A 60,948-nucleotide genomic window follows, 5' to 3' on the forward strand; every position below is an offset into this window, starting at 1 on the left:
CATGTATTATCTAAAGGAATCTTGACGAACCATCTAATTATGGTTGTTGTTCAAATACATTTTAAATCTGAGATACTGTAGTGCCAATGCAAATGAAGCACTCAGTTGAGAGACTTCACCATTTCATTGAATAGATTCACTCTTGTCTTGTGGGTATTCTTATGAGTTTGCGAAACAGTGTTGATTGTGCAGCACATCAGTGACCGTGATCTTCCTTTTAGTGTGATGCAATATTTTGAGGAACTATTTAAAACTAATTAAATAAATAAATGTGTGGCCTGTTTAGTGCCATGGAGAAAAAGTACAGTAACACATCATTGGTATGGGCTTTGTTGTGTGTGTGTTTTTATTAAAGTATGTATTAGTTTCATTTTTCATATGTAGCCTACATCATTGTGTTTATTTTCTGTTTTATATAACCTTTATTTAAGATGGCAGAGTGTTTCCCCCTGCGACCCTGTAGAACAGGATAAAGCGGCTAGAGATAATGAGATGAGATGAGAGTGTTTCCCATTGCATGCATATAGATAGAAGGCAGGCATGGGCCTATTAACATGTAATTTGCAAATCATGTTTTCAAATATATCATTGACAATTATGAATGACTCAACTTTTTTTTTTAGAGTTAATTGGGAAACTGTGACAGCGCTTTCTATTTTTTTGACAACTAGCCTATATTATATTTATGTTACTATAAATAATAAACTGTAAAAGGACTGGTGTCCCATTCATGGTGTATTCACACCTCACACCCAGTGCTCCTGGATTTGACTCCAGATCCACCGGGATCTTGAGCAGGACAAAGCTTACTGAAAGAGTGAGAGTGAGCAAACAGTAAAAAAGGAACTCAAATAAATACTGAAATAATATGAGGGTAAGTCAAAAAGTTCTAAGACAAATTGAAAAAAAAATCTTTATTTATGAAAATAACAAAGCTATTTCTCTACATATCCTCCATTTAAGTCTAAACACTTCTGCGAGCGATGTTTCCATTGGAGAATTCCTTCTTTGTAGAATTCTGGGGGATGTCTTTCACAACCTTTTGAAATTATAACATCTGTCTTAGAACTTTTTGACTTGTCCTCATATATAAAACGTAACCACCTTTTCTCACTCACTCACTCACTCACTCACTCACTCACTCACTCACTCACTCACTCACTCACTCACTCACTCACTCACTCACTCACTCACTCACTATCCATTAATGTCAGTTTCCACCAGCTGGCGGGTATGACGTTGCATGATAGGCTTTCACCCTCATTTTCCATGCTGTTCGGTCCCTTATGTCATTTGCAGTGAGATTGGTCACCTTTAGGTCGTTTGTGACCACTTTGTACCATGCTTTGTGTGGCCTACCCCTTCTTTTCCGCCCATCAACCTGGATGTTTCTTATGGTGTTAATACAGCTCTCAGCCCTTTCTACATGTCCAAACCATCGCAGCCACTTACATCTGATAGCAGTCACGAGGTCAACCATCTCGAGCCTTGCGCGTAGGTCACTCACGCTGGTAACATCATCAGGTTTGACACCACACATCCACCTTAGCATCACCTGCTCGTTTCTCTCCAGCCTTGCCATGTCGATCTTCCTAGGGGGCCAGCACTCACTGGCATACAGCATGACACCCCTGACACAGCTACCATACACCCTACCCCGTGTTTGAAATGACAAACTCTTGCAAAACAGTATAGGCAGCAGCTCCCTGAATTTGCCCCAGGCGGCTCTCACCCTAGTGATTGTGGCAGCCTCACAGCCACCACCAGCACAGATGGTATCTCCTAGATAGCAAAAGGAATCCACCACATCCAGACGGTGTTCACCAACCATGACGTGGTCGCACAACCTGCCATCGATGGGGCAAGCTGTTCCTAGGCATCTGCTGCACCTGAGCAATGGGTCAGAGATCAGTCTGCCACATACATTACTACATTTCTTATGAACCCAGTCTGAACACCCACTGCAGTAGACGGAATTAATCATAGGCCTATAACTTAATAAGGAAATCAACTGGTAGGTTATTTCAAGCATCTTGGAGAATGTTTCATAGTTCTTATGCAGACTTTGGCTCTCACTTCATTCTGTCTCTGCAGGTAATCTCCAACCCCAAATCAGAAAAAGCTGAGATGGTATTTTTAAGTTGAGATTGAAATTAAAACTGAAAACAATGATTTGGAAATAATCTTTGGCTATCTGTATTGCACTCAAAACAGTACAACAGCACATTATTTGATGTTTTACCAAATTAGCTTATTCATCTCATCTCACCTCATTATCTCTAGCCGCTTTATCCTGTTCTACAGGGTCGCAGGCAAGCTGGAGCCTATCCCAGCTGACTACGGGCGAAAGGCGGGGTACACCCTGGACAAGTCACCAGGTCATCACAGGGCTGACACATAGACACAGACAACCATTCACACTCACACCTACGGTCAATTTAGAATCACCAGTTAACCTAACCTGCATGTCTTTGGACTGTGGGGGAAACCGGAGCACCTGGAGGAAACCCACGCAGACACGGGGAGAACATGCAAACTCCGCACAGAAAGGCCCTCGCCGGCCACGGGGCTCGAACCTGGACCTTCTTGCTGTGAGGTGACAGCGCTAACCACTACACCACTGTGCCGACCCAAATTAGCTTATTGTTTGCTTGTTTTTTTTTTAAACAAAACAATTTGATTCTCACAACACATTTCAAAAAAGTTGGGATGGTAAAACATTTGCCACTTTATAATGTTGCCATTCCTCCTCACACCACGTAAAAGATGTTTAGAGATTGAAGACACCAAGCAATTAAGTACTTCAGGTGCACGGGCGATTGCTCTAAGACAACGAGGGAGGCTCAGCCTCCTCTAAAAATGCCCTTATAACTTTAATGTGTGCGTGAGTTTTTCCCCCTCGTGACAGCGCGATGCAGCCCAGCCTCAGTGGGCTTCAATGGCATTTGGGAGCTCTGCGCTTTTCAATCTCAAATTGCAAGACGGTTATTGGACAAATACTGCGAAAACGCCCGCCCACGGACTCCCAGCCTCACATGGGAGGGACATGGCAGTTTCCGCGAGGAGACTGGTGATTGGTGAAAGCGGCCGGGTATTTTCTTTGATTGACAGCTCATTTCAAATATAGACAGGCAGCGGTGAATCTCAGTTCAGTCCCATGCGGATTCGCAAGTGGTGTGGTGTATTGTAAGAGATCAGCTTACATTTCGATTTCATTCATTACATACGGTTTCTACCAGCTTTTTTAGTTTGTATATATTTTCATTGTAAATAAAGTGTAGTGTTGTCAAGTTTGCTATCTTAGTTCCAGAAATTTCGTTTATTTGAGTGACTGAACTTGAACTTGAGGGGGCTAGTCAGCTAGCAAGAAAGCTGCGCACGGATGCCAAGCATTGCTGATTTAATTTTGGCGAAGCCATTTGCCAGTCTTCCTTTCGAGGAAAAAATTTAAATTAAAGAGCAGGGTAGACCAACGCCTCAAATTGACTTGGTGAAAAAGGTAGGGAATAATACTCGTTCCTTTCAGTTCTCCTGGTACGAGAAAGTGAATTGGCTAACAGCAAGTGACCCACATCAACAACAGTAAATAGGCTACTTTAGTAATATGTCATGGATGGACCAAAAATATAGAATCTATTTAAAATGTTTATGCTGAGTATATTATATTGGAATATATATTTTTCTGGATATGAATTAAACACAGCTACAATTTGGAAAACATTTTTAAACAAAAACACAGTCGAGAACATTTCACACTACAGACCTGGATTAAAAGTGAAGGGTTATCAAAATTGTCAATAAAACATTTCTCAGTCAAAATAAGTAAAATATAGGGAAAGTGTCATTGGATGAAATGTGTGGCACCCAGCTCTACTGCTGAGGTTCCTGACAAAGAGCTGCTTTCAATAATGATCAATTTTTAAACAACATGCCACAATTTTAAAATATAAAAGGTGTTATTCAGGTGTTATTTTGTGCCATTCTTCCTGCAAACAGGTTTTAAGGTGTGCAACAGTACAGGGTCGTTGTTGTCATGTTTTCTGCATCAAAATTCGCCACAGATTCTCTGTTGGGACAGACAGCACCCTCTTCTTCCACAGCCATGCCTTTGTAATGTGTGCAGAATGTGGTTTTGCACTGTCTTGTTGAAATATCCCTGGAAAAGATGTTGTCTTGAAGGCAGCATATGTTGCTCCAAAACCTCAATGTACTTTTCTGCATTAATGCTGCCATCACAGAAGTGTAAATTACCTTTGCTAAGGGCACTGACACAACCCCATACCATGACAGACCCTGGCTTTTGGACTGGTTGCTAGGAAGAGTCTGGATGGGCCTTTTTGTCTTTGGTCCGGAGCACACAGCATCCTTTTCTTCCAAAAAAGACCTGGAATACTGATTCATCTGAGCACAATACAGGTTTCCACTGTGTGATGGTCCATTCCAGATGCCTCCAAGCCCAGAGAAGTCAACAGTGCTTCTGGACAACGTTAATATAAGGCTTCCTTTTTGCATAGTAAAGTTTTAATTGGCATCTGTGGATGTAAATCCCTATTGTAGTGCTTGACAAAGGTTTGGCAAAGTAATCCTGAGCCCATGTGGTTATATCAGCTATAGATGAATGACGGTTCTTGATGCAGCGCCGTCTGAGGGATCGGAGATCATGAGCGTTCAGCTTAGGCTTGTGCCCTTGTCCTTTATACACCGAAATTCCTCCATATTCCTTGAAATGTTTCATGATATCATGCACAGTAGAGGGTGAAATATCCAAAGCCCTTCATATCTTTCTCCAAAGAACACTGTTTTTAAACATTTCAATAATTTTCTCATGCGTTTGTTGACAAACTGAAGATCCTCGGCCCATCTTTGCTCCTCAAAGACTTGGACTTTCCTGGATGCTGATTTTGCACCAGATTATGATTACAATCACCTGTTGACATCACCTGTTTCAAATCGCATAATTATTTAATTGTTTTACCTCATTACTAGGCCTAAATTTCCTCTGCCCCAACTTTTTTAGAATGTGTTGCAGGCCTGAAACACAGGAATGGATGTATATTAACAAATGAAATGAAGTTGACCAGACAAAACGTGAAATAGCTTGGGTTCATTTGGTCTGCCATGAAATACAAGTCAAAGTAAATTTAGAAAATCACTGTTTTCTTTTTTTATTTGGATTTTCCGAACTGTCTCTAATTTTTCTGATTTGTGGTTGTAGAATTTCTTGAAAAAAAGAAAACCTTTGGACATCTAAAATCTGGTCTTTTCTGTGGACTCACTCATGTAGAAGGCATAAAATAAACATTTAAGACAAAATGTAGGCCTCCTGTATATAAGGCTGTGTTAGACATTAGTACATTAGGCCTATATTATGTCAGGGGACTGCACTGAAGAAAAGGAAATTTTACAGTCAGGTTAAAAAAAGGTGGGGGGGGGGGGGGGACAGTAACAGCAACAGTAACCATACATTAACCCCCTATATTATACTGTTGCTAGTCAGTTATCCTCAAAATATGATTTTGCTTGACTTATAACAAATTTATCCATGGATCAAAAACAGTTGTTGATGTGCATAAGTTCACAGGACAGAAAAAAGTGTATAAGGATTTGCCACCATATGACCATGTAAGTTACTGCCTTTGCAGTGTTTTATCACCCCAGGGCCTGCCTGACTGTTACTTACTGTATGACATGCTTCGACAAGCCTGGCGTGCAAAGTGAAAAATACCGTTAGGATTTGCTTTGGGAGGGACAACTGTGAAAAGAGCGGTCTACTAAAACCTCGAAACCTAGAAGCAGCCTACTGTCTAATAGACTATTGTACTATTGTCTAATGCAATCACCTGCACTAATCAAACATGGCAGAACATTCCTAAGAGCAAAGAGAACTGAAAATAATTCTTTAAATGTGGTTTTGTGCTAGGCTTCTCTCTCTCTCTCTCTCTCTCTCTCTCTCTCTCTCTCTCTCTCTGCATCAGTCAGTAATTTGATTTCTATTAGCCTATCATATTTTAAAAGTTTTGGGTCGATCTGAGATCTGCAAAAACAAACAAACAAACAAACAAACAAAAACAAACAAACAAACAAACAAACAAACAAAGACCTCTACACAGGGTAAACTTCTTTTTTCTGTATCGTTCTGAGGTTTCCATTAGCATGTGTACTACTGTAACTAAATAATGCCAGGCCTACATCTAATAATCCTGCTAATCCTGCTCCAAAAACTAGCTTTTTTGTGCTGCAAAACAAATAAATAAATAAATAAAGAAAGAAAGAAAGAAAGAAAGAAAGAAAGAAAGAAAGAAAGAAAGAAAACTAACTAACTAACTAACTAACTAACTAACTAACTAACTAACTAACTAACTAACTAACTAACTAACTAACTAACTAACTAACTAACTAACTAACTAACCCCCCCAAACAAACAGACACAAAAAACCTACAAGCTATAAAACACAGGCCAAGCCAGTCAAACTGGTAGCCCATCCTTGTCAACTGGTAAGTGATTTTCCAGCTTCATTATGAATAAATTTCTCAATACATATTTGGGATCTTCTAACTCCTTTGCTGCTGTCTTTTTTTTTCCTATAAAACAGCTATTCTATAATCTAGCATTAGCAGTAGTAATTCATAGATGGTTTTCCTTCTACCATCACTTACCTGGCAAAAATGATCTACAGCTCAGCCTGTGTTTTGGCATCAGGTAGCTGGTCATGATATATATATATATATATATATATATATATATATATATATATATATATATATATATATATATATCCTAGCATTGTAAGCTGGAATCCACCTACATTTTGGGCCCTGTGAAAGGCCCACCACATTTAAGTCTGAGCCCTTCACACCCTCCACTCAGGGACTCTGAATACTCTGTCCAACTATTCCCTCCATATTGTCACCCCTGAGCTGGGTCTTTCTGTTTGCTTGGAAACAGTTTGAATTGTGCTTCTGCTGATCGGCTCTGCTAGTGTTTTTTTTTTTTTTTTGTGAAGAGGTAAATAGTATAAACGAAACCTTCATTGGAAAAGCAGGGACTTTTATATAGAAAATTACATGACAAAATTGCTGCTGTAAAGATATTTTTTGTATAAAGATAGAAATAACCTACACAGAAAATAAATGGTAGAACATAAATCATATAAATATCCTTCTGGTGAGTTCAGTACTTTACTGAAAGAAATTGTACAAGGTTTTTTTTTTTTCTTCTGACATTATGTTTAAAATCAAATGCATTTTTAAGGTTTTTTTTTTTTAAACAGTGCTTGGTTGTCAAAGCAGTTTTTAGCCACCATAGCTGCCAGACAGGAAACAAAACAGGTGTAATGACAAGTGCTGCATCATTCTTGCCCAACTTGTTAGTGTAGGGGCTGATGAACGGGTAGATGGCCTCACAGAATGTGTCTGTGAATGTGAGGATGTGCAATTTCGCTTCCACATTCCACATCGAAGAACCCTACCCTTTCTCTCCACAAACACAACAATCTTTTTGGGAAGGAAAGGTTTGCTCCAAATGCATCCTTTGGTCTTATTTCATAGGAACCAATCTCCATTGCTGGGGTTGACAGTTACTTTTCCCTTCCAGTTTATACAGTTGCAGGCCATCTCCAAATCCCAGCCTGTCTTGCCTCCTGCCTCCTACCACCACTTCCTACTAGCGCCGACCATGGGTGAAGGCCTCTCAGCCCAGCACACACACCATATAATCAAAGTGTGCAGGGTTGTTGGGAACTAGCTGGTGTCTGTCACCACACTTCATGCTCTTTCTGTTTCCTGACAGGATGAGACGAGGATGGGGCATACTGGGGTCCAAGGTCATGCCCATTGATTGGAAGGATTGGTAAACTATAAAATAGTATTTGAATAATAGAAATACCTGTATTGATCTTCTGTACAAAAAGATGATGATTAGTCTTTGTCTTCGGTGGCTGTAATAGTTTAACCGGATAGCATTTTCAAAGACAATATAAAAACTGAGAAATACTAGACTTTTCAAACACACTCAGTAAGATCATTAAACAAAGTAAAAACTGTTTTCATGAATACCACAATTTTATTGTGATTGTAGTTGAGTTAGTTACCAGTATGACAAAAGCTACATAACAGCTCAGTTTGTTTTATTGCACTAGAGGCACTACTTTTCATTTGGTCTTCACATACCTGCAAACTCCTGTATTTTCTTTGTCTCTGTTAACAGTGAAATTAATATGGTGTTAAAATGAATTAAATTCAATTGTTAAATACAAATTATAATTTGAAAGGGTGGCATTTTGCAAAATTTCCTGACACATACCTGGCTATGTTTTCAATGGTGAAAGATCAAGGCCTGCGTTTAAAAAAAAAAGTCTTTGGTGGTCTAACAATTTATGTTTTGCAACTTTTTATGGAGACATGGGTTCAGTTCTTTAATGACAATCCTGGTTGCCAATCTTTAAAACTTCATATGTAAGGATGTCTTAACTGCATGAATAAAAGTGTAACAGTTATGCCACTAGTTCACTAGGTGGCAGTGACATCCCTTCAATTCCTTTCTCTCCCTGAAGGTGCTACATAATTCCCCAAATGAAAAATGTGCTGTATTTCAGTTAAACACAAATGAACATCCTTACAGATTTCTGGTAGTTTTCAAAGTTCCTCCTCGATGTGCTCTAAGAGTTCACACAGTGAACTGTAGACGGAATGTCAAAAGGTCAAAGTTCACTGAGACTCCAACCCACTCTTTGACTGGCATGAGAGTGTTGAGATAAGAGGTGTAGCTCTTTGGACAGAATGACAAGGATTACAATTGATTGTCACTTTGAAGCAAGTTTGAACAACACAATCATTACAATTAATGACTGAATTAATCAGTCAAACTCTGATTTACTGATTACTGAGTGGGATTTTAAAGCATTAGTATCACATACAGATGGGTGACATAGTAAAGGAAAACATTGCAATTAAAGGAAAACAACACTATTACTGCTCCTTGGCACAAATATCTGGCACAGTTCCCGGAAGTGAACCCCAGGAATACTATTCTTCCAAAAGATATTCCCTCATTTGGTGTATTGATGATGCTATAGAGACTGTCTACTACAACACTCTGTGAGAGATCTGGTGACTGTGCAGGCCAGAGCTTAGGATTGATATAAATATTTGCTCAGCTGGCTGCAGGCCAGGCTGGATGAGCTTATGCGATCATGCGTTGTGCGTCCGTCATCCATCCACAATTTACAAAAATCTTCCTCCTACAGGATGGATCGGATTTCGATCAAATTCACATACAATGTTCCCCAGGTGGGTGTGCATAAAAGTTGTGAAGATGGTGGCGCCACCTGTCATATTTACAATTTTATGGGCGTCTTGGCCAGTATGAGCTACAGCCTCATTGAGGGTTTATATATATATATATATATATATATATATATATATATATATATATATATATATATATGTTTCATCATAGGATAAAGATGATCATTCAGAGTACCTTTGTATTAATTTATAGTGACTCTTCCCTGTAAGGGTAGAAGTGAACCCAAACCATGCCACAGCATAACAGAGCCAAAAGGTTTTCTTTTATCTTGTCACCATCTTTAGATTCAGGTACCAGTGACTGTAGCACTTGGAAAATAAGCAACTGAATTTGGGAGATTCATCATCATTTTCTTCTAAATTTAGAATTTTATTTGTGAAATGACAGGCACCGGTATATAGCCAATTAGATTCTCTCCAGACAGTAACATGGGGAACATACACTGCCTTAAACATGACAGCTAACCTTGGTGACTTGGGGAAATAGTAGTTCTTTTGGTGCTTTTGATAACTATAAGCCCATACCTTCAGTCCATTGATGCAGTCATCTATCTAGGCCAGTTTACCCAGCTTTGCACTTCTCTTCCTCAGCTCCATGAGCTCCAGCTCCAGCTCTCTGTTCATTCCTACTGCCTTGTGTTCTGCTAAACACCATCCTATTTCAATTGCCTCCAGTAGCTCAGCCTGGCTGCACTCAACAGAGCTCAGCAGTGCTCCAAACATTTGTATGCTGTCCTGTGTCTCTTGTTCTGCATCTACAAAGGAAAAGAAATGAGTGAGAGAAAAGAAAGAACACAAGGGGAAGTCCAGTGGAAATCCATCCATCCAGTATCCATAACCGATTATCCTGTGAAGGGTCGCGGGCAAGCTGGAGCCTATCCTACCTGACTATGGGCGAGAGGTGGGGTACACCCTGGACAAGTCACCAGATCATCACAGGGTTGCTGACACATAGAGACAAACAACCATTCATACTCACGGTCAACTTAGAGCCACCAATTAGCCTAACCTGCATGTCTTTGGACTGTGGAGGAAACCAGAGCACCCAGAGGAAACCCACACAGACACGGGGAGAACATGCAAACTGCACAGAAAGGTCCCTATCAGCCACTGGGCTCAAACCCAGAACCTTCTTGCTCTGAGGTGACAGTGCTAACCACTACACCACCATGCCACCCACAATGGAAATGAATTTTCTGAATTGGACTGTTTTGATGGTTTACCATTGTACATGAAATGTTCTTTTGTCTCATCTCATCTCATTATCTCTAGCCGCTATATCCTGTTCTACAGGGTCACAGGCAAGCTGGATCCTATCCCAGCTGACTACAGGCGAAAGGCGGGGTACACCTTGGACAAGTTGCCAGGTCATCACAGGGCTGACACATAGACAACCATTCACACTCACATTCACACCTACGGTCAATTTAGAGTCACCAGTTAACCTAACCTGCATGTCTTTGGACTGTGGGGAAACCGGAGCACCCGGAGGAAACCCACGCAAACACGGGGAGAACATGCAAACTCTGCACAGAAAGGCCCTCGCCGGCCACGGGGCTCGAACCCGGACCTTCTTGCTGTGAGGCGACAGCACTAACCACCGTGCCGCCCCTTATAATATTCATAAAAAAGTAATTCCATTGAAAGAAATGTGTTGTGTCGCTTGTTTGAAAGAGCTGTATAATTTTAAATCAAATATACCTGCCAGCTTGAAAAAGATCTATTTTTCTACTTTGTAAATGGAATTCTATGCTTAGTGTGGTTCTAGACTTTACACTACTAGTGAGCAAAATTAGGTCAATAAACATGACTGCAAAAGTTTACATCTGTTATGATTCGTGGGTGGAAAAAAGGGAAAAATACTTCTTTCCTACAAAAAAAATTATGTGTAAAACTTAACATTAACTAACCATCCTAAGTAAAATTAATCAATTAATTACCATTTTATCCCCGAGGGTGCACACTCCTTTGAACTGAACAGTATATAAGTACAAATGTAATAGCCTACAGTGGTGCTTGAAAGTTTGTGAACCCTTTAGAATTTTCTATATTTTTGTGTAAATATGACCTAAAACATCATCAGATTTTCACACAAGTCCTAAAAGTAGATAAAGAGAACCCAGTTAAACAAATGAGACAAAAACATTATACTTGGTCATTTATTTATTGAGGAAAATGATCCAATATTACGTATCTGTGAGTGGCAAAAGTATGTGAACCTTTGCTTTCAGTATCTGGTGTGACCCCCTTGTGCAGCAATAACTGCAACTAAATGTTTCCAGTAACTGTTGATCAGTCCTGCACACCGGCTTGGAGGAATTTTAGCCCATTCCTCCATACAGAACAGCTTCAACTCTGGGATGTTGGTGGGTTTCCTCACATGAACTGCTCGCTTCAGGTCCTTCACAACATTTCCATTGGATTAAGGTCAGGACTTTGACTTGGCCATTCCAAAACATTAACTCTATTCTTCTTTAACCATTCTTTGGTAGAATGACTTGTGTGCTTAGGGTTGTTGTCTTGCTGCATGACCCACCTTCTCTTGAGATTCAGTTCATGGAGAGATGTCCTGACATTTTCCTTTCGAATTTGCTGGTATAATTAAGAATTCATTGTTCCATCAATGATGGCAAGCCATCCTGGCCCAGATGCAGCAAAACAGGCCCAAACCATGATACTACCATCACCATGTTTCACAGATGGGATAAGGTTCTTATGCTGGAATGCAATGTTTCATTTCTCCAAACATAATGCTTCTCATTTAAACCAGAAAGTTCTATTTTGATCTCATCCATCCACAAAACATTTTTCCAATAGCCTTCTGGCTTGTCCATGTGATCTTTATCAAACTGCAGACAAGCAGCAATGTTCTTTTTGGAGAGCAGTGGCTTTCTCCTTGCAACCCTGCCATGCACACCATTGTTGTTCAGTGTTCTCCTGATGGTGGACTCATGAACATTAACATTAGCCAATGTGAGAGAGGCCTTCAGTTGCTTAGAAGTTACCCTGGGGTCCTTTGTGACCTCACCAACTATTGCACGTCTTGCTCTTGGAGGGATCTTTTTTGGTCAACCACTTCTGGTGAGGGTAGCAATGGTCTTGAATTTCCTCCATTTGTACACAATCTGTCTGACTGTGGATTGGTGGAGTCCAAACTCTTTAGAGATGGTTTTGTAACCTTTTCCAGCCTGATGACCATCAACAATGCTTTTTCTGAGGTGCTCAGGAATCTCTTTTGTTCATGCCATGATACACTTCCACAAACATGTGTTGTGAAGATCAGACTTTGATAGATCCCTGTTCTTTAAATAAAACAGGGTGCCCACTCACACCTGATTGTCATCCCATTGATTGAAAACACCTGACTCTAATTTCACCTTCAAATTAACTGCTAATCCTAGAGGTTCACATACTTTTGCCACTCACAGATGTAATATTGGATCATTTTCCTCAATAAATAAATGACCAAGTATAATATTTTTGTCTCATTTGTTTAACTGGGTTCTCTTTATCTACTTTTAGGACTTGTGTGAAAATATGATGATGTTTTAGGTCATATTTATGCAGAAATATAGAAAATTCTAAAGGGTTCACAAACTTTCAAGCACCACTGTATATACAGTTGAAACAGATCTAATAAACAAAACAGTGCTTACTTTTATCTCCTCTGGTGATAATTTAATCTCCTCTACTTTCTTCTGCCTTTGTCCAGTCATTTCCAGTATTTATCTTTCTGCGATGTTAATCTGAGTGTACATTAAAAGTGATACACAGAACATAAAAAAAAAAAATGACAGAACAGGAAGGACAACACCACGTTCAGTATGCATGGAAGGTTGTTCAGCACAGTGTAATCATAGTTCTTTTCTAAATCACATTGTCATTTGTGATTATTCATTTGATAATCTTGGAATACAGGAATTCAAGAGTTTATAATGACTGTATTTCCATTTCAAAATCAGGATTTAGAAAGAAATACACTACTGTATTTACACCTCACATCATTGTGTGGTGAAAGCTTTCCATGCCTTGCTTGTCAGCCACTCCTTTTCTGCAGGGATGATGTTATGCGATTAGTGATCTAAATCTCCATACTTACAGCGGATATACTCCCATTCAGATTTACAGAAGAGAGCTACAGTGGTGCTTGAAAGTTTGTGAACCCTTTAGCATTTTCTATATTTCTGCATAAATATGACCTAAAACATCATCAGATTTTCACACAAGTCCTAAAAGTAGATAAAGAGAACCCAGTTAAACAAATGAGACAAAAATATTATACTTGGTCATTTATTTATTGAGGAAAATGATCCAATATTACATATCTGTGAGTGGCAAAAGTATGTGAACCTCTAGGATTAGCAGTTAATTTTAAGGTGAAATTAGTGTCAGGTGTTTTCATTCAATGGGATGACAATCAGGTGTGAGTGGGCACCCTGTTTTATTTAAAGAACAGGGATCTATCAAAGTCTGATCTTCACAACACGTTTGTGGAAGTGTATCATGACACGAACAAAGGAGATTTCTGAGGACCTCAGAAAAAGCGTTGTTGATGCTCATCAGGCTGGAAAAGGTTACAAAACCATCTCTAAAAAGTTTGGACTCCACCAATCCACAGTCAGACAGATTGTGTACAAATGGAGGATATTCAAGACCATTGTTACCCTCCCCAGGAGTGGTCGACCAACAAAGATCACTCCATGAGCAAGGTGTGTAATAGTCGGCGAGGTCACAAAGGACCCCAAGGTAACTTCTAAGCAACTGAAGACCTCTCTCACATTAACATTAGGCAGTGTTCATGAGTCCACCATCAGGAGAACACTGAACAACAATGGTGTGCATGGCAGGGTTGCAAGGAGAAAGCCACTGCTCTCCAAAAAGAACATTGCTGCTCATCTGCAGTTTGCTAAAGATCATGTGGACAAGCCAGAAGGCTATTGGAAAATGTTTTGTGGACAAATGAGATCAAAATAGAACTTTTTGGTTTAAATGAGAAGTGTTATGTTTGGAGAAAGGAAAGCACTGCATTCCAACATAAGAACCTTATTCCTTCTGTGAAACATGGTGGTGGTAGTATCATGATTTGGGCCTGTTTTGCTGCATCTGGGCCAGGATGGTTTGCCATCATTGTTGGAACAAGGAATTCTGAATTATACCAGCAAATTCTAAAGGAAAATATCAGGACATCTGTCCATGAACTAAATCTCAAGAGAAGGTGAGTCATGCAGCAAGACAGCAACCCTAAGCATACAAGTCGTTCTACCAAAGAATGGTTAAAGAAGAATAAAGTTAATGTTTTGGAATGGCCAAGTCAAAGTCCTGACCTTAATCCAATCGAAATGTTGTGGAAGGACCTGAAGTGAGCAGTTCATGTGAGGAAACCCACCAACATCCCAGAGTTGAAACTGTTCTGTATGGAGGAATGGGCTAAAATTCCTCCAAGCCAGTTTGCAGGACTGATCAACAGTTACCAGAAATGTTTAGTTGCAGTTATTGCTGCACAAGGGGGTCACACCAGATACTGAACGCAAAGGTTCACATACTTTTGCCACTCACAGATATGTAATATTGGATCATTTTCCTCAATAAATAAATGACCAAGTATAATATTTTTATCTCATTTGTTTAACTGGGTTCTCTTTATCTACTTTTAGGACTTGTGTGAAAATCCGATGATGTTTTAGGTCATATTTATGCAGAAATATAGAAAATTCTAAAGGGTTCACAAACTTTCAAGCACCACTGTACTTTGTGCTGGTGCTTTGCACACCGTGACACTTTCCTGCTATCTAGCGCCCCACTCAGAGTGTATATCCTGAGAGATACTCTTCTTATACGCTCTTGGGGGTGCATGCTATCAGAATCAATCACTTCCATCACTATTGGTCACAGCCTTGGTGACCGAATGCCATGTGTTTTAGTAGGAGGAGTGGGCTTGGGAAATCATTTCAATAAAGAGATTCCCAGGCCTTGTTTCAGAGCCCCTTTCTCCATCCCTCTTCCTTGTAATTCTCCTCTCCTAAGCCCACCACATACCCCTTCGGATTCTTAAACTGCTCTGTGATCTCAGGAAAAGCATGGTTGATATGGAGATCAGGTTTCTTCTTAAAGTTTTCCTTGCATAATGGGCAGCGACAGAGTTTGACTCCATTCCAGTACTGTCCGGTGCAGTTCATGTAATAACTATGGCTGTGTGGGGTGGAGACTGGATTGTCAAAGATGTTTAAGCAGATGGAGCAGTGGAACTGCTTCTCAGAGAGGACGCTACCAGGGTATAGTATAGCTCTGCATGAGTGATGTGGAAGAAGGGAAAGAATGTATTAAGTTGAAGCAAACAAAGAGAGGTGAGGGGGTTGGTGGAGAGAGGAGCATAGGCAAGAGTAATAAATAAAAGTAATAAGTAAGTTAGTTAGTTTCTCTAGAAGCATTTTCTAACAATTGAGCCTTTAATGTCTATTTCAAAAACTATGTAACCTTTACATGCACAGTTAGTTTAAACTGCTAAGAGTTAAGACTGTTAAAATGTCAACTGATCATTTAGTAGATTAACAGATTGAATCCTTTCAGGCGCTTTGGTAAAGGAATGAAATTCTGGCTGAAGTACATCTGCTTATCTACGAGATCACCAGTGTGCACATATTGAATTTAAGTCTGTTTATTCCTACACATTCTCTTCAAACCAGTAGTGGTTCTCTCTTCAGTCTTTCATACTGCAATTGTGAAGCTTTTTCTATGAGTCTAATATTGCCAAAGCACTTGCCATGCCATGAAAGACATTTTATTACAGTTTGGAATATCCATCCATCCATTATCTGTAGCTGCTTATCCTGTACAGGGTCGCAGTCAAGCGGGAGCCTGTCCCAGCTGACTACAGTATGGGTGAGAGGTGGGGTACACCCTGGACAAGTCACCAGGAGTTCGAAATATCTTCACAATAAAACAAGAAAGAAAATTTTTAATCTATGCTGAAATTTTTTACTTTACATTTCCTATTAAAGACACCACAACTTCATATGCTAAAATTCCATTAACTACAATAACTGCTCTCTAAAGTGATTCATTTTATTTTTTCCTCTGTAACTGTCCGCTGACATCTTTACTGTTCAGTATTCACATTCGCACTTTTGGTTGTTCCCGCCAGTCTTACCTTCTCCAAATGCAGGGATTAATCTTAGAAGGCTTCTTAGTTAGAATGTTCTTCTTATCTCCGTTGTCTTCTCTCCCCCGAGCTACAACCCTGCTCTGTGCTCCTCTTTAACTCCTCTTTATATAGTCTGAGGCTATGAAACTCCTGTGGGGAATATCCCAAATAGGTACCTGTCTGGATTTAACCTATTCATGACAGCTCTTTCCTCTCTCCTCCACTTGTCTGAATGATTTGTTTATGGATGACATACAGGAAGATGTCCAGTTCCTCTAGCTGTAGCCTTTTGATATCATACACAACAAGTCCTTGTTAATATTAAATGTTCTATTTTATTCTGTTAACTATAGAATGCCAGGAAAAGAATACTGAATTTGGTTCATGCTGCAACAGGAAGCCAGTGGAATGATTTCATGGAGGGAGTGTGTGTGTGATGTGAGAGAACGTTTAGAGGTTCTAAACCATGCAGACACAAAGAGAGAAGAGATATGGCATATGAAGGGAGACCAGCAAGAAAATGGTTGCAGTGAGTTCAGCTGCCATAATTCAAAGCAAAGGGTATTCTGTAGTCTTTCAGAAAAAAAAAAAAATTCTGAAAGAACGAGACTAGGACCAGCAGTTCACTTTCACATACACGAGGAACAAAAATAGTAGCTTCTCAGGTTCTGAATACATTTGTGTATGAGCTGTTGTCTGTGTGCATAATGAGAAGGACACATGACTTGGCAGTAGAAATATAAACAATGGCTCCATTCACAAGATGAGATTCAAATTTCAAATGTGCTCCATTTCCAGTCAGAACTTCACACCAAAATCCCCAGTGTTTAATTAACACTCAGTGTTGATTTAACACTTTCAGAGTTCATGTGTGTTCAATTGGACATATATAAACACTGTATGGTGTTAATCCAACACTCTGGGTTGGAAACACTGGGGATTGAAGTTAGCAGGTAGCATCACTGATAATTCATACAACAATGAAAATTATTGGCCTGTTTTCTTTTGCTTATTTTACTCCTACAGATTCCATATCCTTAAAGCCAAAGAACCATGGCGACTGACAAGGTAAAATATTATTACAGGATTTTGCACAAAAACGACCACATAGTTTTATTGATTGTGAAAAGAATAACAAAGTTTTAGTTTTGCTGAAATACCGTGTTTGCATTTTCAGGCCTTATACATTGTTTTCTAAGCTTTTGAACGTGGATTGTGTGTGTAATTGACATGATATACGCATATATTATCCATAATATACATTGGTCAGGATAATCTATTACAGGCGAGTTGAGATAGATTTGCACATTTGCAAGCTTTCAAGGATTATTTGATGTGATCTTAACAAAGACTGACCAAATGTTTTGGCATGAGATCCATCCATCCATCCATCCATTATCTGTAGCCGCTTATCCTGTTCTACAGGGTCGCAGGCAAGCTGAAGCCTATCCCAGCTGACTATGGGCGAGAGGCAGGGTATCGCAGGGCTGACACAGAGACAAACAACCATTCACTCTCACATTCACATCTATGGTCAATTTAGAGCCACCAATTAACCTAACCTGCATGTCTTTGGACTGGGGGGAAACCAGAGCACCCGTAGGAAACCCATGCAGACATGGGGAGAACATGCAAACTCCACACAGAAAGGCCCTTGCTGGCCGCTGGGCTTGAACCCAGGACCTTCTTGCTGTGAAGCAACAGTGCTAACCACTACACCACCGTGCCGCCCCTTGGCATGAGATTAAATTTTTATTTTTATGCTAGCTTGAGACATGACTGAGATTAGATGATTTTTATCTTCTGGAAAAACTACAAATCTCTGTGAGACCGGAATAACAATAAGGTTACAGCCTACATTGAATTCTTTCATAAATAAGATCAGCAGGGTTGTACACTCTGCTGTCAGTGTCATTGTTTTCCCATTAGCCATGAGACATCCACTACTTACGTCCTGAATTAAACATGCATGCTCAGATTTTTTTCTCTTTTGCCATGCTGCAGTCAAAATTTGCACAAGTATTGCACACAACTCAGAACAGTAGCAGGCTAAGCTAACATAACCAGAGCCGTACTAACACAGACATATCTAATGCTGGAGGATGATGATACACAAAGAACAACTAGATAACTAACTTAATCTTACATAACTTGGATGCCTGTGACACAAAGTGATGCAAACTTGGGTGGTAAGATTGCTAACAAAGCTAGATAGCAACCAGTGCAAGAGCACTTATTACCAGAACTGATATCTGAGTGTTATCTAGTAAGTTTGCTAACATCACCTTGAGATGTAGTTAGCGGCTAAACCTCTGTTGAAATGGATGGATTTGGCTTAGGATCAAAAGCTAGTGAGTTGACAACTTTGCTAATCAGCCAAACATCAAGCAAGTGTAACAAACGCAACACACAGCAAGGCAGCTAATGTAATAGTGGAGCTCCTTGTGTGCACAGAGCAGAGCCTCATACTTAAGAGAATATGGTAATGCATCAACCTGATTTTTGATGTCTTGACCATTCAATGTCCGCATGTACTAGTGCATCTCAAGAAATTAGAATACCATGAAAAAGTTTCTTTTTTCATAATTTAATTCAGAAAGGGGGTGGCACGGTGGTGTAGTGGTTAGCGCTGTCGCCTCACAGCAAGAAGGTCCTGGGTTCGAGCCCCGGGGCCAGCGAGGGCCTTTCTGTGTGGAGTTTGCATGTTCTCCCCGTGTCCGCGTGGGTTTCCTCCGGGTGCTCCGGTTTCCCCCACAGTCCAAAGACATGCAGGTTAGGTTAACTGGTGACTCTAAATTGACCGTAGGTGTGAATGTGAGTGTGAATGGTTGTCTGTGTCTATGTGTCAGCCCTGTGATGACCTGGAGACTTGTCCAGGGTGTACCCTGCCTTTCGCCCGTAGTCAGCTGGGATAGGGTCCAGCTTGCCTGCGACTCTGTAGAAGGATAAAGCGGCTAGAGATAATGAGATGAGATGAATTCAGAAAGGTAAACTTTCATATATTCTATATTCATTACATGTAAAGTGAAATATTTAAAGCCTTTTTTGTTTTAATTTTGATGATTATGGCTTATAGCTCATGAAAATCAGAAATCCAGTATCTCAAATTATTAGAATATTCCCTAAGATCAATAAAAAAAAGGATTTACAATACAGAAATGTCCAACTTCTGAAAAGTATATTCATTTATACACTCAATACTTGGTTGGGGCTCCTTTACCATGAATTACTGTATCAATGCAGTGTGGCATGGAGGTGATCAGTCTGTGGCACTGCTGAGGTGTTATTGAAGCCCAGGTTGCTTTGATAGTGGCCTTCAGTGTGTCTGTATTTTTGGGTCGGGTGTTTCTCATCTTCCTCTTGACAATACCCCATAGATTCTCTATGGGGTTCAGGTCAGGCAAGTTGGCTGGCCAATCAAACACAGTAATATCATGGTCAGCAAACCATTTGGTAGTAGTTTTGGCACTGTGGGTAGGTGCTAAGTCCTGCTGGAAAAGGAAATCAGCATCTCCAAAAAGCTCGTCAGCAGATGGAAGCATGAAGTGCTCTAAAATCTCCTGGTAGATGGCTGTGTTGACTTTGAACTTGATAAAATACAGTGGACCAACACCATCAGATGACATGGCACCCCAAATCATCACAGACTGTGAAAACTTCACACTGGGCTTCAAACACCTTGGATTCTGTGCCTCTCCACTCTTCCTCCAGGCTCTAGAACCATGATTTCCAAATTAAATGCAAAATGTACTTTCATCTGAAAAGAGGACTTTGGACCACTGAGCAACAGTCCATTTCTTTCTCTCCTTAGCCCAGATAAGACACTTCTGACATTGTCTCTGGCTCAGGAGTAGCTTGATTTTAGGAATGTAAAAGTTGTATCCCCTTTCTTGAAGATGTCTGTTCATGATGGGTCTTAATACACTGACACCAGCCTCAGTCCACTCCTTGTGAAGCTCTCCCAAGTTCTTGAATTAACTTTTCTTGACAATCCTCTCAAGACTGCGGCCATCCCTGTTGCTTGTGCACCTTTTCCAGCCACCCTTTTCAGCAATGACCTTTTGTGGCTTACCCTCCTTGTGGAGGGCATCAGTGATCATCTTCTGGACAACAGTCAAGCCAGCAGTCTTCCCCATGATTGTGGTTGTGTGTACTGAGCTAGACTGAGAGATACACTGTGTTCATACTGTTTTACTCAAACTCGATATGAAATATTCTAATATTTTGAGATGGTTTTTTTATGTTTTTGTACTGTATGCCATACTGATTAAAATTAAAATAGAAAAATGCTTGAAACATTTTAGTTTATGTGTAATGAGTCTATAATATATAACATTTTCACTTTCTTAAATAACTGATGGAAAATATTGAACTTTTTCACAATATTCTAATTTTTTGAGATGCACTAGTACATACGTATGTACATGTACCACCACAGGGAACCTGATCGTAAGTGTCAGGCAACATCTCATAAACACTTGACCACCGGACAATGAAATTTGCATCTTGATAAATCTGGGTTTTTAATCCAGCGCTTATTTTTAATTTGCTTTTTAAAAAAATTATGTGGGATTATTTATTAACACATTTTACAGAAAACATTCACAACAGTTTCATATAAAGCCAGTTAAAACAGTTTTATTCATCCACCAGCTTGTTGGGCAGTTGACAGTTTCTGTCATGTAAGGGCGATAGACGGATGTAAGTGCAGGAAGAGTTTAACTGAAAACACACAAGCAGACAGATCCAAAACGGAGATAAAGGCGGCGTAGAATAATAGGCCGTGGTCAAGTGAGGCACAGACAGGATATCAAAGGTAATACAATACTCACAGTCCAAAAACACAGAGTCAAAACCAGAAAAGCAATTCAAAATACAAGGCTTTCACAAAGTCTGTGTGTTACTGAGAGTCCTTATATGTACACTTGTGTTCAAAATAATAGCAGTCCAACACGACTAACCAGATCAATCACTGTATTTGGTGGAAATTATATTACTACATGGCAAATAATTTACCAGTAGGTGTAGTAGAGTCATAGAAAACCAACAGACCCAACATTTATGATATGCATGCTCCTGAGTCTGTGTAATCGAATAATTAAGTGAAAGGGACATGTTCAAAATAATAGCAGTGTGGAGTTTAATTAGTGAGATCATTCATTCTGTGAAAAAACAGATGTCAGTCAGGTGGCCCTAATTTAAGGATGAAGCCAGCACGTTATACATGCATTTCTCTCTGAAAACATGAGAAACATGGGTCATTCCAGACATTGTTCAGAAGAACAGCGTGCTTTGATTAAAACGTTGATTGGAGAGGTAAAACATATACTGTAAAGAAGTGCAGAAAATGATGGGCTGCTCAGCTAAAATGATCTCCAGTGCTTTAAAATGGATAGCAAAACCAGAGAGACGTGGAAGAAAACAGAAGACTACCATTCGAATGGATCGAAGAATAGCCAGAATGGCAAAGACTCAGCCAATGATCAGCTCCAGAGTGTTCAAAGACGGTCTGAAGTTACCTGTGAGTACTGTGACAATTAGAAGATGCCTGTGTGAAGCTAATCTATCGGCAAGAAGCCCCCACAAAGTTCCACTGTTAAAAAAAAAGACGTGCTGAAGAGGATACAATTTGCCAAAGAACACATCGACTGGCCTAAAGAGAAATTGAAAAACATTTTGTGGACTGATGAAAGTAAAATTGTTCTTTTTGGGTCCTAGGGCCACAGACAGTTTTTCAGATGACCCCCAAACACTGAATTCAAGCCACAGTACACTCTGAAGACAGTGAAGCATGGTGGTGCAAGCATCATGATATGGGAATGTTTCTCTTACTGTGGTGTTGGGCCCATTTATCGTATACCAGGGATCATGGATCAGTTTGCATATATCAAAATACTTGAAGAGGTCATGTTGCCTTATGCTGAAGAGGAAATGCCCTTGAAATGGGTGTTTCAACAAGACAACGACCCCAAACACACCAGTAAGTGAGCAGCATCAGGGTTCAAGACCAACAAAATGAAAGTTATGGAGTGGCCAGCCCAATCCCCGGACCTTAATCCGATAGAAAACTTGTGGGGTGACATCAAAAATGCTGTTTCTGAGGCAAAACCAAGAAATGCAGAGGAATTGTGGAATGTTGTCAAATCATCCTGGGCTGGAATACTTGTTCACAGGTGCCAGAAGTTCTCAGAAACCGTGGTTATACAACTAAATATTAGTTTAGTGATTCACAGGAATACTAAATCCTTAAGATTTTTTCAGTTTATACAGTAAATATTTGGAGTTTGTAATGAAAAATGCAGACACTGCTATTTTTTTGAACAGCCCAATGTTCATTTTTCTTCATTTTCTGTAAAGTAATTAAAATATTCATACATTTTTCTTCATGTTTTGATGTAGAATATAATGTGCAGTGTTCCCAATACATGGAAATAAAAACTATTATAAGGATTTTGAGCTTTACTCACGTTTTTAAACACACTGCTATTATTTTGAACACAACTGTATGTGCTGTGATTGCACTCTAATCAGAAACAGGTGTATACTAATTAGTTCTAGTGGCACTCTGCAGCGCTGAGCTCCAAAGCATGTGTATGTGAAAGATGTAACCAAACAAGTATTTGACAGATCAAGTTTGATATTCGATCGTAACTATGTAGTAATGATGTAAAGTGAAAGCGCTGGTTCACTGCTGCCCACCAGGCACCCAGCAGTGTTACACCATAATAAATGTCATGCTGTTGTTTCTGGTGCATGGCATGCAGTGTCAAAGAAAGGAATAAATATATATTCATAATTGTAATGCGTATCTCATTATTGGTATCACTGTCACAAGACAATGCAGCAATTTACTGATGTGAAATGCACGACCCTACACAATTCGATGGTTCATATGCTATAATAGTAGTATTCTATTTCAGGTCGATTTTGTGCCTTTGCAAATATTTTGCTCATACACTCATCAGGAGCTCCGCTTTTAGGCAGTGCCTAAATGTATGTGCTATTACTTACTATTTCAACAGAAACAAGCCCAGCTCAGTGTCCGTCTGATAGCTTTTTAATCACTCTAAGCTCTCAGCAACAAGTAAAATCCAATCAAAAAATTTACTCTTGTCCAGTCTTTTGCTTGGTCATGCTCTCATTTTCTCTTCCTGGCTTCCTCTGACCGCATCTTCTTTGGTCTTTTCTCCTCGATGAGGAGTGCTGCTGGCTGATTTTTGGAAGCTGGCAGGTGCCAAAGTGTGATGCAATTCTCATAGCATCCTAAAGCATTACACAGTTCTCACAAGATGTCTCAGGGACGCGTTACCAGTTACATGGTGCTATAACTGGTGAACTGGACATGTACTCAAAATGGAAAACAAGCCATTCTTCCTATTATAAGTCAATGTTGCCATCAAAATAATTTTGAAGCTGATATTTTAAGGTAAAATTTCTACCCAGTGTTGCTTTAAATCTAATTACATAAGATTTGGAACACAAACTTTAAAGTTTTTGATGATAGAAAATCAAAATCATTTATTAAAATATTTTAAAATACACAAAAATATATCTTTTTAAAACGTTTTAAGTGGCATTCATGATTTGTTTTCCTTTCCCCTGCACCTCCCCTCAAGGCTGTGGTGGCTCTGGATCCTATCCCAGAAATAATGTGAGCAAGGCAGGAAAATCATGCTGGATAGGGTCATTGGTCCACTGCAGGGCATCACACACAAACACCCCCATACTCATACACTCAGGTTGGGTTATGTATATATTTTTTTATTGTAGAGCTCTCTACGGCCAAAAAATTGCAGACATCTGACCATCACACCCATATGTGCTTTTTGAAAGATCCCATCCCAGATTTATACCTTGCTTTGTGACCGGCCCATTGTCATGCTGCAACATGTTCGAGCCCCTTAGTTCTACTGAATGGAGATCTTAAAAGGTACAGCATCCAGACATTCTATACAATTGTGTGCATCCAAGTTTGTGGTAAAAGTTTGAGGAAGGCTCACATATGGGTGTGATGGTCAGTTGCCCACATACTTTTGGCCATATAGTGTATGTAAAAGAAACTCACGTAGACACAGGGAGAACATGAACTCTATACAGACCCTCAGGATCAAGCTCTGGAGCTGTGATGTGCCTATAGTATTCACTGAGCCACCATGCTGTCCAGTCAGGTCATTTAAATACTTACAAAATAAACTGTGGTGTACAGCAAAATCCATGTCAGTCAGTGAGCTAGGAGTTATTGAAATAAGACCTCATGAAAAATTAAAACGTAAAGTTCTTAATGAAATACTAATTGCTTTAGAAAGCCACCATTGCACCGAACCAAAACAATTTTGCCCAAACTTGGACTATATGACAGACCTTTAAACGATCTTATTCACAACAGCATTCAACATAACGAGGCCAAGTCTGCATCATGTCCTTTTCCCGATACTGTAATGAGAAAAATGTGCATCTAGATATATTTTTTGTTCAGAAATACATTAAAACAATGCATTTTGTTAGAATCTTTAGATAAATACAAGTACGGTTGCCTGTAGGCTCCATAATTTAATTACAGATGTTAACAGGGATTCCCTGCCTACTAACCAGTATGACACAAAATATTCCATTACTGAGGCCTCTGCTGTTAGTCACTACTGTTCTGACAATAAGTCCACTTTCTGCTCAGCTTTCTAACATAGCTGTCTTCTCTTCCTTCTGGCCCACACTTGTTGCCCTCTTCATCTGGTACACCACATTTGCTGCCTCGTCTGACAAACCCTGAAAGAAAGAAAATCTGTTGAGCCAAACAGCAGCGAATGTGAAAGAAAAAGAAAAAGACAGATATAGATAGTAGTATGTAACCTTCTAAAACTTACTGTGGAAAGTGTTCTTTTGGCAGAAATGGTAGTGCTGCCTCTGTTACCCTGGAAAAAAAAAATCAAGTAGGGGAAAGTTCACCAACATTGCAACCATAACCTGATAGCAACGTACCGTAGATTTTCATCTCAAGTGCATGAGCGGATAGTTGCAGACAAATGCTACTTTGTCTCTGGAAACAATCAAATATCCCATGCACTGAGAGGCCCCGGTTGAAATTATGGATTCTCTTCGGTGACTGACATAGTACTGTTTTCTGAGGGGTGCAAATAGTACTATGCCAGTCACCGAAGAGAATCCATAATTCCAGGTGGCTCTCAGTGCATGATATATTTGATTTATACCCCTCATCAAAAAATTCCAAATTAAAAGTGTTAAAGGTATACTGCCTTTCAGATTTTTTTATGTTTAGGTCATAAAAAGAATTTTCCTGACACCTAATTATTTTATTTTAGTAGACCAAAAGCTACTGAATTCGAATCACAGACTTCCAATTTTATTACTTTTTTTTTCCTAAAAGAACAATTAATGAATTTAGAGCCATCTGACCCTAAATTCGCCGCCATTTTTTTTCTTGCTTCACCGTGACCTCATTCAAGATGCTATGTCATGCATGACGTGGAGGGCTTTCCTCATTCGTGCAAGGCATTGGGGGATACAAATTTGAAACAGGAGAGAACAATGGTTGACGTGAGTGTACAAATGAAACGTGAAAGTCAAGTCAACTTTATTGTCAAATATGCTATACATGCTCGACATACAGCACAGATGAAATTTCAGTCCTGACTACAGTAACGGAAAGCAAAAAGAAAAGACGTTATGTTGCGAAGGAGAGGAAACGCAGGACCAAACTAATGAATATCGGCGGTCAGCGAGCACCTCGGTGTGATCAGCTGTTTGTTTAGTGGCAGAATGATGTAACTGTCAGTGCGCGGTCAAAGGTAAACCTCTAGATGGCAGTAATGCAATGCTGGATGCCAGCTGCCATAAAACCCAAAAGTTGAAGACGATGGCGACGACGACTCCTCATGTGCACACGGACATGTGCACGGACTTCCTCTGTCTGCTTGACTGCGCGAAGTGAGTGATTTCATGCACATTACTTGCTATGGAACCCCTCAAATTAAATAACTTCCCAGCCACATAATGGCCTGTTTTTTTTTTAAAGATATTACAAAAATAAACATGCATCACAATGACCAACCTTCAGAGGGAACTAAATTTCACCAATTTTATGAAATCGATAGGCTGTCTACTTTTAAGATTGAATCTCGGCATAAACTCACTGGAGGCAGCCATGTTTGTTGTTTATGTCGGCGCGACCGTCGACTGGTGCATGTGCAATATACCATGCTATTGCCTGCCTCGCTAGGCATTATGATATGGAGCACTACACACACACAAATGCTCACGGAGCCACAGCTGTGACTCAAGTCGGCTGTATAGCTTGCAATTGTGACACCAGTTCATGATATCCAGGATATACCATAACTGACACACACACCATATCCATTTTTTAAATTTTTGATGTCACGAGATACATTGCTTAGTCAATGGTGGAACTATTTTATGTGTCACGTAAGCCATCCTTGGCCAATCCCTGCATGGGAATATTTTGATGAGGGATATAATTGTGTATAACTAGGTGCATGTGTGGTATATGTTTATGTATATACAATAAGATGAATGTGATAGACATCTGGTGTAGCAATGGAAATTTGTACAATGACACTCAGGATTGGATGTTTTTTTTTAATTTCTTGGAAATTCCGTAATAAAATTAAATACATTTTTGGATGTTCTGCCAAAGTCTTAGTTGATTTGCCAAAATAAATATTAACAAGCTACTTGTACACACTACATATGTTTCTGATACACTACTCAATAATTTACAATTCACGTTCCGTATAGTTATTGTCCTATACTCATCACACACTGTTGTCTGTTTGCACTTTGTGTAGTCTTATGTACTGTTGTGTGTTGCACCATGGCCCTGGAGAAATGCCATTTCATTCCAATGGATACAAGCTATATAGAGGAATGACAATAAAAACCCATTTGACTTGACTTCTAAAATTTAAAATGTGTGTAATTGGTGGAGAGGGCGTGTGTTCTGACCTGTGTATCTGGGTTCAGGTCTTCGCAGATCATACTCATGGTACTGATCCAGTTTCCATAGATACTTTCTTCTTTAGGACTTGGCTTCTGTTCACTGTTCAACACATTAAATGAGAGTTTATAAATGTATACTCAAGTTAAATACACAAGCTTTTAATTAATTAATACACACACACACACATACATACATACATACATACATATATATATATATATATATATATATATATATATATATATATATATATACACACACACATACACACACATACACAAACAGTGGTGCTTGAAAGTTTGTGAACCCTTTAGAATTTTCTATATTTCTGCATAAATATGACCTAAAACATCATCAGATTTTCACACGAGTCCTAAAAGTAGATAGAGAACCCAGTTAAACAAATGAGAGAAAAATATTATACTTGGTCATTTATTTATTGAGGAAAATGATCCAATATTCCATATCTGTGAGTGGCAAAAGTATGTGAACCTCTAGGTTTAGCAGTTAATTTGAAGGTGAAATTAGAGTCAGGTGTTTGTCATCCCATTGATTGAAATCAGGTTCGAGTGGGCACCCTGTTTTATTTAAAGAACAGGGATCTATCAAAGTCTGATCTTCACAACATGTATGTGGAAGTGTATCATGGCACGAACAAAGGAGATTTCTGAGGACCTCAGAAAAAGCGTTGTTGATGCTCATCAGGCTGGAAAAGGTTACAAAACCATCTCTAAAGACTTTGGACTCCACCAATCCACAGTCAGACAGATTGTGTACAAATGGAGGAAATTCAAGACCATTGTTACCCTCCCCAGGAGTGGTCGACCAACAAAGATCACTCCAAGAGCAAGGCGTGTAATAGTCAGCGAGGTCACAAAGGACCCCAGGGTAACTTCTAAGCAACTGAAGGCCTCTCTCACATTGACTAATGTTAATGTTCATGAGTCCACCATCAGGAGAACACTGAACACCAATGGTGTGCATGGCAGGGTTGCAAGGAGAAAGCCACTGCTCTCCAAAAAGAACATTGCTGCTCATCTGCAGTTTGCTAAAGATTACGTGGACAAGCCAGAAGGCTATTGGAAAAATGTTTTGTGGACGGATGAGACCAAAATAGAACTTTTTGGTTTAAATGAGAAGCGTTATGTCTGGAGAAAGGAAAACACTGCATTCCAGCATAAGAACCTTATCCCATCTGTGAAACATGGTGGTGGTAGTATCATGGTTTGGGCCTGTTTTGCTGCATTTGGGCCAGGATAGCTTGCCATCATTGATGGAACAATGAATTCTGAATTATACCAGTGAATTGTAAAGGAAAAATGTCAGGACATCTGTCCATGAACTGAAGCTCAAGAGAAAGTGGGTCATGCAGCAAGACAACGACCCTAAGCACACAAGTCGTTCTACCAAAGAATGGTTAAAGAAGAATAAAGTTAATGTTTTGGAATGGCCAAGTCAAAGTCCTGACCTTAATCCAATCGAAATGTTGTGGAAGGACCTGAAGCGAGCAGTTCATGTGAGGAAACCCACCAACATCCCAGAGTTGAAGCTGTTCTGTACGGAGGAATGGGCTAAAATTCCTCCAAGCCGGTGTGCAGGACTGATCAACAGTTACCGGAAACGTTTAGTTGCAGTTATTGCTACACAAGGGGGTCACACCAGATACTGAAAGCAAAGGTTCACATACTTTTGCCACTCACAGATATGTAATATTGGATCGTTTTCCTCAGTAAATAAATAAATGACCAAGTATAATATTTTTTGTCTCATTTGTTTAACTGGGTTCTCTTTATCTACTTTTAGGACTTGTGTGAAAATCTGATGTTTTATGTCATATTTATGCAGAAATACAGAAAATTCTAAAGGCTTAAGACTGCAATTAAAACTTTTCATTACGGACAGGTTTCACCGCCATAAGGCACAGATTCAGCACACCCCCCGACACAAACACACCTGATGTCTTTGAGGAGGTCCTGCTGGGCTTTGAGTTGACATTGAGCCTCCTGGATCCTGCCCTCCATGGTGAGTCGGGCACATAGCTGGGCACAGTGAACACCCAGCACAGCCATGTTCAGGCTCCCTGCCCACACCCAACTGTACACAGAGCAACCGTGTGAATTCTGTCTTAACTGGATTCATTTCTTACAATATTTGTGCATTTCTGTGTGCAGCGCTACCTGCTGGTGGTCACACGCTTCTGCTGAGTTATGACTCTGGTTACTTTCTTCAAATCTCGAGTTTTGAAAGACAGCTGCAGCTGGAAGGGAACTCGATCTCTTCTCTGGAAACCTGCACAAAATATGACCATTTGATACTTTAGCATGATTTTTTGCTGTCATACCTGTATACTTTAGTAATTGGAAAAAAGGAAAGAAAATGACAAATAAAATGGGTAATGAGAATAAACAAACAAGGCTGCTGTAAAAAAAATAAAAGAAATACTGTATATACAGCTAAATAAATTAAAGGCAGAAATAACTTTCTATCCATCCATTATCTATACCGCTAATTCATCACTCATCACTAATTCATGAGGGAAGCTGGAGCCAATCCCAGCTTATGTCAGGTGAGAGGTGGGGTACACCCTGGGCAGGCCACCAATCTATTGCAGGGCCAACACTGCGACAAACAACCACTCACATTCACATCAATGGGCAATTTTAGAGTAGCCAGTTGACCTCATCTGCATGTATTTGGACTATGCAATGAAACTGGAGTACTCAAATGCCGCTTTTCCACTACAAACGCAGCTGAGTCGGGCTGAGCCGTGCCGTGCTGAGTTGGGCTGAGTCGAGCTGAGCGAGGCTGTTGGAGTTGCATTTCGACTACAACTGCGCTGAAACGTGCTGGCTGGACGTGGGTGGACACATTGGGTGGAGTTAGCGAAAGTGGGTGGACGTCAGGTGATGTCGTTAAGCAGCGCAAACAGTGACATCAGTGAGCTTTTAAGTGGTAGTCTCACGACCCGAATAGTAAACAATAAACATGGAGGACATGGAGTCGTTAGTGTTGCTGGTCTTGGGTCTGTGGCTTGTTGTCACCGACAACACCAACAGATACTGGCAAGAGCGTATAGATGAGGCGAGGCGCATAAGGCTTCAGAAATTCGTAATTCTTCTTCTTCCGGGTTTACGGTGTTTACAGATCCCAGCGTGCTTGCGGGGCGTGTGTGGGCGTGTGAGGACACTCCTCCTCACCAATCAGTGCACAGGGGAGTGTCTGCTCACGCCCCCAGCCTCACTCGGCTCGGTTTGGCTCGCTTCAGCCCCACTCCAAAACCGTGCGAGTTTTAGGGGCTAAACAGGGCTGAAGCGAGCTGAGTCGTGCTGTTCTTTGGTAGTCGAAACGCAAGCCGTGTCGGGCTGAAGTGAGCTGAAGCGAGCTGAAAAAGGGTAGTGGAAAAGGGCCAAAAGAAAACCCACGCAAGCATGGGGAGAACATGCAAACTCCACACAGAAAGGATCCAGTCAGCTGTGAGTTTTGAACCCAGAACCTTCTTTCTGTGAGGCGACAGTGATAACAGCTTCACCACTCTGCGGCCCCCAGAAATAATAATTTTAAATAAATAATTTGGTGAGTAGTACCTCAATCTTTTTTACACTTGAAAGCTTTTCTCTTCACTTACTCTCAACTCTGTCTGGTTTGACAGCAAACTGGAAAGTGATCTCGACTCCACTTGTGACATTTCCAATCTCTCTCACCAGCCTGTGGTTTTCCTCCTCAAAAGGGTAATACCTACAGGACCAAAATGCTAAAAGCCATTAGCTCAGGTGGAAGCACACTATAGAAACAGGGGGGGAACAAAACAAAACAAAAAACAGGAAAGAAAACTCTACTGAACTAAAAATAAACATCCTCTTGAAAGCGATTTAGTTTTAGTTTCATTCTTCAGTTTTCTAATAACTTGATTTCATAAATGCAAGTCGGATATATTGCATTTTATACAGTCTAAAGACGATCCTTTCTCATCAAACCACAACTACTGTTTTTGAGCCAACCTACAAATAAAGTGTTATTACCTTTTAAGTTACAATGAGAAGTTTTCTCTAGGAGTAACTGATACTCACACGCCGTTAGGTGCAAGCAGCATTGCCTCAACATTAGTTGCTAAGATGTTGTCAGTCAGCGCATTCTGAATTTCTGATCCGACTGTACAAATGTTGACTCTGTTGATCTAGAAAGAGAGGAAAGCACCCATATGCAGCCATATCACTGTTCTGAGTTACATCCTGTTTGAGTGGGTAGAAGACCATGAAAAATAATCAAATTCAAGAAAATGTCAGTTACCTAAGAAATGTCAGTTACAGTTTAAAGCACCAGCCATCAAATATCATAAATAAAAAGCAGACAATATTACAAATTTATATCTATAAAATCAAGGTAGACAGTAGCTACTCTGAAGAATCTAAATCATTAAATATACAACCCCGATTCCAAAAAACTTGGGACAAAGTACAAATTGTAAATAAAAACGGAATGCAATAATTTACAAATCTCAAAAACTGATATTGTATTCACAATAGAACATAGACAACATATCAAATGTCGAAAATGAGACATTTTGAAATTTCATGCCAAATATTGGCTCATTTGAAATTTCATGACAGCAACACATCTCAAAAAAGTTGGGACGGGGGCAAAAAGAGGCTGGAAAAGTTAAAGGTACAAAAAAGGAACAGCTGGAGGACCAAATTGCAACTCATTAGGTCAACTGGCAATAGGTCATTAACATGACTGGGTATAAAAAGAGCATCTTGGAGTGGCAGCGGCTCTCAGAAGTAAAGATGGGAAGAGGATCACCAATCCCCCTAATTCTGCGCCGACAAATAGTGGAGCAATATCAGAAAGGAGTTCGACAGTGTAAAATTGCAAAGAGATTGAACATATCATCATCTACAGTGCATAATATCATCAAAAGATTCAGAGAATCTGGAAGAATCTCTGTGCGTAAGGGTCAAGGCCAGAAAACCATACTGGGTGCCCATGATCTTCGGGCCCTTAGACGGCACTGCATCACATACAGGCATGCTTCTGTATTGGAAATCACAAAATGGGCTCAGGAATATTTCCAGAGAACATTTTCTGTGAACACAATCCACCGTGCCATCCGCTGTTGCCAGCTAAAACTCTATAGTTCAAAGAAGAAGCCGTATCTAAACACGATCCAGAAGCGCAGACATCTTCTCTGGGCCAAGGCTCATTTAAAATGGACTGTGGCAAAGTGGAAAACTGTTCTGTGGTCAGATGAATCAAAATTTGAAGTTCTTTATGGAAATCAGGGACGCCGTGTCATTCGGACTAAAGAGGAGAAGGACGACCCAAGTTGTTATCAGCGCTCAGTTCAGAAGCCTGCATCTCTGATGGTATGGGGTTGCATTAGTGTGTGTGGCATGGGCAGCTTACACATCTGGAAAGACACCATCAATGCTGAAAGGTATATCCAGGTTCTAGAGCAACATATGCTCCCATCCAGATGACGTCTCTTTCAGGGAAGACCTTGCATTTTCCAACATGACAATGCCAAACCCCACACTGCATCAATTACAGCATCATGGCTGCATAGAAGAAGGGTCCGGGTACTGAACTGGCCAGCCTGCAGTCCAGATCTTTCACCCATAGAAAACATTTGGCGCATCATAAAACGGAAGATACGACAAAAAAGACCTAAGACAGTTGAGTAACTAGAATCCTACATTAGACAAGAATGGGTTAACATTCCTATCCCTAAACTTGAGCAACTTGTCTCCTCAGTCCCCAGACGTTTACAGACTGTTGTAAAGAGAAAAGGGGATGTCTCACAGTGGTAAACATGGCCTTGTCCCAACTTTTTTGAGATGTGTTGTCATAAAATTTAAAATCACCTAATTTTTCTCTTTAAATGATACATTTTCTCAGTTTAAACATTTGATATGTCATCTATGTTCTATTCTGAATAAAATATGGAATTTTGAAACTTCCACATCATTGCATTCCGTTTTTATTTACAATTTGTACTTTGCCCCAACTTTTTTGGAATCGGGGTTGTATTCTGTTTTTTATTCTTTACCACGTAATTCCATATATGCTCCGTATGTTATTTCATAGTTTTGATGTCTTCAGTATTGTTCTACAATGTAGAAAATAGTCAAAATACATCCATCCATCTTCTACCGCGTATCCGCTTAAATAACAACATTATTGGTAATCCATTTATTTTTAGGTGTTGCTGGGTTTCAGTCACGTGACTTTTCTTAGCGGTTTTACTGAAAGTGAAATAGCTGGTGGTCTAAAGGGAGCCACAGTGCAAACTACTAGCAATAACAGAGTACGCTCGTAATCTAGAAGCCACTGCTTGCTTTAGATATATTCAGAAGATTGCTATGTGCAATGGAATCGACCCCTACAGTCTGGGAAAGAAGGATTTGTCATACGATCTTGAAAACCACCCTTCAGTCGAGTTCCCCGACATCTCCAACTATCTGGTGTTGCAGACATCCTTCTACACTGAAAAACAGATGAAAGCGTGGAAGAGTATGGAGGCTTACAACTTTTTTGTATGTGGCTGGGTAAAGGACCTCGGTATCAAGTCATTGCTGAATGAATCCTGTATTGTTTTTGCCTGTGTAAGTATGGTTTTATTAAGCTTTTCGTTCACGTCTTTACAACGAAGCGCTGCAAGTTGAAGTGTAAACAAACAACAGTTTGCTCGAGTCTCACTTGTGTTGGCTCTTATCTCTCAGGCCAATCATTCACAAAGATCATCAGAAACCCCTTTAAAGTCCTGGATCTTAGTTAAACAAAACAGAGACGCGATCATGGTGCGCTGTAACTGTATGGCTGGGTAAGAATTTTGTCGCGACCTTCATGCATATGGACTTTGTGAGGAGAAAGCAAAGAAACAGCTGGAGACTTTAACGCTTCATGACTAAAAAAAAGTACCGTAAAATAACGACACATGGCAAGAAAAGTACTTAGAAAACACTAAGGACATAGCTGAGAGGGAGATACAAACCTTTCATGAAGCAATCACTGCAAACTTGAGCATGCTTCGACTCTGTTCCCTTCGATTTCAGAGAGAGGTTCAAAAGCCACCTTTCTCGACGTCTTTTTGTGAAATCCTGTGTTCGTTCACCCTTTTTTATTAGTTCACGGGAAACCCTGAAGAAACTTCAGTTTCACCGTTTGATCGATTCAAGCAAGCTAAAAACAATGTAACACTTTGTCAACTGAGCTTTGGTAGACCACCAGCTAAAGTTTTGAATAACTAACGAGGCGGATGTGACATCACGTGAAACCCAGCAATAGATTATTGTGGAGTGTCTGCCATACAAGTTTTTGTGAATTGGCTGTTATTATAGAAGCAATATAGTATTAGAAAGATCGCATTATGATAAACCGTGATTTCAGTTACAGCTGGCACTATTGTCAGAACTGCTGTTACAGAAAATTAATCAACACCTGCTGACCAATCAGACCCAACAGTTAGTTCTGGTCCACTAATGTGATTGGACAAGGGGCTGTGCTGATATTTACTAAAACAGGACTGGTACATTTCACTGTTGTATAAAAGCAATATCATACCTGCGATCGTGTTGATATACTGAATATTCAGCATAACAGCACCGCTGCTTGTGCAATACTGCTTAAATATAATTCACTCGTTTTTTTTAAGGTTGATGATAGTTTCAGAATCAAAAGGTGTTTATGGACAGCCTGACCCTAATATAGTCTGTAGCTCACTCACCCTGCCTCCAGTGTGGTCAGCCAGTTTTCCCACTTCTGCCAGGCTGCAGTCTTCACCCTCAAATGTCATCACTGACACAATCACTCTGCACACAACCGTAACCACTTTTTATTACTACTACTATTTACAAAAAATATTTTCAAAATTAATTGGCTGGGCCCATTGGAGAACAATTTAATTCAGGGTTGTAAATAATAACTGAACATTTTGATTACAGAAGAGATTTGTGACTCACCCTTTTTCTGCTGCATGACTGGCTAACTGGTTGTAGAAATATACTGAAGCTGCAGATTCCTGTTCTAACTGGCCCAGGCCTATGTTGGCCTGTCCATCTGTACAAATTATGACCTACAAACAAATATATAGAACAGGACTTAAAGAAAGAAAGCAAGGGGGGAAAAAGCTTAAAGAAAGTAAGCCAGAAATGAAATGTTTTTTTTCTTTTACCAAACATGTATAGACAATGATCCAAGAAATGTTTCTTAGGGGAAGCCATGGCCTAATGGTTAGAGAAACAGCTTTGGGACTAAAAGATCACTGGTTCGATTTCCTGGACCAGCAGGAATGGCTAAAGTGCCCTTGAGCAAGGCCCCCAGCTGCTCCCCAGGCTGCTCTAAGCATGTTGTATGTCGCTCTGGATAAGAGCGTCTGCTAAATGCCATTAAAGCTACTATTCTCATGTAACTAACAAAAAGGGAACCAGCTGAGCATTGTGCAAATTGCATGCGTAATTCATCACAATTCTGAGATGTCACCTTTTGTTTCAGTGACATAATTCATTGACAAATAAAATTCAATGAAATATCTATGAATTATAATTTAAACAACTTCCTGTCATGTATAATTCTAATCATACCTCCTACCCAAGTCTTTCTTTTGTCACAGTGATATCAAAGAGAGCAAACTTCAGACCCCTCACTGACTACATGTGCCATAATTGCATTATTGGTTGCATTTTTCCTTTAATATGACAGAATTATTGGCAATATTAGTACACACTGAAAGCTCACCTTTGAACCTGGAAACTGAGAGGCCATAGCAACAGAGATCAGTGCTGCCGGGCCAAGCGCTGTGGCTCCATGCTCTCTTAATCTGGAATAACACAAAATAAAGATTGAGATTTTTTTTTTTTTTACATTTTAAAAGTGGTAGACACAGTGAGCTTGTCACTAACAACATGAAACTCAAAATGAGTAAACCTGTTACAATGCTGATATCAGGAAACATCCCGTCACTCTTCTTTCTTGCAATTAAGGCCACTACTGGTGGCTGTACATGCATTTATTCAAAGTCATTTGTTTATCAATTGCACAGGATGTCAAGGATTTGTATGTACATTGAAATGCTTGTGGAGAGGCAGACGTGTTGCTAACATGTAACATTAAAATGCATATAAATGTACAAAACTCAAGAACAGCAAGTATCAAATACCATCTCATAAACAATTATTATAAAATAAAGAACAGTGCATTATAAAATACAAAATTCAATATAGCAAGCACAAGGCATTAGAAGGTGTGGATTTATAGTAACTGTAGAAGTGCAAAAAAGAAACAGAAACCACATTTCGGTCCAACCAACTTCCTCCCCTACAAACGGCAATCTAGCTAAAAAAAAAAAAAAATGGGATAACTGTTGAAAAAAAACTTCCACGTAGCACTGTAAAAGGGTTCTATCATTTCCAGGCACCCAGAAAAGTTTCTATGTTGAACCCTATAACAAATGATTCCAAATAGACCTACAGTATTTTAGAAAACGAGAACACCTAACTCTCCACAGAAGTTATGAGGACCTCTTTTTCAAGAGCGTACTTCTTAAAATGAAGTATTCAAGCACTAAGTCACAATAAACATTCCCAAAATGATCATTCCTGAGCACACAGCAGCCACTAAGACCGTTTAAAAATATAAGGTAGACGTTCTATAGCCACAGACGATTCAAACAAGGCTTGATTCATGATGTAGTCAAGTCAACTTTATTGTCAAATATGCTATACATGCTCGACATACAGCACAGATGAAATTTCAGTCCTCTCTGACCCACAGTGCAAACAGGTAATGCAATAAATAAAAATAGAATAATTGAAAAAACAAACAAACAGCAATATAAACTAAACACTCTAGATAGGAACTAGACATAGACTAAACACTCAGACAAACAATATAAACAGTATAAACACTAGATAAGAACTACACACAGACTAAACACTCAGACAATATAAACAGTATAAACACTCTAGATATGAACTAGACGTAGACTAAACACTCATATATACACACACACACACACACACACACACACACATATATATATATATATACACACACACAATATATATATGTGTGTGTGTGTATCTATCTATCTATCTATCTATCTATCTATCTATCTATCTATCTATCTATATATATATATATATATATATATACACACACACACAAATATATATATATATATATATATATATATATATATATATATATATATATATATATATATATATATATACACACACACACAAATTGGTTCAAATAACCAAACAGTCAAGGGCACTTGAGATATGGCAGGTAAACATGAAACATGAAATAAGCAGTATAAACAAACTAGCAGCTGTTAAGATAAGGTAGTGCGGAATAGTGCAAAGGAGTGAGGTAAATTACATCAAGCCGAGATTCTTAAGTGAAAGCACAAGTCTCCAATTAAAGGAAGTAACCAAAACTGCTGCAAAACAAACATCAGCAGTTTTCAAATGCCATACATCAACAGAGCTGCAACCACCACAAGTAACCTTGACACTAACCCTTACTGTTAGCTAACACAGCAAGGTATTTGGCCACTTGATAAAACGTTGGAATTTATTGGACCATCGTTGATTAAATGTGTGCTGTTGTGGTGTTTTTCTCACTGCCATACACACTCATGGTTCACTAGGTTGGCTTTCTTCTTTGCATGGTAATGATAGTTGCCCTGATTTATTCAATATCAGGACAGAAGACTTTTCTGAGGATTCTTTTGAACTCAGACATTTTGCTTCAATACCCAATGAAGTAATGATGTAACACTGAGAAAGGTGTAGCCTTATTATTTATTTTTTCCCTTATGTATTAAATGTCCACTTCTGACATGCAATAGAGAATAACATCATTCGGATTTTGATGGACAGAGAGAGAGGTGAATGAAGCGAACGAGTAAAATTCTATGATAAAATGTATGGACATCTACTCACTCTTTGACTTTTTGTGTGAGGCACTGGAAAGTCTCAGCAATGCAGTGTGGTGTGGCGTAGTTCTCTCCCTGCTCTCTCACATGATCATAATCTACCAGAGCCCAGTCCCGCAGACACAGAGGAACTCCTGTACCGTCTCCGTACACCGTCACCTGACGACACAAACCCACACAGTGATGACTTATCATTAATAAACGTTTGCAGGCATTTCTATGGCAATGGTATCAATGGTGATGACACTGATCTGAGGACAGCTCTGCAGTGGGTGGAAGAAATAGGATATATTGGCGTAAGTAGATATTAAATATTAAAATTTTATATTATTAATTTTATTGCCAGTCATTGACATACATGTTGCAACACAAAGAGAAATTTTCACACCTGATTTAATCAAAATGTCACTTTTTGTCTAACAGATGTTTGCAGTCCATCCAGCTGCAGATAATTAAATGAAATTTCAGTCTTTTTTTTCTTTTTTACATAATATTTTGATACACCACTGATATGTGTTTAGAAGCATGCTGCTTATCCAGCTGATGAAGGCCTTTTGTCAGAAAGATAGTTTCACTAGAAAATTTGTGTACTGCACTGATTTTGCCAAGTTTTGTCTATTTTCTTTGAGACACTTTATTTATTTATTTATTATCCCTCCCCCATTATCCATAACCGCTTATCCTGTGCAGGGTCACGGGCAAGCTGGAGCCTATCCCAGCTGACTATGGGCGAGAGGTGGGGTACACCCTGGACAAGTTGCCAGGTCATCGCAGGGCTGACACATAGAGACAAACAACCAACTCACATTCACACCTACGGTCAATTTAGAGCCACCAATTAGCCTAACCTGCATGTCTTTGGACTGTGGGGGAAACCGGAGCACCCAGAGGAAACCCACACAGACACGGGGAGAACATGCAAACTCCACACAGAAAGGCCCCCATCAGCTACTGGGCTCGAACCTAGAACCTTCTTGCTGTGAGGCGACAGTGCTAATCACTACACTACTGCGCCGCTCTATTATTATTATTACCTCATCATTAAAAGTGACCAGTGCTACTCGACGGTGAGGTGATGATTTTAGCAACGAGGACAGCGCCAACTGTAGGGCCTCTTGGACACCCTGTCAACAAAACAAAGAAATGGTCAATTATCCATCTGCATGGAATATATAAAACAATTACAGGAGTATTTATATTTAGCAAATAGCAACAAGAAACAGCTGGCTTCATTCATTCATTGATCTTCAGTAACCTGGTCAAAGTGACCGTAGTTCTGGAGCCTATCTCAGGATCAAAGCGTAAGATGTGAGTACAATGTGGAGAGGATGCGAATCGATCGCAGACCATTATACACACATTCAAACAACTTGGGGCAATTTAGAGTAGCCAAACCACCCTGAAAACCCAGAGGAAACCAATGAGGACATGTGAAACTCAACACGTACAGTAACCTGAGCTCAGGCTCAAACTAGAGCAAGACTAACCACTGCCACCCAAACAAACTTCAACAGTTTGCAAATACTCAAATTGTGGGAGGTCTACAACCATCTCCAGGGTAAAACCTAGACTGGAGAATACAGATAACCGCTTCACTTCTCCAAACAACTGACATACTCTGGAGACACTTCACACTGGGATATACTGGGAGTCAGTGATAGCATTGATAGTTTTATTTGGAAAGGGCGGCAATAGAGTTACTAATCACCTGCAACCGTGATACATAGGTTGGTGATCTCATGCTGTTACCAGGAGATACCTGAGTGAGTGACAGATTGAGAAATAAAGACATGAAAAATGGTGGCGCAAGAGACAAAGAGAGAAAAACAAAATCAGTTTCCTCGGAAGAGAAGCCACAATAAACATTGAATTGAATGAACATAAGGGAAAACTTTTAGGCTAGAGGACAAGTAACCTCTGATGTGACGCTCATGCTACCAGAAATGTCCACACAGAAGACCACCAGCATGTCCTCTAGGTTCACATAGTCTGCGTCTATCTCCTCATCTACATAGAGGACATCTCTGCCTGGCGGAGTCCACAGAGGAGAACGGCCCATTTTTAACTCACTCTGAGAGAGGACATTCTGATTACCACAAAACTCACAAGACCATGTCTGGAAAGAGAGCGAGAGAGAGAGGGAGAAAATAACAGTAGTCATATACAAACACACAGTTAATTTTCAAGCATTATAAATATACACAGTAAATCTCCAAAAGGTTGATTCGGTAGCCACTTACCGATGTATTTGGGTTGGTTTGTGAGTTGCTCACAGATGACATGATGGCTCTACATTTCCCACAGTGCACTGGTTTCTGAATGCTCTGTATACTGGATGCTGAGAAAAGGTCACTTGTGTTAGTAATTAAATAGAAAATGCTGTTCATTTATTAACAGTTGTCTGGGACCAAATGCACATTGATTGTGTAAATTAGTCCAAGAATAAGTATAATCTAAGCCTAACACACACCTGCACATGTATAACAATTAAGAGCTCACCTTTGTTTATGTCCACAAGACTCCCTACCTTGAGTAATACCACATTGACATTGGCTTTAATACTGGCCTGTCCTTTACCCTCCAATCCTTAGAGTGAGGAAGAAGATTTACGTACATTACTTATACAAACTAAAAAATTACATAAGTAGCTGCTAAACCCACAATATTAATTACCAAATGTCCTAATATACAGGGTGTTTCAAAAAACATGATATTATTTGAGATGTAGATATCTCAGAAACTACATAGTCCAGGCAAATGAAACTGAACAGGCTTAATGTTGAGCAATATAAGATTTATTCCTCAAAATTTGAATGAGAAATTCAAAAGGTATATGGATTCCATGAACAATTTTTACAAATCTTCAGTATGCGCGCCGCCTGAGACACTGACACACACACACCCTTCCTCTTTGAACTTTTTGTCCCCGTGTCCAAATCTGCATTGCAGTTGGTGGATTTTTAGAGAACTCTCTCATACTGTAAATGCACGCTGCACAGTCTTGTTTGACTGTGTTCGAGTGTACTCTAACACACAAAACGCCTTTTCTTTTTCAGTGAATGGCATTTTTATACCTAAAAAGATAAAAACAAAAAACATTAAACATAAAATTTTGACCTGTTTCCACACATGCTGTTAAAATTTGAGGTCAATTGAACGAGAATTGGCAAAGTTATTAGATTGTGAAATGATATCAAATTCTTTGAAACACGCTGCATGTATCAAATCAATGAAGTGTGCGTAGTTGTTTTCTCACCTCGAGGTGGCACTGGAGGCGGCATTGAAATGGGTTGGGTGCGTTTCTGTGTCGAGCGACGAGGAGGTACAGGTGGTGGTGTTATAGGAGGAGCTGTAGATAAAAGACATTTTAAAATCCCAAAGTCCATTAAAAATTCTCTCAGCATTAACATATAGTAAGAAAATTTCATATTTCCAGTAAAAGGATATTTTGTTCTCTGATCACCCACTTTCTGGAAAGTCTTTCATTACATCTTTGTTCCTACACCCACTACAGGAAGTGAAAGTTTTTTTATTTGAACTTATCAACTTAACTTTGCTATGAAAGCTTTTTTTTTAACATGACATTTAAAACACTACACAGGACTGAGCAGAGTGGGGATGATGACATTAATGACAAAGTAATGAAGGTGAAGGTAGCAAATAAGAATATAATTTAAATAAATCTATTTGCTATTACTAATACTACTAAATCTAATATAAAGTAAAATTTGAGAAAACATCTCACAATTTAAAAAAAATAAAAAAAATAACACCACCCGACAGAAATAACGACAAACTGAATAAAGAATAAAGTCCATATGGAGCACTGAGGATGCCAGGAACTCACTAGGTTTTGGAATGACAGCAATGCGGTTGTCGTAAGGATGTTCTGATTTTTTTCTGGACAAACCGGAGGGTAGCGTGGAGGAAAGACCTGAGAACCACAATGAGGCAATGAAGGATCGGGGGAGAAAAATAAATAAATAAATTAGCTATACTGGGTACAATTTACAATGTTCGATTTGTAAATTATTTTCTTTCACAATGCAAAAGTTTATTTGAATTATGACTATAACTGATACAATCACATTATTTACTTTTTTCTCTGAGTGTTTTATACATTTAAGGAATATTTTGATGTGAAACTTGCATCCATTCAGCAGGATATTAAAAAAAAATAGATTTACAACATTATCTAATTTTGGGTTGACTAGAATACCAAGGTCTTACCTTCTGCTAGACTTTCAGGCCTCCAGTTACAGACAACATGACTGCAGGCAAACTCCATCTGAAAGGAAAAACAGAGGAAGAGAGATAAACGTTCCAGTATTGATTTAGTATTGCCACAGTGTTAGTATCATACCTGGACTGAGAAATGTATGTAATCTTTTTTTTTTTTATATTAATATGTCTATGTTGTATGATTTATCACACAAACTTGTGATCTGTGTTTCAGATTTAATAAAAGAAAGACAGTGATATATTTGCATATTGTGAGTAACAGTTTAGCTGACTGTTGCTGTAGGCATGCTCTCATTTCCTGCTTGGTTTTGCAACACTACTCTAAAAAAGTATCTTAGAAATTCCCCCTGAACAATAATCTGATAATGAGGAACTACGCTTAGGTCAGTGATGTGATTATAAACCATTTCCTCTTTGGATATCTTTAAAAAAAAAAAAAAAAACCTACTCCGTTATTTTTTTTAAACTCTTATTTAACCCCCCCCCCCCCCCCCTAAATAGCAATATTTACAGCATAAGCAGGAAACCTAGCACCAGATACAATCAGCCATTAAAGAGACTCTATTTTTGCATAATCTGATTGGTTTTGTATTTTTACTCAGTTCTACAAAAATTATGCATTGTTTGCTAAAACATTTATCCACAGATAGATAAAAATAATAAGTATACAACAATGCATCAAGCAGACATTTGTCTGATGTACACCTCTCTGTAAACATACATTTATCTATTATCCTGTATTTACTGTCCTGAAAGTCATCATGTCCTTTTAACTGAGATAAAAGTGCACCCAATCATATCAAACCCAGCACAAGCCATCAATAACAAAAGGTTTCACCAACATTTTCTGCAAATGATTATAAAAGTGTGACCTTTACAGACTGTTAAATCCTTAAAGACAGCTTCAGACAGCAAACGTAATGATGTCATGTATAAATTAAAAGGCTATTAAAGAATGTACCTTTATGCTGGTAGTTGTCAAGTTGGTATGTTACTCAGCATGTGCCACTTCTGACGCTGCTGCCTCCTCTCTCTCTCTCTCTCTCTCTCTCTGTGTGTGTGTGTGAGAGAGAGAGAGAGAAGTAGCAGGAAGTAAGAAAATGACAAATAATGAGAACATGCAAGTACCTGAGAAAGGCACAAATTAAATATGAATTAAAACAAGTATCTCTGATTCAAAGACGCAATGATCTGTATTCCATATGTGAACTGGTTGCTTCACTTCCTGACTCTATATTTAAACTCACATTCAAGAAGTGAACACACAGGTGTAGGTTTCTATTAGATTTCTTTTCCTTTGCTATCTCTAAGTGTCAGCTATGATATGATTGCTTTGTTATGAAAACTGTTTGTGCTACCCAATTTTATTTAATAAATAGTCCACAGTATGAAAGAGATATTTTAAAAGATTAAATTTATTACACTGATTTTTATATAACATTTTCAACATGAGCAAATGTTAAATGATACAAAAAAAATCACTTTTGAATATCACAGTAATCCTTCTATGTAGTTTTTTTTTTCCTGGAAAGGAACAAAGTCCAACAGTTAAAGTGCATTCAGCTCCAGTAAAGAATGTGGAGGTTTTTGATTCACATTTTTTCTTATTAATTTGACAAGAAATTCCTTGACTGGCAGACTGATTGAGAATGACTTATGCAATGATGGTTAAATTATAATGCAATGATGTTTACAAAAAGGATATGAACTCATTTCATTGTTACACTGCATAATAATAAGAAAAAAGTAAAACAGTAAGAAACCATTCTGTGCTACAACTGCATCATCCTGTTTGTCATTAATAGGCTACTTAATCCATCATAAAAGAATAGGTACATTATCTATTGTGCATGGAATGCCAACAAAATAATACCACTCAAATACTATTCTTTCAGTACAATCAATCAGTCATTAAATAAATTAAGTAAGATTATTGGGGAATGTTCTCTGTTGTAGCTGATTTAGTGTACTTGTGCATATTAGTTAGTTTTCCCTCAACAATGCAGAGTGTCCTTTCTGATCCATGTTTTATGCCATGACACCAGTATAGATCACTAGTCCTTCCCTTTCAGAGTATCGAACACTGCCCGGAGAACGGTAGCTACAGCCACAGCACCAGGGTCTGGCTGAGTCAGCTGTTTAGACGCAATGTAGCTCGCTCGACCTGCTTTGGCAGCGAGGTTACAGGTAGACTGTGCACCCAACTCTGCTTTCTGTTTAGGAGAAAACAAAAGTCACTGTCAAGCTCAGGACTAAAGGAAGCAGAGGAAGAATTGTTTACATGCTCATGTACCGAACCTCAACTGCGGTCTGTAGTACAGCAATATGGCCACCTGGAGGAGCTGTGGATAATTTCATCAACTCATCCACTGCAGGGCACAACGCATCCAGCTGAAAAGGAAAGAAAGGGCTCATGCATTTCAAATAGCATTCATATGTTATTTGAATCTGTGATTTACCCAGTTAGAGATCAAATATGGGCAAAAATAAATATGATCGTAGTCTTACCATTGTTCTGTCACCAGGCGCAGCACCTCCATACCTATCAAATAGGTTCTAATAATTAATGTGGAAACTCCATCAAATTTCATGAAATTAAATAATTCGCTCACTTGCCGTCTAAGATTTAGCCCCTTACTCCTCAATATTTAAATTATGCTAATCAAATTATTTTGTATAGTGAATTAGAAAAGATTACTAGAGAAGGAACTTCTCAAAAAGTGGTCCTTAGAAAGAAAAGAGGAAATAGAAGGAAAAGAGGAAGACCAAAGATGAGATTTACGGATGTGGTGAAGGAGGACGATTGGTGCTACAGAAAAAGGACAGGAGGAGATGGAGGGACACTATCTGCTGTGGTGACCCCTAATGGGAACAGCTGGTAGAAGAAGATGATGATGATGATGACTAGAGAAGGAAATTTAAATTAGTGCAACTGATATTTGAAGACAGTGAAATGATCTTAATCGCTACCTTATCATAGCTTCAGTCCCAGCCTGTATAGCTTTAGCCCAGTCTTTTCCATCACAACTTTCCCTCAGGTGGGGTGCAGCTGCTGTTAGGAACAGACTATATAGCTGATGGAGGATAAAAACAGCAGACCTCTACATTAGGTAATGTACACAGCACACTTGCGTTTGTAAAAGTTATATTAGATATTTATTTCCATACTGCTCCTGAAGAGCCACCCATTCTCTCCTCCACCAACCCAGCAAGGGCTGTCAGGAGTAGACATGGACTTCCTGGCATGGTGGTGGTCTGCATCCACTCTTTGATGGCTGTAATAGGTAATGCATCAGTACAGCATTTTTAAAACATTAATGTAAAATAGCCAACTCTGCATGTTTTGTGTATTAATTTATACACTCATCTGCCTACCAGTAGCAGCAAGAGCATGTGTGCTCCCACAATCTCCATCCCCTGCTGCACGATCCAGGGCATTGAGTTCCTCTTTCCGTTGTAAGAGGGCTTTGCAAACGGATTCCAAAGCTAGAAATGCCAGAGAACAAAATGGACCTGATGGCAAATTGAAAATTTCATTAACATATTCATTTTAAGTCTCCAAATGTAATATGCACAGCATTGATACATAGAGCAAGTTAATAATAAATAATTAGTAGTTCTGTATATAATAGTATAAAAGTTCATATTAAGCACGCATTTAGTGTTTTGTCATTACACCCTGGCTGTGAGATAGACAAAATGAGACTGAGACAAATAAAAGACCATGCATGAACGGAAAAATGATGAGGTTTGACGGCAGCCCACATTTAGCTGTATAAAAGTTTTCACCTTGTTCAGGTTTTGTCTCAGTAGCAGCCGGTCTCACTGTTGGTTCCACAAATAGGTTCCTCCCACTTAAACACTCACTGCTGAGGTTGGGCCAGGCAAGCGCTGAGGTTTTAGCATCTGCAGGAATTAGGGGCCATAAGCATTTAAATAAAATTAAACAAAATCAGTAGATTATCTCTATAGATCTATTTACTAAATAGGAGTTTATGGTCAAAATTTGTTTAAAAGAGTGTGTTATGCTTCTTATGGAGTTTATCATTCCTGAAGTGGAAATTTAGTACTAATCCAGTTCTAACAAAGCCATTGTTTCCAGTCATGGAAATAAGCTGGAAATGCAGCTTTCTTCCTTAAACTACGGCACGCCTGGCATTGCCTGGAGAAGCAGCTTTGGGACCAAAAGGTTGCCAGTTCAATTTTCTGGACCAGGAATTGCTCCCTGGGCTGCTTTGGGCATGTTGTACTTCACTCTGGATAAGAGGATCTACTAAATGCCATTAATGTAATGTAACCACCTACCTCTTGACTAATATATTTGAGTGGTTCTTTCAGCAATCAATCAGTCAATAGCTTTGCTAATCAGCACTCAACATTAATGGCTTTAATTAATGTGTTAAAGCAAGACACCACAGCTGAATAGGGAATTTTAAAATATCACAATCAATCTTTTCCCATGAAATGCTCTTTTCTTACTTAATAAAAAAAGAAAAATAAATCTAAGCTTGATGTTTGATTTCACTGTGAAAATGTTCAAGCGAAAGACCTTTTTTCAATCGTTTTAAAATGAGAAATTCCTCTGTAATATCCTATAGATGAACAGGAATGAACATCGGTCATCTGGAAAGTACATTTTTGGTTTTGAATGGAAAGAAAAATGTTTTAAGTATACATACAATGCTATGATGAGTGCTTCCACTCAGGTAAGTGTGGTCTAAAAGATTTATAGAAATCTATATTACTAATGCCCCGAGTTGTGCTCTAGTTGTGCTTCAAAGTCCCTAATGCTGTGGTCACAAGCGTGCAAAAGAACAACAAAACATTCTTTTTGTAGGGTATTTCGATTTGTTAGTAGTAAAATTTCTACTCGCCATGTCTTGCCTTAAGAATTCAGTCTCATTTTAGAAGCTTATAGACAACAATCTTCTCAGATGCAGGAAATGCTAAATGACACGAAAATGTCTGCGATAACATCCATGAGTTGAGATAAACTGAACTCACCAAACAGTCGGAGTATCTCCTCATCCACTCTCATGAGAGACAGAGACATGCCTGCCATCTCCAACGATGTCATGAACGAGCCAGACATCACCCTGACAACCTGCACTCCTCGTCCCACTACAGATACCGGTACATCAATAAGTGCATGTTAATGCAAGCTTTTATTTACAATATACAAGATAAAATTATAAAAATAATGCCTATGTAATAATGGAGATATAGCTCGTCTTACACAGAAACAGCTCTTGTAACTTGATAGTTACTGATAAGTTTGTGTCAAGAACATAATACATGAGTTCACGGCAACCTCCACACCGTTCCTAATTATACACCACAAATACAAGTCTTAGGACTGCCAAAGACCTACTATTTGGCCCTTGAACATGACCCTCAACTGTTTGGACTGTATCTTCTTTAAAAACTCATTTCTTCTTTCCAACCTCTTTTTTCAAATTTAAAGCTTTCAGATTGCCTTTCAGATTTTTCACATTTAGGTCACAAAAAGAATTTTCCCTGACACCCAATTGTTTTTGTTTAGTCGACCAAAAGCTACCGAATTCGAATCACAAACTTCCAATTTTATTAGATTTTTAAAAAATAGAACAATTAATGAATTTAGGGCCAGGTGGCCCTAAATTCTCTGCTAATATTTCTTGTTTCACCGTGACGCAATACAAGATACATCATGCATCACGTGGTGGGCTTTCCCTGTTCGCACAAGGCATTGTGGGATACAAATTTGAAACAGGAGAGAAAAATGGAGGACGCGAATGAAACGTGGAAGACTGACTACAGTAACGGAAAGCGAGAAGAAAAAAACGTTATGTTGCGAAGGAAAGGAAAAGCAGGACCAAACTAATAAATATCGGTGGTCAGCGAGCACTTCGGTGTAAACACTGGATGCCAGCTGCTGTAAAACCCAAGAGAAGATGATGATGACAATGCCTAAAGGTAACTATGCACATGTGCACACTGGACTTCCTCTGTCTGCTTGACTGCGTGAAGTCAGCGATTTCATGCACATTATTTGCTAGGGAATCCCCTCAAATTACTTGTAAATAAATTCCCAGCCACAGAATGGCTTGGGTTTTTTTTTTAAAGATATTACAGAAATAAACTGGAGTTTACCCCAGTGAACGAGAGGGTCGCTTCTCTGCGCCTTCGGATTGGGGAGAGGGCTCTTGCTGTTGTTTGTGCCTACGGGCCAAATAGCAATATGGAGTATCCGGCCTTCTTGGAGTCCCTGGGAGAGGTATTGAGAGGTGCTCAGACTGGGGACTCCATTGTTCTACTGGGGGACTTCAATGCTCATGTGGGCGACGACAGTGACACCTGGAGGGGCGTGGTTGGGAGGAACGGCCTCCCCGATCTGAACCCGAGTGGTGTTTTGTTATTGGACTTCTGTGCTAGTCACGGTTTGTCCATAACGAACACCATGTTCGAGCATAGGGGTGTCCATAAGTGCACGTGGCACCAGGACACCTTAGGTCGGAGGCCGATGATCGACTTTGTTGTCGTTTCATCTGATCTCCGGCCCTATGTCTTGGACACTCGGGTGAAGAGAGGGGCTGAGCTGTCAACTGATCACCACCTGGTGGTGAGTTGGATCCGCTGGCGGAGGAGGAAGCCGGACAGACCTGGCAGGCCCAAACGTATGGTGAGGGTCTGCTGGGAACGTCTGGCCGAGCACTCTGTCGGGGAGGTCTTTAACGCCCACCTCCACGAGAGCTTCTCCCAGCTTCTGAGGAAGGCGGGGGACATCGAGTCGGAGTGGACCATGTTCTCTACCTCCATTGTAGATGCAGCTGTTCGGAGCTGTGGCTGCAAGGTCTCCGGTGCCTGTCGTGGCGGCAATCCCTGAACCCGGTGGTGGACGCCGGAAGTAAGGCAAGGCAAGTTTATTTATATAGCACATTTCATACACAGTGGCAGTTCAATGTGCTTTACAGAAGTAAAAGCAGAACAGTAAACAATAGAAAATAAAATTACATCAAATAATTGGGGAAGAAAAATAATAAGAATTAAACAATAGTAGAAATTAAATTAATAAAATGAAATAAAGTTAATCAGCCTCGAGATTAATTATTATTATGGGTTTAACTCAAAGCGCGCTCTTCCTGTGGCTCTTCCACGAGGATCACCAAAAATCGTCCCGCAGACAAAATCTACGAGGATAAAGCGCGCTCTTCCAGTGGCTCTTCCACGAGGATCACCAAAAATCGTCCCGCAGACACAATCTACGAGGATCACCAAATAAAATCGTCCTGCAGACAAAATCTACGAGGATCACCAAAAATCATCCCGCAGACAAAATCTACGAGGATCACAGTAACAAAGAATTAAAGTAAAAGTAAAATCATTAAAATCCAAGATTAAAAAGAAATTAAAATAAAGAAAGTAAAATCATTAAAATCAAAATTAAAAGAAATTATGTTAAAGGAAATGAATTACTTAGGTAAAAATTAATCAAGTGAAAGCATCTGAAAACAGCTTTGTCTTGAGCCTGGATTTAAAACTAACAACAGTAGGAGCATTTTTGATATCATCTGGAAGTTGGTTCCAAAGCTTAGCAGCATAGCAACTAAAGGCTGCTTCACCACACTTTGTTTTGACAGCTGGTATTACTAGCAAGTTTTTCTCTTGTGATCTTAGAGACCTAGTTGGTGCATATAATTGAAACATATCCAGTAGGTAGCTGGGTCCCATCCCATTTAATGTTTTAAATAGAAGTAGTGCTTTAAAGTCAATTCTATAGCTCACTGGAAGCCAGTGCAGAGACCTTAGGATTGGAGTGATACGAACTACCCTTTTTGTTCTTGTAAGAACCCTTGCTGCTGCATTTTGGATTAGTTGAAGCTCTTTGATGGTCTTTTTTGGAAGACCTGTGAAAAGGCTATTGCAGTAATCAACCCTACTGGAGATGAAAGCATGAATAAGTTTTTCTAGATCATGTTTTGACATGAGACCCCTGAGTTTAGAAATGTTTTTTAGGTGATAGAATGCAGACTTTTTTACCACTTTCATATGACTGTTGTTTCGTACTGTTTTTGAGCCTTTGTTGATGTCCCTGGGAGGTTCAGTTTGTACCCAAACAGAGTTCGTATCAGTGTTGTTAGCTCCTTTCAGTGCAGCTACAGAGCGCTTATCAGAGAGTGTACCCAAGGTCGGCATGGAATGGTGGACAGTGTGTTGATAATGGTCTGCCAAGACTTTGGCACCAGTCCAGCTGAGTTCTGTGCTATTTGGGCTGAAAAAGGCTTTGCGTTTCCAGAAAAGGTTAAAGTTGTCAATAAAATTAATGCCAGAGGAAAAACATGTCTTTGCAAGCCAGGTGTTGAGACTGAGCAGTCGGGAAAACCCGTAATTGCCGATCACAGATCCTGGTAATGGACCACTGATAAAAAAAGGCATTCCAAGTCCGTTTAGGGCAGAAAAAAGGTCTTTGAAAGATTTCCTCACAGTGAGCTGTTCCCTGAAAACATCATTTGCTCCAACATGCACAATAATGCATTTAATTGATTTGTACACAACCATGGACTCTCCTCCAATATTTTCCACAGTGAAATCACCCACAACAAGGGTTGTAGGATTAACAAGTGTTGGCGGCTGCTTTCTACCTCTACTGCGAGCTTGTAAGGGACGTAAGGGATGCCATCAAGCTGAAGGAGGAGTCCTATCAGGCCATGTTGACCTCCGGGACTCCTGAGGCAGCTGACTGGTATCGGCAGGCCAGGCATGCCGCAGCTCGGGCAGTTGCAGAGGCAAAAACTCGGAACTGGGAGGAGTTCAGGGAGGCCATGGAGAAGGACTATCGGTCGACCTCGAAGAAATTCTGGCAAACCATCCGGCGCCTCAGGAGGGGGAAGCAGTACTCTGCCAACACTGTTTACAGTGCGGGTGGGGAGCTGTTGACCTCGACTGGGGACATTGTCGGGCGGTGGAAGGAATACTTTGAGGATCTCCTTAATCCCACCATCATGTCTTCCATTGAGGAGGCAGAGGCTGATGCTTCAGAGGTGGACTTGTCCATTACCCAAGCCGAAGTCACTGAGGTGGTTTGCGAGCTCCTCGGTGGCAAGGCACCGAGGATGAGATCCGCCCCGAGTATCTCAAGTCTCTGGATGTTGTGGGGCTGTCTCGGTTGACACGCCTCTGCAATATCGCGTGGCGGTCAGGGACAGTGCCTCTGGAGTGGCAGACTGGGGTGGTGGTCCCTCTTTTTAAGAAAGGGGACCGGAGAGTGTGCTCCAATTATAGGGGAATCACACTTCTCAGCCTCCCAGGGAAGGTTTACTCCAGGGTACTGGAGAGGAGAATTCGGCCAATAGTCGAACCTTGGATCCAGGAGGAACAATGCGGTTTTCGTCATGGTCGCAGAACACTGGACCAGCTCTATACCCTTCATAGGGTGCTCGAGGGTTCATGGGAGTTTGCCCAACCAGTCCACATGTCCTTTGTGGATCTGGAGAAGGCATTCGACCGTGTCCCTCATGGTATTCTGTGGGGGGTGCTTCGGGAGTATGGGGTTCGGGGCTCTTTGCTAAGGGCTGTCCGGTCCCTGTACGAACGGAGCAGGAGTCTGGTTCGCATTGCCGGCAGTAGGTCAGACATGTTCCCAGTGCATGTTGGACTCCGGCAGGGCTGCCCTTTGTTACCGGTTTTGTTCATAATTTTTATGGACAGAATTTCTAGGCGCAGCCAGGGGCCGGAAGGAATCCTGTTTGGGAACCACAGGATTTCATCTCTGCTTTTTGCGGATGATGTTGTCCTGTTGGCTTCTTCAAACCAGGACCTTCAGCATGCACTGGGGCGGTTTGCAGCCGAGTGTGAAGCGGCTGGGATGAGAATCAGCACCTCCAAGTCCAAGGTTCTCGACCGGAAAAGGGTGGCTTGCCCTCTCCAGGTTGGTGGAGAAGTCCTACCTCAAGTGGAGGAGTTTAAGTATCTCGGGATCTTGTTCACGAGTGAGGGAAGGATAGAGCGTGAGGTCGACAGGCGGATCGGTGCAGCCTCCGCAGTGATGTGGTCGCTTTACCGGTCCGTCGTGGTGAAGAAGGAGCTGAGCCAAAAGGCGAAGCTCTCGATTTACCGGTCGATCTACGTTCCGACTCTCACCTATGGTCATGAGCTTTGGGTAATGACCGAAAGAACAAGATCGCGGATACAAGCGGCTGAAATGAGTTTCCTTCGCAGGGTGGCTGGGCGCTCCCTTAGAGATAGGGTGAGAAGCACAGTCACTCGGGAGGAGCTCGGAGTAGAGCCGCTGCTCCTCCACATCGAGAGGAATCAGCTGAGGTGGCTCGGGCATCTCTTTCGGATGGCTCCTGGACGCCTCCCTGGGGAGGTGTTCCAGGCATGTCCCCCTGGGAGGAGGCCCCGGGGAAGACCCAGGACACGCTGGAGGGACTATGTCTCTCGGCTGGCCTGGGAACGCCTCAGTGTTCTTCCCGAGGAGCTGGCCGAGGTGTCTGGGGAAAGGGAAGTTTGGGCTTCCATGCTCAGACTGCTGCCTCCGCGACCCGGCCCCGGATAAGCGGAAGAAGACGAGACGAGACAGAAATAAACATATCACAATGACCAGATTTCAGAAGGAACTAAATTTGACCGGTTCTATGAAATTGAAAGGCCGTCTGCTTTTAAGTCATTTTAGATAAAGTGACATTATAAACTTGTGAACATAAACGTATTCTCACTTAAACAGCTGATGGCCGCTCTGGTGACAACAGCCATCTCCAAACCGGACAGAGCACCAAGATTATTCACACATAGGATCACACTGTCACCTGTAACGGGGGAGAGACCACACAGCTTCATACGTCAGATAGAAGAAAGTGCAATTACACCAAAAACTACTGTGCCTTACAGCCTACCTAATTTCAGAGGCAGATGTGATTGGCTGGAAGGGTCAGTCATATGATCAATCATAGTCTTGACAACCTCATCAGCAGTGGCCATCTGAACATAAAGCAATCCATCCACATATAGTAAAGCCAACAGAATACCAAAAAGCTCCATTTTAGATTTAGAAGTCTCTCATTTTTCGAATACACACTGCCCGGCCTAAGGTGGTGGTGGTGTTTGTGCACACTAATATTTTGTTGGACTACTTTTAGCTTTCATTATGGTGGGCATTTGCCACGGCATTGTTTCAACAACCTTATGCAACATCACAACATTTATTTCCATCCAGAGTTGCACTAATTTTTCCCCAGAGATCTTGTCTTGACAGAAGAGGAAAACCACTCTAAAGTCTACTTCAGTGCATTCTTCACCAAGTGTTTAAATAATCTCCAATCACAGTCAGTCAAGAGTTTTTTCTGACCACATTTCTTCCGTGAAGTTGACAGTTCATCACTATCCTTCAGAGTTTTAATAATACATTGGACAGATCTTAACCAAATTATAGTAATTTCAGCAATCTTCTTAGCAGTTTCCTTTGCTTAATGTAGACCAATAATTTGACCCTTCTGAAACACAGGAACATACGTCTTCCAACATGGTTGTTTAAGAAATGAGAAGCTACTCACTGCATCCATTGGGGTGAAAAGAATTGTTGCCAACTGAAACAAACATATTAATCACTACAGTAATCATCCAAACAAAGGCTCTTAAATATTTGCTTAATTAAATCCAAATGGTGACTTTTTTTTTTTTGGCCAGGCAGTGTAATATGTCTAATATACACAGAGAACTCACTTTATTAGGAACACTATACTAATACTGGGTAGAGCCTCCTTTTGCTCTCAAAACAGCCTCAATTCTTCATAGCATGAAGATTCCACAAGATTTTGGAAACATTCCTGCAAATTTTGTAGGTGCACGTTCATGCTACGAATCTCCTGTTCTACTGCATCCCAAATGTGTTCTACTGGATTCAGATCTGGCAACTGGGAAGGTCACTGAAAATCACGGAACTCAAGGTCATGTTCATGAAACCAGTTTGAGATGATTTTTGCTTTGTGACATGGCGTATTATCATGCTGGAAGTAGCCTTTAGAAGATGGTAAATTGTGGTCATGAAGGGATGTACACGGTCAGCAACAATACTCAAATCGCCTGTGGCATTCAAGTGATAGTTAGTATTAATGGGTGCAAAGTGTGCAAAGAAAATATTCCCCACATCATTACACCACCCCCACCAGCCTGGACTGCTGATGCAAGGAAGGTTGGATTCATGCTGTTGGTGCCAAATTCTGACCCCACTATCTTTGTGCCTCAGCAGTAATCGAGATTCATCAGACCAGGCTTCATTTTTCAAGTCTTCAACTGCCCACTTTTGGTGAGCCTGTGCCCACTGCAGCCTCAGCTTTCTGTTTTTGGTTGACAGAAGTGTAACCGGAGGTAATCTCCTGCTAGCGTAACCCATCCACATCAAGGTTCGACGTGTTGTGCATTTCAAGATACTTTTCTGTTCACCACAATTTTACAGAGTGGTTATCTGAGTTTCTGTAGCCTTTCTGGCAACTCCAAGCAGTCTGGTCATTTTCTGTTGACCTCTCTCATCAACAAGGAGGTTCCATCCGCAGAACCACTGCTCACTAGATGTTTTTTCTTTATTGCACATCTAGCGAGTGTTGTGTATGAAAATCCCAGGAGATCAGCATTATAGAAATCCTCAAACCAGCTCATCTGGGACCAACAATCATGCCATGGTCAAAATCATCGAGATCACATTTTTCTCTATTCTGATGGTCAATGTGAACATTATCCAAAGCTGCTGGCCAGGATCTGAAGGATGTTACGCTTTGCATTATTTCCACAAGATTGGCTAATTAGATAATGGCATTAATGAGTAGGTATAGATGTGTTCCTAATAAAGAGCTCAGTGAGTAATGTGTGTTACTTTGGATGGTTAATGGGCAAAGTGTATTATTACCACTTCCTCCTCTTTTATCAACAGAAAAAGTCAAAATATACGACATTGATTATATTCGTAATGTACAATATGTATGCTTGTATGCTGTTATAACTCGACGGCACAGTGGTGTAGTGGTTAACATGGTCGCCTCACAGCAAGAAGGTTCCGGGTTCGAACCCAGCAGCCGGCGAGTGCATTTCTGTGTGGAGTTTGCATGTTCTCCCCGTGTCTGCGTGGATTTCCTCCGGGTGCTCCGGTTTCCCCCACAGTCCAAAGACATGCAGTTAGGTTAATATGGGACAGCCTTGGGCTGAGGTGCCCTTGAGTGAGGCACCTAACTCCCAACTGCTCCCCGGGCGCTGTTAGCATGGCTGCCCACTGCTCTGGGTATGCTCATTGCTCACGTGTGTGCGCGCACATGTGTGCGTTCACTGCTTCAGATGGCTTAAATGCAGAGAGGAAATTTCACAAGTGTGTGATGAATAAAGTCGCTTTTTTTCTTTCCTTCCTTATATAGATGAAAAAACAAAAACATTCTAAATTAAAGCATTTGAATTTAAATCAAACTCAACTGAGATTAATCAAGTTGAGACTAGTATATATGGAACACTACCCAACAACTTCAGGAAAAAATACCACAAATAGTAGACTGACCTTGGACCTGTTAATGCCCGGTTCTCCATGGATTCCTGCAGAGACACAGGAATGGTCTGTTCCATAATTTATTAACTCACTAAAGCAATGTGTTAATCATTCAACATAATAAGGTCATGGATATGGACTTCTTGCAGTTTCCTCCACATTTTATACCCAGTCCTAGCTCCATATCTCCTGGCAGAAGTTGAAAGGTAGGTAGGCATCCTGGCACACTGCATGGAGACAGACTGACACCCAGAGTCCCTAACACAGTGAAAGAGCACATGTTTGATTATGCTTAGTTCTCTGGTAAAAATTAACCTAGTGTGCTTGCTAATTGCTCTCACCAATGTTGTTTACTGCCTTTGACACTTTAGCAACAATTACATCTAGTGGATAATTTTCCTCAGCAAGTGCTCCAGCCAGCTACAGATGTAACACAGACAAAAAGTGAAAAATTAACACAAGGAAGAACCATACCATATGACTTATGAAATTTTTATATTTGTAGATATGACAGCAGCCCTTACAAACACTCTCTAAACTAAACACAGATTATCAAAGGACTTTAAATTGGCGTTATAAAAGCAGCACTGTTGGTGTACCACATCCTCTCCTTAACACATGTAAAAGGAGTTAAAAGTTCCATACCTTGTGAATAAACACAGTTCCACAGAGTCCCCTCCTGCCTGCTTTGCTCGGCTGAGCAAAAGCACAATCGTCAGCCACGACCACCATGTCCACAAGGACTCCTTGTGCCCGTGCTTTTTCCGCAGCTAGGCCAAAGTTCAGACGGTCACCCGTGTAGTTCTTAACCAGCAGCAGAACACCTGAAGTACCACTCTGCCAGAGGGTCATGATGGCTGCCAGAATACTGCCAGGAGGAGGGGAGGAAAACACCGCTCCTGCTACAGCAGCTGATAGCATCCCTTTTCCAATGTAGCCTGAAAGGAATATTTCAGTGTTAGCATCAACAGACTACCCAAAGTTCCGCTTAATATTTCAACATCATAAACATGAAGATTTTCCAATATTAATATTTGGTTTTGAGCTAGAGATGGACCAAAAATTATGGATGACACACTTGTTTACCCTTAATGTTGTTCAATGCCCATGAAACAACTTAAGTTATAGCAGCTATAAACATTAATTAAAAAAAAAGTGATGAAATGATGAACACAAAACATGCAGCTCGACCTCTAACTGTTACAAAGCACTTACACTGGAGTTTTCTCCTAAAAAGTGTTGATTGACTGGATTTATAGGGTTTTTAATCATTTTAATATTAGCAGTATTACACAATGTGAAACATCTGCTGTACTGTGAATGAATAATTATGATAGAAATGATAATGTCTTGGAATGATCACACTTACATAAACCAGTGAGTTGCATTATAACTGTGTCAGAACTGCTGTTATAGAAAATTAATCAACACCTTTTGATTAGAGAATAACACACATACAAAAAAATTATATAAAATAAATTCAGATTATTTTATTAATATTTGAAATGCATAAAAATTATGTAAAACCCTTAAACCATTTTATTTCATTTTTCAAGGTCCAAAATAATGCTTTGTCAAATACTTGGTTTTAGAAGTGGTTTCACAAAAGTGTTTTATGATCTTGGTATTTCTGGTAGAAGTAATTTAAAAAATATAGATATTATATTAGCATACAAGTAGTAGAAAGAAAGAAAGAAAGAAAGAAAGAAAGAAAGAAAGAAAGAACAACTTTATTCATCACACACTTGTGAAATTTCCTCTCTGCATTTAACCCCTCTGAAGCAGTGAACACACACGTGAGCAATGAGCACACACACACATACCCAGAGCAATGGGCAGCCATGCTAACAGCGCCCGGGGAGCAATCGGGAGTTAGGTGCCTCGCTCAAGGCCGTCCCATATTAACCTAACCGCATGTCTTTGGACTGTGGGGGAAACTGGCGCACCCGGAGGAAACCCACACATTCAAACATTCAAACTCCACCCAGAAAGGCCCTTGCTGGCCGCTGGGTTCGAACCCAGAACCTTCTTGCTGTGAGGTGACCGTGCTAACCACTACACCACCATGCCGTCCTAGTAATAACCATCATCATCATAATAATAATAATAATAATATATATAAAACAGCATCAATTAAGAGTCTGTAAATGAGTCCTAAAACAAAGCGAAAACATAAATGAATTAATAAGTAAATATATCACCAAATAAGAGATAGAAACAAAAGTTCCAAAATAATTTCCAATTAAACAAAAATATAAAGGGAAGAGAGAAAAAAATATGGAAGTAATGTTTGTGTCATCTCTATAACCAAGAATATTAAAAGTCACAATGAAACCATTTTAGTCAACTTTAAACACTGAGTAAATGGTTACATTCAGAAATCATTGTTTCACTTCAGAGGGAACAAGACATTAAGAACTCAACATTTACCTGCATGTGCAGGTTCATGTCCTGAGCCACCTCCGGAGATCAGTGCAACTTTGCCCTTCAGGTTGTGGAGGTCTGAGCGCAGTGCCACCCTGTGACCCCTCAGGAGCATCAGCCCCCCATTGCTGCTCACTATGCCCTCCAGGGCCTCATCTACACACTGCTCCACAGAGTTCAGCAACTTCCTGTGTACCTGAAAAACCCACAGGGATTTCACATAGTTTCAGAGCAACACCTTTAAATCGGCATCTCTTTTTCTCATGTTGTATACACAAACTATAACACACACTTCAGAATATATTAACATGACCAGATGTCCCGGTTTGGCCGGGACAGTCCCGATTTGGCCGGGACAGTCCCGATTTTGAGTAGCATGTCTCCAGTCCCGACAAAGGTCTGTCGGGATGCTGAAATGTCCCGGTTTACACCAAACACGAACAAACTGTCCCGGTTACAGCGATCATATATAGCCAACGAGATGTCAATAAAGCTTCTAGCAATTCAGCTTTACAATGTATTTATTTGTACAATGTTGCAATATAGAGGCCGCGTTATAACGTTTTTTTGCGCTAGCGGCTGTCAACTACTACGCGACAATGCCGAACAGATGAGCGCTGGGCGGAGATGTTCGCGCACTTCAAGAGTAGGGAGATTCCTTACAGCAATGTCAGCCAGCTTTGCCAGTTTGCCATGTGCCTACCTGGCACCAATGCTCCAGTTGAGCGAACATTTTCACTCATGAGCAACATCTGGACTGATGAGAGGAATCGCATGACCACGCCTACTCTCAAAGCCTTGCTCATTACTAATTTCGACGATACTTGCTCGCAGTTTCACAGCAGGCTCTCGGGCAATAAAGCGCTACTGGAGCAAATTCACTCATGATGCAAATATATTTGCCGGGGCAGCAAGAAGGTTCTGGGTTCGAACCCAGTGGCCAGCGAGGGCCTTTCTGTGTGGAGTTTGCATGTTCTCCCCGTGTCTGCATGGGTTTCCCCCACAGTCCAAAGACATGCAGTTAGGTTGACGGAGGATGGCCTTGGGCTGAGTTGCCTTGAGCAAGGTACCTAACCCTTGACTGCTCCCCTAGTGCTCTGGTGTGGCTGCCCACTGCTGTGGGTGCGTGTGTTCACTGCTTCAGATGGGTTAAATGCAGAGGATGAATTTCACTGTGCTTGAAGTGCATGTGACGAATAAAGGTTTCTTCTACAAAATGGCATCTTCTTTAGGGTGGGTTGGGTGGCTGTGTTTCTGAAACGTTTTCTGTTGTCTTTCATCTGTCTTTAATCTGTATCACAGATTGTCTTGACTTGTTTGATGCTGTTGTCAACTCAGGGTTCACGTTTTCAAAATAGTTAATAGCCGACACTGGTTCAGATTAAACAGAGGCATTTTGGGCAAAGGTTCAGAGGTGACAACGATTAGGCTCATGCGCTCGTTCCTGTTACAATGCATAGCCTATTGTTTAAAAAAAAGTTCATCGCATAAAATATTGATGTTAATATGCAAGCAATGCATTTTCTTGGTGTTTTCACAAAGGTGAAATAAATCAGTTGAAATTTAGGCTATTGGCCTATTCCCTATCACCACATCTGTTGTCTGATTTTCTTACTTTAACTGAATTGTGATAGAAGTACATGTAGATAACAAGAAAATACTTGATTATTCTCTGAAATGTTGATAAAAGTGAGCTTCTACAGAATGATAAAGCACCTGTCTGAGCCATGGTTTGAGCCGCGCATGTTTACATCAAAACGCGTGTGCGTGCACAAGTATCACGGTCACGCGCAAAGTGTCCCGGTTTTAGACTCGGGAAATCTGGTCACTCTAGAATACATGCATAAATAGTGGAGATGAACAGCTGCAACTTGCACTAACTCTGTAGTCAGCTTGAAAATTGTTGCGAGAAGGCAAATGTTTATCTTAGATTATCTTATACTTTGTCATTCATCTTACCTCCATTTGCCTCCGTATAGTATGTGTCTAAAAAAAAAAAAGCAACGGGCAAATGTGTGTACTACTGCACTATACAGTAGTCTACAATAACCTGCACTGTTTCCGTACTACTTTGCCACACTAGTATAGTAGAACACGATTTTGACTTTTGATCACTTCCGCCCTCAGTGATGATGCTACGACGCATGCGCAGTTCGCTCACACCGCATACACATCCGCCATTTTCCTCTTTTGGGGTGAACGTGTCAACAGCGCCGCCATCTTGCTGAAGCTGACTTTACATGACTTTGCATGTTGATTCCATGTTTTTAATTTAATTTAATTATTTTAAAAGGTATTTTTAATTAAATATTTAATGTAATTTTTTTCAATTTTTAATTTAGTTTAGTTTTTAGTTTGAGTTTAATGAATTCGTCACAAAATCATACAACACGATACTAACAAATTAAAATAGCAAT

The 60,948-nt window shown here is 40.2% G+C and overlaps 2 protein-coding genes and 1 long non-coding RNA gene across 5 annotated transcripts; all 3 read right to left on the reverse strand.

Annotated features, from left to right (window-relative positions):
- Positions 1–10,023: 10,023 nt before the first annotated feature.
- Positions 10,024–16,522, reverse strand: LOC132888314 (uncharacterized). Its single transcript, XR_009654922.1, has 3 exons — positions 16,454–16,522; positions 12,963–13,052; positions 10,024–10,061 (listed from the first exon to the last, which is right to left on the reverse strand). It is a non-coding gene; the product is annotated as an uncharacterized LOC132888314 (long non-coding RNA).
- Positions 16,523–23,938: 7,416 nt separating this feature from the next.
- On the reverse strand, positions 23,939–43,655 carry si:dkey-9k7.3 (circularly permutated Ras protein 1). Of its 2 annotated transcripts, XR_009651401.1 has the most exons (21): positions 43,565–43,655; positions 42,592–42,649; positions 42,209–42,295; positions 41,618–41,710; positions 40,861–40,947; positions 40,602–40,699; positions 40,277–40,477; positions 40,070–40,120; positions 39,396–39,485; positions 38,369–38,520; positions 36,156–36,237; positions 35,381–35,493; positions 35,146–35,230; positions 31,490–31,596; positions 31,048–31,157; positions 29,600–29,711; positions 29,376–29,516; positions 27,428–27,521; positions 25,309–25,356; positions 25,037–25,210; positions 23,939–24,880 (listed from the first exon to the last, which is right to left on the reverse strand). XR_009651401.1 is itself a non-coding variant. In XM_060906185.1 (20 exons), the coding sequence occupies exons 2-20, from the start codon at positions 42,647–42,649 to the stop codon at positions 25,115–25,117; spliced, it is 1,905 nt and encodes a 634-aa protein (XP_060762168.1). In that variant the 5' UTR covers positions 43,565–43,655; the 3' UTR covers positions 23,939–25,114. The 2 variants fall into 2 exon arrangements, 1 of the variants encoding a protein (XP_060762168.1); XM_060906185.1 differs by having other exon boundaries at positions 23,939–25,210.
- Positions 43,656–44,054: 399 nt separating this feature from the next.
- tkfc (triokinase/FMN cyclase) lies at positions 44,055–60,637 on the reverse strand. Of its 2 annotated transcripts, none has more exons than XM_060908473.1 (16): positions 60,491–60,637; positions 58,538–58,727; positions 56,753–57,045; positions 56,449–56,527; positions 56,276–56,365; positions 56,120–56,154; positions 53,478–53,562; positions 53,301–53,390; positions 47,608–47,724; positions 46,393–46,509; positions 45,979–46,089; positions 45,772–45,878; positions 45,574–45,677; positions 45,112–45,145; positions 44,902–44,994; positions 44,055–44,816 (listed from the first exon to the last, which is right to left on the reverse strand). In XM_060908473.1, exons 1-16 carry the CDS (start codon positions 60,494–60,496, stop codon positions 44,658–44,660), a joined length of 1,710 nt encoding a protein of 569 aa, XP_060764456.1. In that variant the 5' UTR covers positions 60,497–60,637; the 3' UTR covers positions 44,055–44,657. The 2 variants fall into 2 exon arrangements, with proteins under 2 accessions (XP_060764456.1, XP_060763678.1); XM_060907695.1 differs by having other exon boundaries at positions 45,979–46,116.
- Between the last annotated feature and the right edge of the window lie 311 nt (positions 60,638–60,948).

The sequence above is a fragment of the Neoarius graeffei genome, chromosome 1, assembly GCF_027579695.1.
Source record: "Neoarius graeffei isolate fNeoGra1 chromosome 1, fNeoGra1.pri, whole genome shotgun sequence".
NCBI lineage: Eukaryota > Metazoa > Chordata > Actinopteri > Siluriformes > Ariidae > Neoarius > Neoarius graeffei.

Bases quoted from the DNA above. Each gene is read 5' to 3' on its own strand.
- si:dkey-9k7.3 (XM_060906185.1), bottom strand. From the start codon at position 42,649: ATGGAGTTTGCCTGCAGTCATGTTGTCTGTAACTGGAGGCCTGAAAGT. The intron at 38,521-39,395 runs GTAATAATAATA...TTGTGTCGTCAG, and splicing joins TGGTCACTTTTAATGATGAG to GTGACGGTGTACGGAGACGG. The intron at 27,522-29,375 runs GTGTGTTTGTGT...TGTGTTGAACAG, and splicing joins GACCTCCTCAAAGACATCAG to TGAACAGAAGCCAAGTCCTA.
- tkfc (XM_060907695.1), bottom strand. The intron at 56,366-56,448 runs GTGAGAGCAATT...TCACTGTGTTAG, and splicing joins AAAGGCAGTAAACAACATTG to GGACTCTGGGTGTCAGTCTG. The intron at 45,678-45,771 runs GTATGGAAATAA...ATCCTCCATCAG, and splicing joins TGGGTGGCTCTTCAGGAGCA to CTATATAGTCTGTTCCTAAC.